Below are 72,089 nucleotides of genomic sequence, written 5' to 3'. Positions count from 1 at the left end.
CCATGTGAGTGTGGACTTAATCAAAAGATAAGCCCCATGGGCTTCAAAAATGTACTCACTCCTTGTACTTTCATGTCAAGACACGAATAGGACTAGGGGGAGTCGGGCAGTTCAGGGGAGTCCAGACATGTGTGGATGACTAGGGCTAATTTCACCAGCTAGGGTTCCTATATCTAGCGGTTGGAGAGTTGCCCTATTCTCTTCTAGAGCAAGTTCATTGAGGTCTCATGGTAGCTGATCTCACACTAGTATCAGAGCATGGTTCTATTATCCTTTGCTTTCTCTGCGTAACCTCACAACAGGCTGTGCCACCATCATCATAGTTCGCACTAACTCTTGGGAAAAAATAGGTGCATACAACCAACAACAGGCCGACGCAGCATCCTTGTGAGGAGAGCGAGCTTTTTCATCTTTCTCTTTTATTCGCAGTAGCAACTACAATTGCACATGGCTACAAGCACATCTCTACAGGCGCACCCAGCCCCGTTACCCAGTCGACTACTAGTTATCAACAGTCGTAAGAGAGACGCCGCCCGGCATAGCTAACCATGACCATGACCATGACAGCTCTTGCTGCAATAGCTGGCCACGAGCAACCAGTTGTCCACGGGAAGAGACACGCAGCAACAATTGAAGACAGAGGCTTTTTGAAGAGCCACCAATACACATCAGAGAAGAGACTTTCTCTCTTGCTTTCGAGGGGGCTTTTTCTCGATATTAAGTGGACGAACTTGCACCTTTTGAAGCATTCTCTTGATGTTGTTTGCACACTCAAGGAAAGTCTCATGCTTGAGAAAAGGCCTACAAGTGGTCAATGAGTCTTAGTGAGAGTGATTGACCTATGACATGGATTGCTTTTGAGACACTTTGCGGAAAGAATTCTTACATGAGAACGAGAAGGATCACAATTGGAATGCTTAGGACAACTGTAAGATGGAAGGTCTTATGTTGACCCAATATATTTCTAAGTATCGTGAGATAATTCTCAAGCTTGAAGGTTTGGATGATTTTCAGAAGGTACAAGGTTTTCTGGGGGTAGTCTAGATAATTAATATAAGACTAAGGTTAAAACTCAATATCCTAAAACTTTAGAAGAGGCCATTAAAAGTGTGCAGATCTTCGATGATAATATTAAGAAGAAATGCACAGCCACCAAGACACCTTGGGTTGGAGCATTTGACTTCCGTAGTTCTAAGGGATACAAACGGAAGGGGACCAAACAAGGTAATAATGCAGTTAAGAATGCTAAGGGGCCAAGGGGTCCCTTGTCTTCACAAGATTATGAACGAGCTAAAAAAGAAAAATTATGTTTTATTTGCATGGCTTCTGATCATGCGATAAATAGAATTGTCCAAAGAACCGTGGCAAAGATGTCGATAAGAGTGGTAGTAAGGCAATGCACACGGTGCAAGTCTTGCCACTTGAAGCTTCTCAAAAGTTTTCTGAAGTTCAAGTATGCCATGCATGAGTGTTGTGTAACCTCTACGATGTGGGTACCCACTTTCAGGTCTTATGATTTGGTTTGGATGCATAGACACATCAACGGAAGAGTTCGTGTCATGATTGACAATGGGGCTACACAACTTTTTGAATCATCATTTGGTTAAAATTTTAAAATTGCCACAGTGATCATAAATACATGGCATCTCTTGCTAATGGGCATGATAATCATGTATGGGACACCGTGGTTAAGCAAGTACCACTCAGTATTCAGGGACATAAAATGCACTTAGATTTTCAGGTTATGCATATTACGAGACCTGATGTTATTTTGGGTCGTGAATGGTTGTTTCATTTAGGATCATCTCCTTCTTTAGGTAATACTTTTGATTTTGAGGTCGATGATAAACAAGTTTGTTTGCAGGGTGAGCACAATGTACCCCCATCTCCACTCATTTATTATGCTGAAGTGGACCGCCTTACATTCTCATGAAATAGAAAATCTCTTTTTGTGTTACATGTCTCATTCAGTTTTGTCTCATGATGTTGCTAGTGGTGGTGATTTTAATTCTAGTTTGAGTATTGAACCTCTCAATTCTGTGAACAACATGTTAGTGCTATGCATAATAATAAACAAACTTAAATTTTTCCTAAGTTCGCTCAACAAGATTCTAATTCTTTGAAAAATATTTTTCATGAATTTCATGATGTGTTTCTAGGTGACTTGCCATCTGGTTTACCCCTTGAGCATAATGTCTAGCATGCCATTGAAGTGCTCAAGGATGCTAAACCATCCTACAAGCCTCCGTATAGGCTTAGCGCTAGTGAAGCCGGTGAGTTAGAGCGTCAACTTGTTGACTACCTGCTTCATTAGGTGCCGAGCAAGTCGCCATGGGCATCACCAATTTTATTGGTGAAGAAGAAAGATGGGTCTATGCATTTATGCATGGACTATCATGGTTTGAATGTAATCACAATAAAGAATAAGTATCCGTTACCGCGAGTTGATGAGCTTTTTGATCAATTGCAAGGTGTGCGATACTTTAGCAAGATTGACTTAAGATCGGGCTATCATCAAGTTTGCATCCGCATGGAGGATGTGCCTAAGATAGCTTTTTGTACTAGATTTGGGCATTATGAGTTTTTAGTTATGCCGTTTGGTCTAACTAATGATCCAGCTACATTTATGGATATCGTCTTACGCCCATATCTTGGTCGATTTGTTGTAGTATTTCTTAATGATATTTTGATCTTTAGTCGCACACAGAAGAAGAGCATTTGCAACACTTAAGATTAGTGTTCAAATTGCTAAGGCAAAATGCACTTTATGATAAAGAGAGCAAGTGTGAGTACTTTGTCTCAGAGATCCATTATTTGGGTCACATAATTTTGGCAAAGGGAATTCATATGGATCCTGCAAAAATAGAGGCAATCCTTAAGTGGCCTCATCCAACCAATTTGGAGGAATTATAGATATTCCTTGGGTTGGTAGGGTTCTATCATAAATTCAACCAAGATTATGCTAAGTTAACGGTTCCTATGAGACAGACCAATTAAAGACTAAGGGTCACAACTTTGTTTGGGGTGCTAACCAACAACAAAGTTTCGATCGCCTGAAGGTTGTCTTAGCTATTGCACATGTGTAGCAATAGTAGATCCTAATTAACCATTTGTGGTTGAAACGGATGCTGGTGACCATGCAATTGTGATGTGCTTCTTCAACGAGGAGGAAGCAACAATTTGGATAAAGCTCAGCAGAATTATTCTGCATATGAGCATGCAGTTGGTGCTATGCTTCTTCAAGGAGGAAGACCGATAGCTTTTGAGAGAGCAAGAAGTTGGATAAAGCTCAGCGGAATTATTTTGCATATGAGTGAGCTTTATACCATCATTTATGCTCTAGGCAAGTGGAGACATTATCTCTATAGTGCTAAGTTTGAGATTGTATTTGATCATGATAGCATTAAATGGTTGACAACTCAAACTGATTTGAAAGGTCGTAAAGCTTGGTGGGCAGAAATCCTCCAAGAATTCGGCTTTCAATTAAGGTATCGCAAGGACCTATACAATGTCGTGGGGCTGATGCCTCAAGTCAACTCATTGAGTTTTTTGAAGTTGAAAAGTGAATTTTTAGATTCACTCCAAGGCAAGTACGAACATGATCAGTCATATACACAGGTGTGGAAAGTTGTTACATGCAGGAATCCCTCCCACTCCGCAGTAGTAAGTGAAAATGATAGTTCCACACCTAGCTCTTCTCTTTCTAGAGATAACTTAGTCGTTGGGAAGCATTTTTTCATCGATAATGGGTACTTGTTACACAAAGGAAGAGTGTGTGTACCCTCAGACTTTGACACTAGGCACCAAATACTTTATGAGTGTCATGATAGTCTAAGTGCAGGTCATCTTGGAATTAGGAAGACCTATGCCTTAGTGAGAAGGCAATTCTATTGGCCTGGACTTCACAAGGACATCTAAGGATATGTTCTGCATTGTCAAAATTCCAGGACAATAAGGCTGAGCGTCTTAACCATTAGAGATTCTTGATGGTAAGTGGGAAAGCATCTCTATGGATTTTATTGTAGGCCTACCTACAACTAGCAGAGGCCATGATGCCATTTGGGTTGTAGTGGTGGACAGGTTGACCAAGATGTCTCAGTTTATTCTGACTAAAACGACAATGAGAACACCAGAGTTAGCTTGGCTTTTCATTGAAAATATCTATCAACTCTATGGGCTGCCATCCAGTATAGCCAGTGTAAGAGATCAGAAGTTTAATAGTCACTTCTGGCAGTGTTCAAAAGGTTAGACACAATGCTCAGTATGACCATTGTTGACCACCCCTAGAGTGATGGTCAGACAGAAAGGATATGCTAAGGGCATATGTGAGTAAACAACCAAGTACTCAAGGATATGCTAAGGGCATATGTGAGTAAACGACAAACTAATTGGGAAGATTACTTACCAATTTTAGAATTTGCCTACTGCGAAGCATGTCACTGCAGGCTTTAGTCCTTTCATGCTTATGTATGGCTTTCAACCCCGATCTCCAGTAGCGGTGGGGTTAACTACTAAAAGAATTCATTAGGTTAAAGATTTTCTACAATATCATCACGATATGCTAAAAATTGCTAAGGAAAATGTTAAACGAGCCCAAGATTGTTACAAGCATTATGCGGATGAAGATCGTAGAGTGGTCACATTCTCGTCACATTTGAGAAAGGTGACCAAGTATTTCTCAAGGTTCCCTCGAGTTCAAAAACTTTGAGGACGAGCAAAGTGCCAAAGTTATTGCCAAAGTATTGTGGACCTTTCACAATACTTAAGTGTGTAGGTGAAGTTGCCTACAAGTTAGCTCTACCAGAACATTCTAAGGTTCACCCAGTTTTTCATGTTAGTCATCTGTGAAAACGACTAGGTGAAGATGCCAATGTGGTGGATACAGGTGTTCTGTAGATTTAATTGAGCCTCCAGTGTTACCACATGAGCCAGAGCACATCTTGGATTTTCAAGAGAAGCAAACTCATCACATAATTAGACACCAGTGTCTAATTAAGTTGAAAGATAGATCGGAAAAAGGTTCAACTTGGAAGGACGTTAGTACTCTCAAGACCCGATATCCTACCTTTGTTTTCGAGGACGAAAACTCTTCTAAAAGGGGGAGTAGTGTCAAGACACGGGTAGGACTAGGGGGAGTCAACAGTCTGGACATGTGTGGATGGCCAGGGCTATTTTAGTCGGCTAGGGTTCCTATATCCGGTGGTTGGGTAGAGAGTTGCCCTATTTTCTTCTGGCAAGTTCATGGAGGTCTCATGGGCTGATCTCACACTTCTCATATCAATATAGTACTCAAGTTGTGTGTAATCATCTTGTACTCTTTTTCTCAACCATGGTTGCTCCACTACTTCAACCACCATAGTTGAACCCTAACCCTAAAATACCGAGAGAGAGAGAGAGAGAGAGAGAGAGATTTCAAATTTTAGATTATTATTTTTTGTTCCCCATATTATGAATCGCTTGCAAAAAAATTTACCCTTCCTTTAACATTTAGTGTAATCTAATAGGATATCATTCAATCCATAGTTTCATGTGGCCTATTTGATAGTGTACCAATAGGATACCATTCCGTCCACACTTGCATGTGGCCTATTTAACAGTGTGCCAAACCTTTTTAAGCAACCTTTAATAATCTAGCCTCAAATGGCCATCTAGTGTCTAAATGCGCATTGAAGGTACTAAACATAATCTTACTTCTCAAAAAGGTGTCTTATAAACACGAGCTAGTTGATATTCATGTAATTACAAATGGAAGGTGGAGTATGGATTTCCAATCATCCGATTGGTGGATGCTAAGTTTGCCTCTCGCTGTTCGTTTACAAAAAAATTTAATCTTTAAGGTTATGTGACTGAATCTTGATTTTTTGGGGGAGAGTTTAAGTATATATTATATTGTATATTAAGTGCCCTAATTCAAACCCAAAGCCTACACATCGGTAGGCCTAGGATTCACAATCATGTGCTTTTATAAGAGAACTTCATATCAAAGGTAGGCGTAAATAACATGATGTAACATAGTAACATAATTGAAATTTCCATATGATTGTTTACCCATCATTAACGATATCAGAATGGAGACTAGTTAATATAATTGCACAAAAACCTCTATATGATTGATCACCCAATCAATCATTTGAACAGTATTGGCATGGACACTAGTTAATATGATTTCACAAAACCTCTATATATGTCTCTCTATATATATTTTTCTCCTCGTTTGTGAATAACCACGTGGGGTTCACAAACGTATACTTATGCAAGATATGGACCTCATAAGGTGGTTAGATGAAGTGTGAGACATTTATTACTTTCCCTTTCCACAAACAAGTTCATTTCCCTTTATGGTAGGCTACTTGGTAGAGAATGGTGGCATGTGGAGGTGTTAACAAGTTATCTTTTTGCTAGATCTTCATGCTTCAAAGGGCACGCTAAACATAGACATCCATGAGTTCAATGCTAATTGATTGGGAGAATGAACACTCCACCTACTTTTTATGTTCACAAGGAGACACTAATATGTGAGTTGGAAAAAGTATGCGCAAATCATGGATGTGCATCTCCTTGGGCAAGTGAAGTCATCAATCACTATTGTCATGTGTTAGCATCAACTCTTTATGTTCCCAAGGCTAAGGCTGATGTTGCCTCTTCGTGAATGTAGCCTAACAAGTAAAAAACAAGAGAAACCATTATTTTTAAGGGGGGAGAGAGAGAGAGAGAGTTATGTTGCCATAGTCGAGAAGGGCATGGAGCTCTAGTCACCACCCAGCCATAGAGGGGAGTGTGGATAGCTCCACACTCCTAGGCACTTATAGGGGCTTGCCCACCCATAAGCCTGCTCAGCTACCTAAGTGCTCTAACTTGGGTGCCCTCACCCCTAGACCCCAAATGTACCCCATCGTCCACACTCCAACGTTCACACTCCACATCTAATCAAGCTCCCCACACATCGTTACAGGCTATGTTACATCAACCCTGCTTAAGAATAGTTTTTATCCGCGTGAAAACAAAGCGGGAAAAAGATTTGGTAAACATTGTTAGTTGGTTCCATGTTGAGGCTTCCTTCGGCATGCCCTTCCACTTAACAAGTGCCTATCGATACACAATATACCTCGTGTTCTAATCTCTAAACCCAAGAATCATCCTTGGTTCACGTGGAAATGAATGTGACTCCAAGAACTCAACCAAAACTTAAGACGAACTACATTGTCTTGATGGATCACTATTTTTGCATTGTCATGAAAAAGCGAATCCACTAGAGAGCTCTCCCTAGCAACTATAGAGAGCTCTCCCTAGCAACTCAACTTTGTAGGCTATGCTACCATCTATAGCTCTACAACTGTAGATCTAGGCTAGAATCCATATATCAACATAAATGGAGTAAATCTAGTTGTTAAATGTTTCAAATTACTCTAAGCAAATTCCAAGTATGGCAATAACTTCTTCCAATTGGGTAACCTATTTGCTAACATGCACAAAGCATATCCTCTAGCACTTGGTTTACTCTCTCAGCCTGACCATCAAGTTATGGATGGTCATACGTACTTATACTCATAATAGTTTCTAGCTTTTTGAAGATTTCCTTTTAAAAGGAGTATCATACTTTCTATCTCTATCAGATACTATATCTGTAGGCAGGCCATATAGTTTGTAAAGACGTTCGATAAAGAGCCTAGCAAACTCAGATGTTTTAAGTTGGAATAAACTTGTCCATCTTAGTCAATCTACCTCGTGTTCTGATCTCTAAACCCAAGAATCATCCTTGGTTCACGTGGAAATGAATGTGACTCCAAGAACTCAACCAAAACTTAGGATGAACTACATTGTCTTGATGGATCACTATTTTTGCATTGTCATGAAAAAGCGAATGCACTAGAGAGCTCTCCCTAGCAGCTCAACTTTGTAGGCTATGCTACCATCTATAGCTCTACAACTGTAGATCTAGGCTAGAATCCATATATCAACGTTGATAAATGGAGTAAATCTAGTTGTTAAATGTTTCAAATTACTCTAAGCAAATTCCAAGTATGGCAATAACTTCTTCCAATTGGGTAACCTATTTGCTAACATATGCACAAAGCATATCCTCTAGCACTTGGTTTACTCTCTCAGCCTGACCATCAAGTTATGGATGGTCATACATACTTATACTCATAATAGTTTCTAGCTTTTTGAAGATTTCCTTTCAAAAGGACTATCATACTTTCTATCTCTATCAGATACTATATTTGTAGGCAGGCCATATAGTTTGTAAAGACGTTGGATAAAGAGCCTAGCAAACTCAGATGTTTTAAGTTGGAATAAACTTGTCCATCTTAGTCAATCTATTCATTCTTCCCTTCAAGAATAATTTTTTTTGCAAAAACGGTGTGAGGAGAACTTTTGTGATGCATGGAGATAGGACATGAGCAAGCACAGAGGAGGAGAAGCCATAGCTTCTGATGATGGTGTGACTTGGATAAGTCATGGATCTTATTCGTAGGAAAATTTGGTATGTTTTTGGAGCGAACCTTGCATAAGGATGAGTCACAAGTTGTGAACAGCTGCTCGAGATTTTAGATGATGCATTGGAGTGGGCCAAAGAAAGAAGATGAAAAAATGGAAGAAGTGCATAAGGAAATGCCAATAGTCGATGAGCAGAATACTCCATGACTTAATGAATATTGATGTGGTTATGCTACCTGATGTGAGTGCCTTAGATGTGAGGCCAGATCATTTGCATATGTGGTGCATTATTTGACTATCATTAGGTTGCATGAATACATACACTCATGGTGAGCTTGTTTTTGGACTCGCTATTGTGGCCATGTAAACCTTTTGTATGGGATGCCATGATTTGGTCAAAAAGTTTATAAAGGCAAGTGAAAGGTGGCAATTAAAAAGAGTTGCATATCAAGGGTGGTGAGCCTAATGACTAAGTGACACATCATGAATCCGGAGGGATCTATGGTTGGATAGAGGCATCACGATCATGATTTGATCAACATCGTTGGATTCCCAAGTGAACTATGAGTGAACTGCAAGTAAACTCGAGGGTAAACTAGGGGTGAACTCGCGGGTAAAGTTAAGGTGAACTAGGGGGGTGAACTAGGGAGACCTTTTCCGACAAGAAAGTGAACTAGGAAAACATTTTCCAAACAAGAAAGTGAACTAGGGAACAAAATACCAAGATTTAAATTTAAAAACACTCTCCACAACTTGCTAGAAAGTATAGCATAGTGGTTAGATGTGGAAAGCTTGAATGGTTGGTTCCAAGTTCGAAACCTCTTTTGCATTGAGCTCAACCCCTCGAAAATTTTCAAAGTTTCAAAAATCCCTATGGTATACCTTGAGTTCACCCCTAGTTCACTTGCCCGATGGGAATCCGACGATCCAGATTAGGCAAGATCGCAATGCCTCTTTTTAGCCTTAGATCCCTCTTGATTCATAACTTGTCATTTAGTTTGGTAGGGTGGTGAGCCCAAGTCGTCGCACCACTAGGAGCTAGGAAAAGGAAGCAGCAAAGGAGGTAGTAAAAGGGATGAAGGGGGACTCCTGCGCAAAACGACCGAGCAGGGTGGAGAGAAGAAAAGCATATTGAAGGAGAGACAGCCAACCAAAGCAATAGAGGCGACCATGGTGCATGAAAGCTAGCATAAAGAGGATGCACAATAGCCAGCTCATCGTGGTAGCCAAGAAGTGGAGGCGACGTATGATGTGGTGTGGTCTTTTTTGCAGAGCCGAAAGAGAGGAAGCAACACATAGTAAGAAAGTAGCACTGCCTAGGAGAGTTATGTAGAAAGGAGCAGGGCTTGCACTTGTATATCTCTAGGCTTGTGCGGCGTCTAGTGTTGTTATAGACTCCAACATCCAGAGCTTGCACAACTATTACAAGTTTGTAGCAATTTGTATTGTATTGTGTGGTAAAATGTTACGATTGACATAGCATATAGTTTGAGGAAAGCTACAAACATTGTTGCGAACAAAATAGGTAATATTTCTTGAAAACGAGAAACATTTTAAAAGATTCCATCAAAAAAGTTTAGTTTTATACCTCTTTTTAAAAAGTGGTCTACACATGCGTACAACACTACCAAAAAACGATAATATTTTGGGCACTTTATACATTTCTTACAAAAATTGACATGAAAAAAAAGACTTCGTTTTGCATACTTTTTGAGATTATGATTGAAAATCTAACAATAAGTTTTCAAAAAACATGCCAAAATAGAGACAATGTTTATTATTTCCATCTTCAATCCATTTTAAAAATTATACAACTATAAAAAGAAGCTATTTTCTAAACATATAGCTTATGGCATAGTTATGGTTCCTCATAATCATTGCTACACCATCACAAGTTAAGGTGCCTTTCCTTGAGAAGGTAGACGAGGCATCCTCTTCTTCACTATTCACAAATACATTTTTTTTCTTCTATGTATACACTTGAAGCATGAAAAGGAGTTTAGAAAGCATGAAAAAGGGTAATTTTAGTTATTAAATGAGTTTAGAAAGCATGAAAAAGCTCGCTTTAAGAAACAAAAAATTATACTTTCCAAAATATTTTTTTATATAAAATATCAGGCAAGGACTTAGGTTCAAATCTTACTGGTTCTACACATGGTAAGGATGTTTTAGCTATAACATTTGTGGCCAACTTAATGCTGAGTAAGAACTTCTCAGCTAAGAGATGTTTTTCATCAACTTGATACAAAACATCAACTTTTATGAAAATTTGATATTTTGCATCAAGTTGATGTAAAACATCAACTTTATATACAAAACATCAACTTTCTATGTAAAAGATCAACTTTTTTACAATACTTGATGTTTTGTATCAACGTTATGAAAAACATCAACTTTCCACAAAACTTGATGTTTTGCAGCATCAACTTTGATGGAAAACATCCAGTTTTGTGGAAAAGTTGATGTTTTGCATCAACTCGATGTAAAACATCAACTTTTTCATAAAACTTGTATCAACCTTGATCCAAAACATCGAGTTTTATGGAAAAGTTTATGTTTTGCATCAACTCGACAAAACATCAACTTTTAGGCTAAAAGTTGATGTTTTGCATGGAGTTGATGCAAAACATCAACTTTTCCACACAATTCGATGTTTTGCATCAAAGTTGATGCAAAACATCAACCCTACCACAAAACTTGATGTTTTGCATCAAGTTTCAGATGCTCTGGAGAAGAAAGTTAGAGCATCAAAGGTCAATTTTCACAAACTGCCTGTTTTAGCAATTTCGTCTGCCTTAGCATGCACAGACATCCTATTCCATAAATTTTGAGTATCAACATGACTGTTTTGATGCGATAAGCAGACGTCACAAAGCAATCTGCTACATCAACAAATCGCTTTGTGATGTCTACATATCACATCGAAACATAGTTGTGTTGATACTCAAAATTTGTGAAATAGGTTGTCTGAGCATGCCACTGTGGACGGAATCACTAAAACAAGTCGTTTGTGAAAATCAACCTCTGATCCTCCAACATTCTTCTCTGAAGCATCCAAAACTTGCAAAACATCAAGTTTTGTGATATAGTTGATATTTTGCATCAACTTTGATGAAACATCGAGTTGTGTGGAAAAGTCGATGTTTTGCATCAACGTTGATGTAAAACATCAACTTTTAGGGGGCTATTTTTCTTAACTTTGAAATATTTTTACATTTGTATGAGAATTGTTTTTATTTTTATCACCAATAAATTTGTAAAAGCTCATTTCAAATAGTAGATAGTAGCCAATAAAATCTTAAATTTTTTTAAAAAAAATCTTATAAATCATAAAATTAAAGAAAAAATATGCCTAGGATAAGGTGATATAGGTAGAACATAGGTTTAGGGCTAAGGACCTGAAAAACACATATGGTCGCAACCTTTCACTACAAATTTGAGAGGAGGTCATTAAAAAAAATGCTTGTCTATGTAACCATATAACCTTTTTATCATAAATAATATCGCTACATAGTAGATGTCAAAAATTCATGATAGTAGAAGAGCTAGATGAGATAATCCATGATGACCTGTAATCCATTGATTTTAATCCAAATGTGCAAGGCTCCATTGATTTTAATCCAGATGTGCAAGGCTCCATTGATTTGGAAAACCACAAGTCAATTGATTCGTCAATCCTGATTTTTGTTCTACAATTCAATTTTAAAGCTGAAGAACTATAATCAAATACATATGGTGGGACCATCTATGTCAAGGAGGGGGGTGCATGTGAGTCTAGACCCTGCCATGCCTATGTGTAGTAGTATGCTCTCCAACATAGGGGACCTTAAATGTAATGTCATCTCGTGAAAGCTCCAAGCTCTTCTCTACCACCATTCTAGAAGCCCTAAGCTCCTCTCTTTTTTCTTTGCACACAAAGACAATGTCTCGCGAGCGAAGATTGCATCTCTCAGCATCCTTCACATGTCCTCCAAATAATTATAACCAGAGTTCATTCTACACTACCCTTAGACATACCATCTCTCAACATCCTTCACATGTAATCTAAATAATTATAACTAAATCTCATTCCTGCACTACTCTTAGATATACCATCACCTACATTCATGATAATGGCTATATGGATCAAACATCAACATATGCATACTATGAATTTTTGCCACCACCACATATGTACATGATATAGGCTACAATTTCTTCCCGCCACCCTTATCCATATTACATAACAAGAACTTCCTTCATGAAAACAAATGCCTATGTGGGTCGAAATTTACACCCATAGGCTATATGATGTCTGCCTCTAAAATTGTCCCGCCGAAAAAATATTTCAATTTTCTACTCTTTTAACATGCTTAGGTTTACTTAGAGCCTCCATAGTGGTAGAATTTGTCCCAAGAAAGTCCATTAAAAAAAGTATCTTAAATTCATGAAATTTATAAATAAATTTTCGTTTGAAAAAGATTGATATTTCTTTAAGTTATGTAGACTCCTATGTCATTCTGTAAGTCAAGTTTAATTTTATGTCACAAACAGCAGCAGTTTATGAATCTACAAAGGTCACACGTGTTCTCAATCTTGAAAAAAAATAGCAAAATTCATGTAATTTTTAAATTTATACATGGAATTCTAGATGTGTTTTCAAAAGACTATGTTTTTAAGCCATTTTTTAGATTTCACACATTTTGGGAGGGAATCTATTTAGGTAACCCTCCTCAGTTACCTATTTTGCTTGCAATAGTGTTTACACTTTCCCCTCTCAAAAAACTCTGTGTGTTTACCCAAAAATAGTTTTGAGTCCTTTGTTCTTCCCTGAACAATTCACACACCTTACAATGAAGAGAATGTCCACATAGATAGCGTCTATGCACTACTAGAAATCAAGAGTAACGTGCAAGTAATGAGAGTTGTACAACCCCCAAGCCCATGAGTAAAGACATGGCTATCCACATGTCTACTCTAGCAACCACTATGGGTATGTGGCACTACAACCATGTGAGTCAATGGCCAATTATGTCTCAATGGACATGTCTAGTGGCTACCATGCTGACATGTAAACGTTAGTAGCACCATCCACAATCGTAAATCATTCTCAATTATAGACAACAAGCCGTAAACCATTTTCAACCACGGACAATGGTTTACTTCAAAGCAAGAAATGAGAATTCCTTCTTGTTTAACCAGTTTGTATATACATATGCTACGATATATGGTTTAGGTATGTCTCCAACACACCCTACATTGATAGACAAACAAACTCAATCTATGTACTTCAAGATTGCTATGACATAAACATCACTAATCCGATTTGTGTTCAGCACCACTATGAAGTCTGACGCACAATATTTCCTTGTCTCCTCATTTACAGTGGCAATGCACTACTTACTAATAGGTGGCAATATACTTCCCCCAAGTGTAATCGACACGCGACAAACAAGGAATACTAGGTCCTTATTATGTGGTGGCTAGGTGATGGCCTCTACTACACCACCAGCAGGCACACAAGAAGAAAACACATTGGGATCAAAACTGGGGGACACCACTAGGATGGGTGATGGCCTCTACTATACCACCAGCAGGCACACAAGAAGAAAACACAATGGGATTATAATTAGGGGGAATGGTTACCTCCACTTCTCATCCTCTACGATTTCTCTTCTCCTATTGCTCCCATGCACCTACTGCACCTCCCCGTTCAACTACCTGCTACACATGCCGTAGTTCATCTCTCACTCAACTACAGCTAGCAATAACTGGCTCACTAGTACACTTCTACTAGTAATAACTATAGCTAGCAATAACTGGCTCACTAGTACACTTCTATTAGCCTTTCTTTTTTAATGGAATATTTTCACTTAACTGCCACATGCTTCTTTTCATCACCTAGGATCCTCTTCACATCATCATATGTACATTATCCTTACCTCTACACCATGTTTGGATTGGGATCTGGATTCCTTTCACATATTGCCCACCCCCTAGGTGAAGCACTTTCAATTGTTTCACAATGTTGAGATGTCAAGCTCAATATGAGCTAACACTCATGAGGCGCCTGCATAACCGTTCAACATTTATATCACTGGTGGGGGTTTGGTAGCTGGCACTGACATATCTTCGCCAGAGATTCTAGAGTTGGACTACACTGACTAGTCCATATCTATCCACTCCTCTTAATGTGTTCACATTATGACCGCTTGTATATACTCTATTATGTGTGTGTCACTTTATCTTCTTTGTAGACCTCTTTTGGTGTGTGTGTGTGTACTTACAAGAGCTCAAGCTCTCTTCTCTCCCCTGCATCTTTTCATGGTATCAGAGCTTGGTTCATGCTAAGGGGTTGAGCAGCAAGCAAGAGAAGCACAGGAAGCGGTACGAGGGTAAGAGCTCTATCTACTCTTTCCCCTTTGTGTTGGCTACTACACCCTTGTTGGGAGCTCTTAGGGAGGCACCGGCAAACGGACTCCGATTGACAAGCTTTCTTCCGGCGGGAGGAAAGCGATAGGGCAACTATACTGTCCTATTGGACTCAAGTTTTTGGGCCGAAAACACGTTTTGGGTGCGTTTGGACCTCCGTTTTACAGTTCACAGCAGGCGTTCACAAGCTGCGCGGGTAAGTTTCAATTCTCTATAGTAGAACTCTGTTTTTAGAATTGCAAGAAGGGCGATTGGTTATGCAGATATTGTGTGTGTTGCAAAAAGGTCTCAAAGTTGCCATTGGGTGTATGTATGCAAAGGAAGGTCACTAGTTGTGACAATTTGGGTGTAGTATAGTGCCGCTCAGAGAATACAGTAGTTTGTGCAGGTCAAGCAAGAGTGCTGTTTTGCTGGTAAATTCGTGTTGTAGAAAAGATGTCAAATGATGGAATAAACTAGATTGTTGCAGAGAAGCTTGACCAGAACAATTTCCATGCTTTGAGGTTTAGATTGATAAATTTCTTGATGGAAAAAGATTACTAGGACTACATTGAAGGTGAACATGAGGAGGCACCGGCGGAGATTAATCCAACTGCTACTGCGCAGATATAAAAGAGTTCAAGGATTGGAATCAAGGAGCAAGGAAAGTCATGTATTGGCTTTCTATCAGCATACAGAACACTTTGATTGGGTATATACAGGATGCCAAGTCACCTAAAGAGGCATGGGACACCTTGGTGAAGCTGTATAAAAAATTCAGTTGAAGAATGAGCTTCATACTGTGGAAAAGAAGAATATGTCTGTGAATGATTATGCTTTGAAGATCAAGGGCATTGTGGAATCCCTTGCATCAATTGGTGTTTCTGTTGAGATAATGATGATAAGGTGGAAGTGTGTCTGCATGGTCTCGGGCCATAATACAAGGCGTTCAAGACGTCTGTTCAAACTCGGGAGAACATTCCCAACTTCATAGATTTGGTGTTAATGCTAATCATTGATGAGAAGAACTTGGGTGAAGATCAACAGTCTTCACAAAACAGAAACAGTTCAGAGCAGCAGGCCTTCTACACAAGTGTAGATAGAGGACGAGATAGAGGTCGTGGACATGGCCAAGGTGGTGGCCGAATAGGTAATCAAAATTATGGTCAGCAGCAACAATAGTCCCAAGATTCACAACAACAACATACAGGTAGAAGAGGCTAGTTTAGAGGCAAGGGGAGTCAACGAGGTCGTGGTAATTGGCAAAGGCAGCATAATGATACACAAGGCTGTTTTTACAGTGGTAAGCCTGGGCATGTACAGGCAAATTGCTATAAGAAGCAGTGACATGCGAAATGGAAAAGTGCAGCAAAATAACTATGCATCCTCTAGTAGAAATAATGAGAATAATGAGAGGTTGTTTGTTATGCAACATGTGGTTAATGTTGTGTCTACAAATGATGTAGCAGCATGTAAGGATGATATATGGTATGTTGATTCAGGTGCTTTGAACCACATGACAAGTCATGGTGGTGAGTGGTTCAAGGAAATGCAGAGTCTTGAAAGACCAGGTTTTGTTGAAATAGGGAATGACACTGCTCATCCAATTGCCCATGTTGGAGATGTGCCATTGTCTATGCAGGATGGTAAAGTGAAGTACCTTGCAGATGTACTTCATGTTTCGAACATTACAAAGAATATGGTTTCTGGTTGAGCAGGGTTTGCAGGTTCGGTTTCTGTCAGCCAAATGATTGAGCAGGGCTGTTATGTAGAAGACTTTAGAGAAGTGCAAATTGGTTGCAAAAGGCAACAAAGTGGGCAGAATGTTTACATTGAATGTAAATATTCTTGAAGTGAGTGCTGCAATGTTTGCAAATGGTTGCAAATGGTTCAAGAGTTATTGCAGATACAGACATTTGGCATAAGAGAATTGGGCATGTCAATATGAAAAGAATGAAGTCTATGTAGACTAAACAAATTGTGACAAGGCTACCTAAGTTTAAAGTTGAAGGTATACAGAAAGTTTGTGAAGGATGTCAATTTGGAAAGCAAACAAAACATGTATTTCCACATTAATAGAATGTGCAGCGAAAGAAGGGAAAGTGGAAACACGAGAGAGAGAGAGAGAGAGAGAGAGAGAGAGAGAGAGAGAGAGAGAGAGAGAGAGAGAGAGAGAGAGATGGAGAGAAAACACAGCTGAGAACCTACTCTAAATATCATCACCAAAAGGAATACATGTCCCGAGCAAGAGTGGAGAACCTCATAAGTGAGGGACTGCAGTTAGACAAGCTAGGCAAGCAATGCAAGCAGTGAAATATGAGGGAGGCATACCGGCTATATATACCTCTACATGAAGGTAGCCGACTGGAGCTAAAATACCTACACGACTGGGAAAATACCTAGGACTCCATAAAATGGAAAAAAATATGGAAAAATATATGCGAGGGGTGACCAGCCCCTCATACTAACATGGTCAGCCCCCTAAAGGCTAAAATAGGACACCAAATAGGAAGCCAGCAAGTAGGGGATGATGTCTAGCACCCCCTCTCATCAGCACCGGATGCTGAGCCGGATGCTGAGCAAACTCCAAGAAGCCAGAGATGCCATCCTCGATCAAAGATGAAAGAATCTATAGAAAAGATGGGGTCCATCTGCAAACTCCATAACATGAGTTGCCCAATGCTGTACATAAGTACATACCACTGAGGTGGGCATCACAAGAAAGGACTCCACATCCCCTTCTGAAAAAAGATATCGTTGGACTAATATAAGTCCAACCAGATTCTGATCCAAATCTAAAAAACTCTGGAAGTACCACTGTGCCCCAGGCACAGTTAGCAACCACAAATCCAAAGCATCCCACTAGGTCCAAAAAACCATCCTCCAAAACAACAAGCCTGCAGAACTAGCCAAGGGAAGGGGCATTAGAAGCATCATAAAGAGATGCAGAGATAGACTCCTCACAATGAGGAAGGGAAGCAGGAATATAAACTGCAGTGATAACAAAGTCCTCAAAAGCATCACAGATATAGCAGAAAACTATTCCAAAAGTAGAACCAGATCTCAAGAATCAGCAAACAGATAAAAGATCCATGTGAAAGGATCACACCGCAAAGGGCAAAACACCCTCCTTGTTATTATGCAAATACTGCAAAGAACACTAGCTCGAACAAAATAAACTCTGCTCAGGATCTATGAAAAGATCATTGCTCTCCTCCAAATAACTGTAAACTCCTGCAAAGAAGAAAGTCTCCATAGATACAACACAGCTCCTGAAATTGATCCTCAAAAGTGGCTAGAGAAAGGCCCCCTCTGAGCGTAGAAAACTTCTATGGGAAGCAAAACACAACCAAAACACTGCTATCCAGCAAAAAATAGCACTCCACCGCCAACAGAAGGCAAGGAACATGTAGAAATCGGGAAACCGTGTAGGGCATGAACAAAACATAGGTATAGGTGCTCCAAAATCAACAAAACGCTGACTGAAATCTGAAATTCAGAATCCTCCTCAAGTACCAAACTGCCTCCAAAGCCACAATCCAATCAAGAAACCCCCTATCTGCAACAAGTGATCTGTGTCCCCACTAGAGAAAAAAACACAGCCAAACAAGGGGGCTACAAACCTAAAAATTCAAGCCAACCAGTGTCCACACCTCCTATGAGGAAAAAAAGAGAAGGTACCTTCAAGTCCAACAGATGAAGCCCAAGTGAAGGTAGAGCTACCAGTACGATCGGTTAAGAAAAAACGCAGCAACCATGGTTGCAAATCTGAAAACGCAGAGGTATAAGGGGCTGAAGAATAGGCTAAATATGGAAACACTGAAGCCTCAGATCAAGAACTGCTACAGAGAACAGTCATGGGGTGGGAGGGATGTCACAAGATAACCAGAAAGGATAGGCAAAAGGGAGCCTAGAGAGCTCCAAGATCAGGGCTGGGAAAGCAAGCCCAAACAAGCCAAAAATGCAGCTTGTTTGGGACAGCTATGTTACTGTCCAGCCCTTTAAAAAAACACCTAAGAACCCCTGGAAGGTGCCACCAAGAAGGACAGGTATGCTATCCAGAAAAAACACCCTTATCAAGTTGCCACAAGAAGTTGCAAACTGACGCCCTGAAGAGAGGAAACTACAGCCCACTAAATGGGTATCAATCAACCCTTGAAGATATGCAAGCTTCAACGCATGAACACAACAAACACAAATCTGTCCATGGGCAAAAAAATGCAGATATGAAGAGGTAAAGGAGGGAGCATCCAACGCGCTGAAAATCACCGGCGCTCTGATACCATTATAGAATGTGCAGCGAAAGAAGGGATTGACTTCATCAAACACCAGACTAACACATACAGGATTTCAATCTCCATAAACTCAATGAAAACAACTCAATCACCATGGCCAAAACATCAAAACAAAAGACTATATATCCATTCACAAACATTGACATATTTCAAACTCTCAGATTTCATCATAATGACCAAAACACTTCAGCCTTAGACCTAAGCTCATCAACAAAAGAAGAAAACACCAAAAAAAACTAAAGGATCCCCCACAGGTAGTCCCCGATGAGATAGCACTTCAAGGCTTCATCTTCATCAGCTGCATTCGAGGAGATATTAAGTTAAGCCAAGTCTCTAAATAACAGAGTTGCACATAGAATCTAGGGGACACACCTCCTAGCTAACTCTCTAAACTTCAGCATACCCTCTGCTCTAACACAATCAATCCCCCTCACACTGCATTGGTTCTCTCACGACAATATGGAAAATCAAGAGGTTCTCTAGCCTGCAAGCTTCAATCGGAGAAAATTGATCTGCAGAACCTCTCCAATGTAGTCGCTTCAACTCTCTTCTCTTTCTGTGGTCTATCTAGCCACCTTCTTCTTCTCTTCCTCGACTCTCTTGTGGTCACCACCATTGCTCATCCTCTACAATTTCACCTCTCCTATTTCTCCCATGCACCTACTACGCCTCCTCGTCAACTACCCGCTACACATGCAGCAATTCATCTCCACTCAACTACAACTTGGCAAAAACTGGCTCACTGCTGGTACACTTCTATTGACCTTTCTTTTTTGACAACGCATTTCCACTTGACTGCCAAATGCTTCTTTTCGCCACCTTGGATCCTCTTCACATCATCATATATACATTATCCTCACCTCTACACCATGTTTGGATTGGGCTCTAGATTCCTCTCACATCGTATAAACTTCATAAATATTTCCAAAACACAAATTAGTACAAGTGGCTGTGATATTAGCCTTAGACTTGAGCTTCAATATGGATATAAATATGGATATAAATAGCAAAGTCCTTCAAGAAGTTAAGCTTAGACTTGAGCCTTAGACTTGAGCTTCAATATGGATATAAATAGCAAAGTCCTTCAAGAAGTTGCCCAAATACTTTGTGGATCCCTCTCATGGCTACCTGCCATGCTTGAGCATAGTGTGAAAACACTTTCACACCTACCCAACTACACACTGAACATTCTTAACAATTTGGTCTCACCAAATTGACAAGTTCTAGGATATCTAGAATATCAAGCACCTAAGGTTCATAACTTCCATAAAATTTGAGCTCATTGGAAGTAAACAACCAATATTGGTTTAAAAGAAACTATCACTATCCATTCCATTTGACATAAGGTCAATTGGGCATGAAGGGTCCACCCCTGAGTACTCTGTCTTAGTACATAACCTAAGAGACTCGTCTCATCACTCCAAATCAGCACTCACTCTTCTTCTGCTCTGGAAACCTCGGCTAATCGCTCTAGATCAATGATTGCTAGAAAGTGCACGCGCATACATCAAGCCATGCTTGACTAGAACGATCAAGTTAACTGCTGGGCACTCCGTACCAACATTAAGATCGAGATGTGAGTGTAATCATTCTAGACTAACACCAAATTTGTTATGGTTTTCCTTTGATCTCTCCAAATCAGCTCCCAGTTTTGAGTTTATTTTTGAACCACCTTGTTCAGCTCTAAACTCAATATCTATGTCAAGAGACCCCTCTGATCACTCTGGATTAGCACCCCCTCTAAACACAATAGACTATGCAACCACCAAGGTTAGCAAAGTCTATCCTTAACATAGATTATGCAGACAATCTCTATAGTGACTATGCACCATGAAAACAAAAGTCAAGAAAGTGAACTATTACATGTTTCCCTTGGTGTCCCATACCCCCAAGGTCACAAGAGCCTGTGTAGAACATTTGATGTCCCATACCATCAAATGATTATGAAAACTACTGTGACACAAAAAGTGAACGAACTTTCTTTTGGTTGAATGATTCCACACCCCCAGAACTCAAGAGTGATGCAAAATTTCTCTATTTGTAGAAGGCACAATTTATTTTAACCACCATTTAGGAGATTAAAAACCTAATCTCAAAATTCTACAATACTTGCTCTGGAGTATACCTATAGAATTAATCCGATAAATCTTATGATACGTGTAACCCCAACCACTTGGATTTCAAAGTTTTATGGAGTTACAACATGAAAACAAGGAAATTCACTAATATTTCCTAAGATGACATAACATGTCATACACACTCCCAATTAATCGAACAAATGGAACATATCGTATTCCACATAAAATGGAGTAGCTACATCCTCAAACGTAAACACATTGAATTACAAACAATAAATGCCTTAATACTTGGGTTTTACGTACTTAAAATTTATTGATTCCGAGCATAGGATTACTACGAACCCCATAGCTTAGGATTGCTAGGAATCTCGAAAACTACTCAAAATTTCTCAAATTTGAGTTTGAGATCTCTACAAACCTCTGATCTTGAGACTACTTTGAATCTCTATAAGATTTCTACAAATCTCAAAAGCAAAGTGAAGAGATGAAACATCCTTCTAGCTTTAAAAATATTTAACAGTTTGAGGTAAATAAGGTGGGAAGAAAGCTTCCCACTTTTCCCTTTTCCATAAAATGGGTCAAAACCCGACTCAAAAATCTTTGCGAAAGGATGTTCCTTAAACTAAATTAATGTTCAAAGCTTGAATATAACTCACATTTTCTTGTGAAGCATAAACTTAGTTTGGCATGTTGAAAACCACACACAAAGGCTTGTGTCTCTATGGACCAAGCAATGTTGTTATACCAAGCAAGAAAACAACTCTACAATTGTTAAATAACACAACAAAACCCAAAGACGCTTTCTCATCATGTAGTGATAAGACCATTGTGCCTAGTTTGGATTTCGATGAAATTTAAAGCCAATATGCCAAGTAGTTTGGTCTAAACTCTATCTTAACAAACTAGTGATAAGACCATTGGGCCTAGTTTGGATTTCGATGAAATTTAAAGCCAATATGCCAAGTAGTTTGGTCTAAACTCTATCTTAACAAACTAGTCAAGATTGGCGTGCATTGGGATGATATCCATTATCCCAACAATGAACTAATGTCCATGTTTCCCCACATAAAAATCAGTGGGGTATTACAACGTGCACGAGTTATGAAAATTACAAAAAAATTAAAATTATCAACATTATCGCTCCAACTTTGCATTTGAAATAAATTTGCCAATCCTCAAAGAGTAATGGCAACTCCTACAAACGAGCTATGCCGCCACCAGACTATTCCCAAACTGCATCGGAACATGACCTCGCTCACTCGTATCCTCTCAAATGCTTGTAGGTATCCAAGAGATAAATGCACTCAAATCACACATCAATGCTTAGCTACACATGCATGTGTATCAACCAAGATATGAAAATTAAATGGTAGCTAATGCCACATATTTTTGAGTGTGCCCATCGATGCAGTAATCATGGTCACTCGTTAGGTGCAATATCTTGCTCTCGAGCTCCACCTACTTTTGAATCCATGATGTTGTTGCGTGTGACTATGCACACATGAGAAATTGATGACAAATACAAGGGCATATACTCACAAATTGGTGACAAATACAAGGGTGCACACTCACAAATTGATGATAAATACAAGGGTGTACACTCACAAATTGATGACCACTTGTTGTATTTGACATGAAGTTCTTCCAAGGATTACTTGGCACACATAAAACACCACTGTGGCCTCATGGTCTTATCAGATGCCAGACATGTGTCTTTCATCTACCCAAGAAATATACATGTAAACAAAAATAGTTGCGTACATGTCTCTATGGAAACTACACCCATAAACGTGACCCTAATAGAGCATCCTACAAGGCATTAAAGATCACAAGTTGAACGGCATCACCCATACTCAGTACACACACAACCTTAAGATTGGCGCACACAAGACATGTACATCCCTGTGCACTTGATGACCACTTGCATTTGATAACTGTTGTGGCTTGGAGATAGGAAGGTGTTCTTGCACTACGACCGCCACACTTGCACTTTGCCTTTAGCACACACATCCTACTCTACTTAGTACTTGAGTAACATGTGTGTGTGTGTGTACACACACTTAAAGTGTGCTCGTGGATGACATGGGAACCTTTGCTAAGTGCAAGTAAGTGATAACCTTATCTACAAGTTTTTTTTTTTTGTAATTCAAGATTTTTATTTGCACCAAAGCAGTGTCCTTATGGATGAGAGCTGGAAGTAAGACTCGGTCACTAGACCTTACCCCAAGTTGTTCACAAAGAAAGGTGTGGTGTGGTGAGAAACTGGTTGTTGTGATGTAGCTCTACATTGTCTATTTGTAGAAGCTTCTGAGACCATGACCACCTGTGATTCAGGTGAGAGCTCCGACTTGGGGTACTTGCACGGCCTGCCTCGCTTCCTATCTCATGGGTTACGTGAGCTAATAATGCTACTATTGGTTGCTTTGCATCCTCTTTATTCTTTGCTCCTCATATACGATGGCTTCCCTGCATCACTGCCCCTCGTGTCCAACATATATAGGAGTGAACTGCAGTTTGCTCCTCGTGCTACATGCACATATCTAACTTCTATGGCGCAATCGCACAAGCTCCTACCTTATCTTCATTGTGCCGTACAATAGGAAAAAAGAGAAAGATAAATATCCATTCAAAAACCAAAATAAAAATTGAGATTATCCTTATCTCTTTCGAAGCTCAATCACGCACGGAGAAGCGAGTGGTCGATCCAACCATCTCGGCCACTTAAGTGCTCCGGCTTAGGTGCCCTCACTCCTAGACCCCGGATGTACTCCATTCGCACTCCAACGTAAGGGCTCCGTATCCGGTCAAGCTCCCCTTGCACTGTTTTACAGGCTATGAGAGAGAGAGAGAGAGAGAGAGAGAGAGAGAGAGAGAGAGAGAGAGAGAGAGAGAGAGAGAGAGAGAGAGAGAGAGAGAGAGAGAGAGAGAGAGAGAGAGAGAGAGAGAGAGAGAGAGAGAGAGAGAGAGAGAGAGAGAGCAGAACTATAAGTGTGAAGTAACAAGATACTACTTCTAAAAAATAAATAAACCTACTATGTTTGACATTTGTTGGCTAGATTTTCCAACAAAAAAACTCATTTTTTACACATGATGAACAATTTTTTTACATGGGAAAGAAAAGGATTAGAGAGATTTCTTATCCAAGAGATTTTCAAAAGTGGTGAAACACACCATCCCTCTACATGAAGTTGCAAAACCATCCAAATAGAGAGCCTCTCACTTGAATCCCAAGTGTGGTCAAATGGTCATAAACAAGCTCATTGATGCAAAATTTGAGTATGAAACCCATAAAGAATGAAAGCTTCAAGTGTGTCTTAACCTCAAAAAGGTTTAGACCACCACAATTTGGGATCACTACCCCTTGCCCTACACTGACCATTTGCTAGAAATGTCGGCAAAAGCTTACACTTTCTCGGATGGCTTCTCTTCAACCAAGTGATGATCTACTCAACTGACTAATACAAGATGGCATTTGCTACAAAATGGGAAACATGCATGTATTGCATCATGCCATTCGGCTTCACCAATGTCCCTGCCACCTAATCTATCCCTAACTCTCTCTCTCTCACTCTTACTCTTGCTCTCTCTCTCTCTGTCACATGCGTGAAAAACTTAAGGAGACTTTATACACCTTTTGTGTAGCCATGCCAGTGTTTACAATAAACTTGGAATGCCTTATGATGCACTTGCATTATTTTCAGTTTTACTTGAAAGTTTTAGATTTCCAAATTTCAAGAACCTAAAAATTTATATGTAAAAAGAGAAGTGCTCGGCACTTACTGCATTTCAGCACGTAAGTCTGGATGTCCTTAAACAAACTAGGCCAATAAAACTGTCTTTTTACTAGTGCATAAGTCTTTTGAATCCCAGGATGACCCGCACTTGGACTATCAAAACTATACCCCGAAGGCTCGGCTAGCCGCTCTCGGACTAACTCTCGCCTCGCTACCCGCCGCACCTACGGCCAGCCTCTCCGGACTAGCATTACGTGCCGGCGAGCAAGGTGGGCCAGGCCTGTGACAAAGTGCGTACGCGTACAGCGCGCCAGACCTCCTTAAAGACAGGATCATGCTCACACAAGCCATGATTTGGTATTTCAACCAAAACCTTAAGGCAAATTTCATGCCTTGATTTTTGCATCATGTCATTAGCATAGAAGCTAATGTACTGGAGAGCACTCTAGTAGCGCAAGTTCTTAGACCATGCTACTAGATATTTGTAGACTACGCTACCATGTTGCATCACCAACTCTACTCTCAAGCGGACTACACGCTAGTGTCATAGGTCAAGAATAAATGTAGACCATGTTTAATATCATATGTTATATTCTTGAGTCCTTCCAAGAAACCTTTAAACATCTTGCAACGAAGATGTGGTATAGTGTCTACGCACATATGGTGGTACTATTGATAAACCTGCTTTGCAACAGATCAGTGGTTTCACACTTGTAACAAAGTGCTTCATTGTTGCATATTATTACCCTTCATAAGTGGTTACACACTTATGAATTATTTGGGTGGGTTGTACCATTTATCAAGAAAATTCCAAACTACTAATAACCACATTATCAATCCACAGATAATGACTGAGCTTGCTGCGAAGCCATAGGTTGCTAGATAATTGATGGTAATTACACAAGCCCAATGTCTCATTACATCATACATTCAATATAAATGCAAACATCACAGTACTTCGTGATGATGAACTTAGGAATTTCTTCCTATCCCTATTTGGTGTTGGTATGAAGTATAACTATGAGAACATTATTTGCTGCCTCCTCATTATAGCGGCAAAGCTACCTACCCATCACTCATAGGTGGCAATCTCTACCAAGCTATAACCAATGACAAGCAAATAAACGAGTACTCTTGTAAGAACTTCATAACCATATCTCACACCAAACTCATAATCACTACGGATTAAATGCCAGGGCTTGCAAAATTGAATGTTATCTGATAGGTAGAGGGGATCATCAAACTACGGATGACCTCGACAACTCACTAGGACTAGTGATGTGTAACTTTTAAGTTACTTCACTCTCCTTGCTTATTCCATACCATCGAACAAATCGGTCCCTCGATTTGAGCAACGTCAACATATTTATGAGTACCTCGATACTCATGGATTGTGGTTCGGTAATTTAAAATGTTGATCTAGAGTATCTTTCACTCGAGGATCTTAATTTTATTAGCAGCTGTGAATTAGTAGTGAGTAACTACGTACCCACTATCATCACACTAGTAGCTCCATACTAGTCTGTGAGTAACTCCCGTACCCAATGGCGTACCTCCCCCGAGTGGGAGTACTATATACAGCCATCTATAACAAGATGCTTAAGTCACCTGTGCTAAGAAGTGACTACACAAATTGACCCCTCCATTGCACATTGCAGTACAATATCTGGTATTACAACACAAATTTTTGGACGTCCTTATCATAGAGGTCAACTTAAAACTAGTGCATAGGTCTTGTGGAGTCTCGGCTGACCTAACCACACCACTGGTGACTTCCTACAAAAAATGTGGCGCCAAAGTCACCACCTATTACTTTAACTCTGTAAAGTACATGGTCTTCATCTATCATCTATGGAAAGTTGTAAAACATTCCTGTGATGATGGATTTTTATTACCCTAAAATTATTGTGCACTATTTTAGTGTGAAGAGCTTTTTTCCTGGGTACCATGGTTCACCCCAAGCTCATCTTTTGCTAAATTCTCCGATTTAACAAAAGATATGTCTGCCTCCGAACACTCTGGTTCAGCCCCAGACTTTGAGTTTACTTCTTAACACTCCGGTTAAGTCAAAACTCACCAGATATAGTAGGATTTACCACTAAGCTCTCCGGCTTAGCCTTCTATCCTAACTCAGCCCGAGTTTATGTACACTACATATGTCGGATCCGATACTAACAACAACCAGGCTCATCTGGAGTGAGATACTACTCACTATTGCCATGTAAAACCTTATTAAATCATAGAAATGCTCCACTCATTCCCCAGGGGTCATACGACTTATAGGGTTTACACGCACATGAACTTTGTAAGCAAAATAGCCTGTCATGCAATATTACAATTGCTTATGTAGGAAAGTAATATATTTTCCAAATTCATATGGTAGCAACTAAAATGTGCTCACAATCGCACACTTATGTTGAAAATAGGCAAGACTACGCTTGCAAAATGCTATAGGGCATCCCCCATGCATGAAACTGTCCAACCAAACTAGTCTTACTGCTAACCTCTAGATTTAGATCACTCCGGAACTAAATCACTCTGTTAGCACTAGTACACCATCATGGTCTTGCTACCTAGAGCTTCTCCGAACTCTGTAACTGGGTTTTATCCCAACTCATGGCTATATTTGTAATTGTCAAAGTTCAAATTTTATCTTGCACACTTTATCACTACAGACAAGTGTACATACAACCTGCCAAAGAGTCAAGTGTACATACAACCTGCCAAAGAGTCAAGTTACATGCACAAGCCTTGGCGTCCCGTTCCACCAAGACTACAATCGATTCCGTGAGAATTTGATGTCCCATACCATCAAATTACCGCCAAACCAATTGATGTGACATATAAAAAGGCTCTTTCCCCCCTCGAAAGATCACCACAAACTCTCGAGCAGTGGGATGTCGACGCATGGCAATAAAAAGAAGAGAAAACCATGCTAGTGAGTTTAAGAATAGTTCTCTTCGATCAACTTTTATAAGGGCATTGAGCATTACATCTCAAGACTAACCCCTTCAGATTAATCCTAAATCTGCTATATTATCTAGGCATATGCTAATCCCTCAGATTAGTACTCCTAGATAAACCATTCAATTAAGTACTGCTAGCAGCATTGCTAGCCCCTTTATCCCAAGTAGTGACACTATTTTGTTACTACCAACAAAGGCCAGCTTGCCTCTACGGGCCAAAGCTCTCTTGTTGCTACAAACAGTAAGCAACTTGTTTGGACACAAGGCATAACCACATCAAGACTACGCTTGTACATGGTTTTCATTTGCCAAAGGTTATCACAATCTTCTAGCATCTGTTAAAAGATTGTGAAGGGTTATGAGCACTACGGCTCAATTTGGCTTACCTTGATTTCTCGTGATAAGCACTTCGTCTAATTTGGGCACAACTGACGCCATTGCCGGTCATCTTAGCCCAAGTAAAACACACCGCAGTTTTAGATTTACACTATAGCCAAACTACGTGACTTTGATGGTCCACTAGGCACAACGGCCATAGAACGGCTCACTCGGCACTACGGCCGTGGGATTTGTCTCTCTCTTAGCACGCGGCGCTACGGCTACGTGCGGTGGATCTCTTTCGTGGAAAACAGGCACTACGACCACACGACACGACGACCGTGTGGATTTGTTTCGTGGGATGTGCCGTTGTTTTGTGTGTTTTGTTTTTTTTTCCCAAAAAAAATAAAATAAAAAAAATAACAGGCCGGGCCGGCCCTCGCCGCTTCGGTCGTGGCCGCCCGCCCGTGTGGGGAGTGTCCTTAGGGCCGAGTCTGGCCGCCGCTGTGCTGGCTGCTGGGCTGGCCGCCGCCGCCCCTGGCTGGCCGGCACCGCTGCCTGGCTGGCTGGCCTGGCTGGCTACGCAGCACAGGCAGAGGCGCCCCCTCCAAATGAGGTTTCCATTCAGCAAATCGTCACACAAACGACGCGGCGCAAATGATTCTCTCGCCCCACATGCATTTCAGCTTTCATTCGTGGGGCTGTCTTCGCCTTCAGCAGCAGCTCACACAACGCATTTTCATGCCACAAATCTTTTCCTCGCTTATTGTGCTCTTCGTGAGGTAGGGGGCTGCTGTTCGTCCCCACACACACAGGTCAACGAAAACGCCGTCGTCGCCGCCTGGTCATTCACAGCATCGTGGGCTGGTGGTCTTCGTTCCCCCCCACACACAAGCTTCAACGAAGCTTTCGCAGACAGTGGGGCTACTCTTCGCCCCCCCCACCTCCCCCACACACAGTCTTTTTCCAAAATTTTCGTTCCAGACAAGCTCACGATTTAAGCTTCAACGATAATTAAACGAAATTTTATTCGCAGATAAGCTTCAACGCAGGAAAACAAACGAGAAGCTTACCTCCAATATGCTGTGTGTGACGGGGAGAGAGAGAGAGTGAGAGAATTCTTCCCCTCCATTCTTCCATGGCCGCCTCCCTCCACACCCTCCATTCGAGATAAGGATAAGGAGACGAATGGTCGAAAACCATCGAGTGGGCTTCGGTCCCCCGGTCACGCGCGGGCTCTGACAATCCCATCGAACCACGCTCTGATACCAGTGTTACATTCCCGTAACGCCGCTACGGGCATTACCACAAGAGGGGATGGCCTCTGGCTCACCACCCAGCCATAGAGGAAGAATGAGGATTGCCCCTCATCCCCCAGGCTATATAGTGTGTGGCCTGCCGTCCACACTAGCCTGGCCGCCCATGACTCCGCACGGGCGTCCTCTCCCACTGAACCCCGTCGGCGGTCACAGGCATTACAGCCTACGTGACAATGCATTTAGCAAAAAGCAACATTTAACTATGATGAGATGTGAAGCACCTATGCTAGAAGAACGCACCTTTGAGAGTAAAAGTGGTAAGGCTAGGGAGCCACTTGGCAATAGGAAAGTGCACGAAGGCAAGGATTTCTCTACTTTTTCCCAGTACCATAATTCTTCCCAAGTATTTGAGAGGTATTTTCCAACACCCTAATGATGAATACAAGGGACCTCTAGGGTACATCTTACTCTGGTAAACATATTAATCTAGCTCTTATCTCCTTTTCTTGCACTAGGATAAACTTGTCTCCTTGGTGGGTTCACCTCCAAGGAGACATCTTACTCTGGTAAACATATTAATCTAGCTCTTATCTCCTTTTCTTGCATTAGGATAACTTGTCTCCTTGGTGGGTTCACCTCCACCTGCATAATATATCCTTGAAAGGTGAATGTCTTGTAATCTTCGTGAACATGGTCCACCTCATCACAATCTTGCTCGACCTGTCAACACCACCATAAGGGCTAGACCCCATGTATGTCTCAATATCCCTCATGACCATGTAAATCTTCTAAATAGTCCAGCAATGATAGCCTGTACCAAAAAATTACTTTTAACTGCTTACAATAATCCACATTAACCCCTTTGGCAATGTTTTCCACAAGTACACTTGTTTAGCAAAGGCATTGTTCAGTGTGGTTCAATTAACCACTTCTAATCTGTCAACCACTCTTTATTGGCAATAGAGACCAGAGTTCCTTCTAGAATTTTCAGGACTTGTCTGATATAAGTACCCTCTTGTGCAATGCAACTCTTGGAGGGCCTCAACACTATCTCCCACGGGGTCTTAAAGACCCTTGTCAGGTGACATCAATGGATGGCGTTGATCAAAATTGCGACCTCCTTTTTTGGGCCGTCGGATAAAGTAAACTCAGACTAGTAAACTACGCCAAGTAAACTACATAAAACTGGAAAAATTCCATCTTAGCGATCATAGTTTACTTCCTAGTTTACTTTGTAGTTTACTAAGCGGGCATAGTTTACTAGTTTACTCAACAAATCATAGTTCACTTCGTAGTTTACATCATGGGATGAGGGTGAATTTGGGTTTGGGACTTAGGAAAAATTGGAGCAAGATGTTATGTGCAAAAGAGGATATGAACTTGAGACCTTGGGTCATCATTGGAAACATCTTACCACTACACTATACCTTCAAGCAATGAAACTATGTGGTTTCAAACCATTATATTTTATGTTTCTCACCCCTAGTTTACTTCGCGATGCATTGACGTAATTTACTTGTCTGAGTTTACTTTATCTGATGGCCCAAAAAAGACTACGTGAGTCTGATCAATGCCATCCATTGATCTCACCTGAGAGGGGTCTTTTAAGACCACATGAGAGAGAGTGTCGAGGGACGGCGGCTCGAAAAACCGGGGAAAAAAAACCAGGATACCTTCATTTAAAGGTTTTCAGTAGCGTTGCTAATTTTATTTTTTGGCGGGAGCTTTACGACATCAGACTGAGAGCTGTTGAAAGCCATAAGCAGTACAACAGACAGCCATGGCACAGTATACACTTCCACCATGGGCATCCAAGCCATGCCTCATGGGCATCGATGAAGCTGGGCGTGGCCCTGTTCTAGGTTCTCTCTCTCTCTCTCTCTCTCGGTATTTTTTCAATCATGTATATGGCTTTGCATATCGAGATTTCTAGCTTTGATCAATACATCCGATTTTAACCTGTTGTTGCAGGTCCCATGGTTTATGCCTGTGCTTACTGCCCCCTCACTTACCAGAAAACGCTTGCTACCCTCGAATATGCTGGTAATCTACACTGCCTTAAAATGATAATGTTCAGTTAATTTTGTAATTAATATAATGTTTAACCTTGTTAGTTTCTGCTTTGTTCATGTAGACCGGCTCGCTGTTAAGGTAGCTTATTTGTGGGTTTCTCGCTATGTTTCCACATGCAAAAATATCTTCTGAGGGGGGCTCTGTCAATGGCAGGAGGAGTTAAGAGCAATACTAGTGACCTGTAGTGCTAAGTTATTCCATCCTCGCCTCCATACAAGAAAGGCTCAGGCTTTAGATGCTTAGAAAGGCTGCTAGGTCCTGCATGTCCTGCAGCTGCCCTAGGGAGGCTCTTGGCAGCCACAGATGGTATGGATGAGGTCTGTTCAGACAGACTCTGTAGCTGGGGTTGCTGACCCCTTGATGGTGTCACGAATCTGATGATCATCTCTCAACTGGAGTCAAGGAGCATGGAGATATCCTACAAAGTTTCCGTGCCTCTCTGGCCATGATGACAATTATGTGTTGGCAAGATAAATGAAACGCCAATGCTGTGCACTCCAGGTAGTAGGGGATCTTGCTTGGTCTCCTTCTGCAACTCCACCCCAGGTGAAGTGGTTGGCATGGTGGACCTCAATAAATAGGTGCAGAAATCTCTTTCAATTCTGCCGATAATCCCATAAACATTGGCATTGGGACTCTCATGGTGCACTGCATCAGCAACAACTTGCCGATAATAATCTATCCAGGGTGGCTAACCATGGCCCCACTACAAGGCCTTGCTGAAGCAGGATCTCTACTTGCCAAACAAGAATTCTCAAAAGCTCTGTAATGTGTGTGAGCATCTTCTTTCTTTCTTCCCTCGAAACTTGGGTAAGGGATCTTTTGCCTACCTCAAAGTAGTCATCATTGGGTTTACTCCTGTGCTTGTCAATGGAGTGGATGAGGCTAAGGATCTTGTTGTGATAACTCCTACAGAAATAATAGTGACCATGAAGTGTATGGCTGCAGTTGAGATGGGAACAATCAAAGAGGTAGTGATGGTATGTCGAAATTTTATTGGCAAGGGAAGAACTAATGTGCCAGGGGAAGCAGGGATAGAGATTGTGGCACACCTGCAGATTAGCAGGTTGGGCATCTCTGGAAAGGCAAACTGCCATGGGCAGGTGACCAGGTGTGGATGGATGCCCAAATGTAGACACGGCAGCCTAGTTGGGCAGGTTGAGCAGTGAAAATTGGTGCATATGGGCTTGAAAGGTGCTAGAAAAGTGTCATCACTGTAGTACATGGTTGAGCCAAAAGATTGAATTGTAAAAATGAGTTTAAGGGAGATGTCACCATTTGGCCACCCAATTGGTCCACCCGTGCTTTCTCATTATGTATGTACATTGGACTGGTGTCCATGGCAGTTGTATATGTCGGGAATCGATGCCACTCATGTGATACTGTGGACTTGGCTTTCCGTTGGGACTTGTGTCTTTGTGTATATGCCCGGAAATACTTGGTGGATTGGTGTTCCATTGGGTCAGGTACTTCGTGTACTTGCTTGGAGCACGTCTATTTTGGTAGTCTCATGAATGGGGATTGTCCATACCAATGCTGCATTGCATAGCATAGCATCTTTATGTGCTTGCTTGCAATTGAAATTGCATGTTGTTTTCATGCTTGCTTGACCAATGTGTAGTTCCGGGTAAGGGGATGTCCGTCCGCGAACCGTGCATGTGAAACTGTCTACTGACATGGTTATGTGGCATGTGATAGGTGGTAAGTATTGGTCATAAACCTAGTCTTAGGAGTTAGCACTAATTTATAAGTGAGTGTGTACACACTTCATTAAGTTTTGGGCGATCAAAACTCACTTATAAATTATGACTAGTCCGGTGTTCACACACTAGTGTCCCGAGGTGGACATAACCCAATGTTCACCGCCCAGACCTTATCCCCTTTGTACAAAGGGAGTTACCAGCCATGTGTCCACTCTAGCTTGCTCCACAAAGCACCTGCTTACCACCTACAGTGGACAACTCATCACCCCACTCTTTCTCCTCTCTCTAGAGATGGACGCCTCCTTCATGAGGATTGTTGGGTTGCATTTTTTGCACATTCTTCTTCTCTATTTCACATCCAAGCTTACTAAGGTGTTTTCCAAGCTTCCAAGATTGTTTCTGGGTGCTAATCACTCTTCTATACACTCCCAATGATTGAAATTCAGCAAAACAACTCTCTTTATTGTTGTAATTTTTGATCTTTTTGCTAAAAATCCTAATTTCAGTCCTCTTTTCTCGAGTTGAACCATAGGGGAAGCTTTCTCGAGGTTCCTTTCATTCTCTTGAAAACTTTTGTCACGAAAAAATGCGATAATCGAAGATCTCATCACTCCAAGGACTTCCATCGTGAAGACTTTCGCTGTCATCAACTCTACTTGCAATTGCGTTATGCTTAAATATGAAAGCAAGTAGCAAGAGGGAGGAACCAGATTACAAGATCACATATCCTATGTAGTGTTCTCTTGTTCTACGTGCTCTCTTGGAGATTATTGCTACCAAGTGTCGGTGGAACAATAGAGAGCAGATGATAGGGAACATGGGCACTTGAGAGGGTAGTGTGGATTGCAAGTCCACATCGAACAACTACTTGTTTGCAATATTGTATTCATATGCATTGGTATGGAAATCTAGTCAGAAATGCCCGTGACACTATGTACTTGATTCTCCCAAGATCAATCTACTTTATTTGAGGGATGGATTGGTCGTTCCGGCTCATTGTGTGTCTCTTGTCAATTCAGCAAATAACTTTTTGTATTTGAGCAAGTGTCCATCAATCTTAGTGTATTTAAGTGTATTAATTAGCACTGTGTTCAACCAAGTTACATTGGTATCAGAGCATACGGTTCTCTTTCACTTCTATCGTGAGAGACGATCACCGTGAACACTAGCTATCTCTACACTTAGAACATTATGGACAGCCATACAATGAATGTTGGAGATGCTAACACAAGAGGCAGGGACAATGAAATGCGTGCCTCCAATGCTTTACAGGATGAGCAACTCATGTGGTGCACAATAGGGAACATGAATATGTGGGACAACCGTTCCGTGGCAAAGAGAAGATGCAGGAAGAAGAGTCTAGTCTTGAGAGTTGAACTTACTTGTATGCAGGCTCTTCTTCGTGCACAACAAGAAGAATTGAATCTCTACCGCCGCGAGGATCCATTGGTACATGACCGTTTGAAGGCCAAGGAAGCTGAATCTTATATGAATCATGCAATGGCAATGATTGCTCAAGAGTTGCACATGCAACCGAGGGATGCAGTACGTGCATACTTGGCTCGACCGAGGATGTCTATGCAGAAAAGGTAACCATCCCACATGTCTTTGGAATCCCCACAGGTGTCCGAACAAGAACTTATGTATAAGAGGATGAATTTTCATGCTATGGGAGAGGAACAATCAGTGACTTCACACCATGCAGGAATACCTTATGTAGTCCGTGAAGGATACAATGTTTATGGTAGTGGTCAAAATGTATGTCAAATGCCATTGCCGGTTGAAAATGTGCATGCACAACACATGTAACATGGGCTATAATTTTCTGTTTGTGCAGGTATTCCGCGTATCTCTCATGCCACTCATGCCTTTAAGTGTGCTCGTGAGGGAGAAGCTATGGCTAAAAATGTATCAATGCATGTTGAAGGGCCAGCCATGTCTCATGCTTACAGGGCACATGTATCTATGTCTTATGCATCACCTTTTGGTCCTAAAATGATGCCAGTCACACAGGGGTTGACCCAATGGACAAACATGGGAGAAAACATGTTGAGATGCAGGTACATGCATCAAAGTCTCATGACTTTAAAGCCGGAGACAAATTTGTGAAGTTTGACGCATATCATGGAGAATATGATGCATCAAAGGCACTTGCTTTTATTGCTCAGCTTGATATTGCTTTCAGTGATGAGAATTTCACTCAGAAATCCATGATTTGGCATGTAAGCATGTTGGCACTGCTGTCCATTGGTGGCTCACGGAGAAGCTCTCACCGAATCCTGTTAGATCATGGAAAGAGTTCAAGGAGAGGTTCTATGCTCAATTCTTGCCTCCCAATGCATTGAATGAGATAACAATGGAGTGGGATTGGGTGAAGCAAAATGAGGGGGAATCAGTGAATGCATATGTACAAAAGTTTTGGAAAGTGCTTTTGGAGGTGTCTCCGTTTATGCATGTCACTGAGGTGGAAAGGAAGAGAAGGTTTCAATCGGGATTGCAACCCGTATACAAAGTGGGACTACAAATGTATCCTGGTCATATCTTACACCAACTAATTGCAGCCGCCACTGTCATCGAGCAATTGGAACTCAAATTGAGTTGATCCAATAAGGCTAAACCCTCATTTCAAGGCAAAGAGAGGATTGTCCAAAACCTGTAAAATAATGAACAGTCACCTAAAAAGGACTAAAACCAAGATAAAAATGGTCCAAAGGTTGAACATAACACTACCAAGAAGCATCTCTTCAAATTGAGAGACTATGGTCTCAATCTGGAGCAGAAAAAGTAATATATGAGCAAGGAAAAATACTTTACTTATGGTAGTACCGAGCATATTGCAAAGGCATGCCTAAACAAGAAGAAGCGTGAAAATGCAAATGCATCAAAGCCTAATGTCTATATGGTTCCGGATGTGTAGGGCAACACTTCACATGATAGCAAAGACAGGGTTGTATGTAAAGCTTGGGGAAAGCTCAAGGATCAGTCCGTTTTGTTCATGTTTGATGATTGTGCATTTGAGAATTTCATATCTACACAGATGGCAACTGCTTTGGGTATTGACGTGGAGGACATGGGTCCTCAAATTGAAGCAGGGGTTGCCTTTGTTGATAGAGAAGTGTAGGTCATGCCTATTTTTAGTAAGTTGTGTATACATATTCAAGGCTATGTGGATCATGAGGATTTTCTTGTGATGCCTTTGAATGGTTGTGATGTATTACTTGGAAAGCCTTAGCATACACGTATTGATCCGTGCAAGGCTTACAAGACCAACAGAATCACCTTCATGCATAAAGGCCGAGAGCATGTAATTGATGCTGGTGAAGAGGGTGATATCATTCTCCTTGTATCTCATGTACAAATTAAGAAAGTAATGAAAAAGAGAGTTTTTGCGTACTTGATTTTTGTACGAGATCATGTTGAGAAAAATAATGTACATGTAAACACTCTTAGTAATGATAGGTTGAAATTCTTGCAAGAGCACAATGCTTATTTTGTTGATGAGTTACCAAATGAGTTGCCACCCGTACGATCGGAAGATCATTGCATTGATCTTGTGCCGGGTAGCTCACTACCTAATAGGCGAGCCTATCGTGCATCCTAAAAAGAGGAGATTGTGAAGCAGGTGAATGAGCTTCTTGAGAAGAGTTTGGTTCAGCCAAGCTCTCTCTATATTGTTCATCCGTCCTCTTGGTTCAAAAGAAGGATGAATCCTTTCATATGTGTGGATTATAGAGCTTTGAATAAGCTTACCATCAAGAATCGGTTTTCGATTTCACGCATAGACGACATCCTTGACAAGTTGGATGGATCGACATACTTTAGCCGAATTGATCTCAAGAGTGGGTATCATCAAGTGCATGTAGTGCTTGAGGATGTACACAAAATTGCTTTCAGGACAGCATTTAGGCGTTATGAGTATCTTGTTATGTCTTTTGGTCTTACGAATGCCCCGGCTACATTCAATAGAATGATGAATTGCATATTCCGTGGGTACAGGAAATTTACAGGTGTCTTCTTTGATGACATCCTAGTCTTCTCGAAGACCGAAGAAGAGCATAGAGCTCATTTAGCCATTGTTTTTGAAGAACTCTGTAAGTATAAACTCTTCATAAATGCAAAGAAGAGCGAGTTCTTCTTGTCAGAGATACATTATCTTGGGCATCTTGTGTCCAAAGATGGAGTGCGGATGGATCTTGCAAAGATTGATGTAATTTGGAATTGGCCCGAATTGAGTTCGGTGCATGAGATCCGTAGTTTTCTTGGATTATGCTCTTACTACCGCAGGTTCATTCACCACTTTGTATGGATTGCTTCTCCTTTGCATGATTTGACAAAGAAGAAGGTCGTGTTCAAATGGCTTAATGTAAAGAGGGATGCATTCCTCAAATTGAAAGATGTAACTACTCATGGTTCAGTGCTGATCATTCCGGTATTGCAAAAGTCTTTTAGTGTGGAATGTGATGCATCTGGAAATTGCATAGGAGCTGTCCTTAATCAAGAGGGACATGTCGTGGCTTATGAGAGCCGTAGATTACATGATGCAAAGCTATCTCTTGGCATTTATGAGAAAGAGCTCTTGTTTGTAATTCATGCACTTACTATATGGAAACATTATCTTCTTGGGACTGATTTCACTGTGAAGACAGATCACCAGAGTTTTAGGTATTTTCTTACCCAAACTAAGTTGTTAGAGAAGCATATGAGGATGGCCAATTTTCTCTCTATGTTTTGTTTTCAGATCTTGCACACCCCAGGAAAGAAGAATGTAGTGGCAGATGCACTGTCACGAAAGTCGTATGTAGCAGCTATCACGGTTGCCTCTCATGGGGACTTGTTTGCCATGCGTGATTTGTATCATACGGATGCTGATTTTGCCACTATTTGGGCTGATTTGATGGCTGGTCATGCACATGTCTCATATGTGATCAAAGAGGGTTACCTCATGAAAGATAATTGTCTATGTGTGGTATCTGACTTGAGGCAAAAGGTTTTGGATGAGTGCCATGCTTCTCCATGTGCTGGTCATAGAGACATAATGCCTACTACGCACATGATTGAGCGGTATTTCTTTTGGCCAGGTATGCAGAAGGACATAGAGACATGTACCTGCATGTATCACCTGTCAAAAGGTGAAATTTGATAGGCAAAAGGCACCAGGTTTGCTTCAGCCATTGCCTATTCCCACGCAGCCATGGGAAAGTATTACAATGGATTTTATTATGGACTTGCCACAGACCCAACAAGGTAATAATGCAATTTGGACAATTGTGGACAGGTTTAGCAAGCAAGCTCACTTCTTGCCGGTCAAAAAGATCATCAAAGTTGAGCATATGGTTAAAATATATCTTGCACAAGTGTTCAAGCATCACGGAATGCCGAAGTCCATTGTGGGGGACAGAGATCCCAGGACTACAAGTCTCTTTTGGCGGGCCTTATTTGATAACATGGGTACCAAATTGGACTTCTCATCAGCTTATCACCCTTAAACGGATGGGCAACGTGAGGCTGCAAATTCAGCTGTGTTGGATCTCTTGAAATGTTATGTGGCAGATCAGAAGTCTTCTTGGGAGAAGTACTTACCGCTTGTGGAATTTGTAGACAACAACACGGTGCATGCATCTACGGGAAAGGCCCCGTTTGAGATTGTTTATAGGTGGTTTTGCCACCCATCCTTCGCACAAAGGATGAGATATTTGCAGCTGATGAGTATGTAAGAGACTTGGATATTGCTTTTACTCAGGTGCGGACAGCCATTGCAAGGTCACAAGACAAGCATAAAAAGGCTACCGACAAGCATAGAAGGCAATTGATGTTAAAGAGAATGATTGGGTATTGTTGAAATTTGAGAAAGCAAGACTTGCAAAGAGGCCTGGCAAAGAGGGTGCATATCCTAAGCTTGCAACTAGGTACTATGGGCCTTTTCGAGTGATCGAGAAGATCAATGAAGTGGTTTTCAGATTGGCATTACCTAGTCATTGGCACATACACAATGCTTTTCATGTGAGTCTCCTTCGCAAGTATGTAGGGCCGGAGCCCAGTGAGACGGTCATTGAGGATCCACCAGAAGTGGATGAGCTTGAGGAGATCTTGCAGCCAGAGCAGATTGTGTATCATAAGGAACGCAAGCTTGCTGTGCAGGCAAAGTTGTGAGGCGTTACCTTTTGAAGTTTAAGAACTATATTCTTGTTGATGCTAAATGGGTAGATGAAGAGTTCTTCAGAGATTGCCTGCATGTGCTTCATACATATTTAGATGCTTTTTAGTTGCGGACAATTGCTTAGAAGCCGAGGGGGATGTCACCATTTGGCCACCCAATTGGTCCACCTGTGCTTTCTCATCATGTATGTACATTGGATTGGTGTCCATGGTAGTTGTATGATGCCACTCATGTGGTACTATGGACTTGGCTTTCCGTTCGGACTTGTGCCTGTGTGTACATGCTCGGAAATGCTTGGTGGATTGGTGTTCCATTGGGTCTAGTACTTCGTGTACTTGCCTGGAGCACGTCTATTTTGGTAATAGTCTCATGAACGGGGATTGTTGTCACCAGCCTGGACATTTCCCAGTATGAAAGGAGTCTGGTGGACTTCAAGATGTCTAAATATTTGGAAAGTACAAGCTTTGGGAATGGGGGATTATCCTAGAATACAAAGGACCACACTCCTAAAATTTAGGAGAGTTGCTATTTTTGGCCCGACTTCGATGGAAATTTTGTTCGCGTCATTACATCTGGAATTGAGGAGATACCAAGAGTTGGCAAAGTGCCTATGATAGAATGTCTACCAGTTGGGATATTTTTAGAGATAAAGTTTATGGAAGGACCCATCTCTTAGATTGGGACATGTGGCAAGAAAGTGGACCAAAGTGAGACAAGTGGCTTGACACTTGTTAGAAAGTGGATCAAAGTGAGACAAGTGGCCTCACACTTGTCACTTCAGCTATTGTGTGGCTCTCCACTTGTCATTGTAGCCTTCTCTTGCCATTTTAGCTTATGGGAGGCCCAAATCTATAAATTGGAGCCCTCTCTCTTCATTAATGGAGGCTCTCTGTCATGACCCTGTGAAAATGGAATTGCACAAGTGTGGGCATGGTGGTTGCAGAGCAAAATAAATATTAAATGATTCACATTTGGGGTGCCCGGACAAAGAGAATGATGTGTGGAATTCTCCAGGTGTGAAGGGGGATCAATAACATTAATATAATTAATGTTTGAATCATGGGTGGCCCCTAGGCCTAGGATAATTTTGGAGAGAGGCCACTCCACTTTTGGAGTTACACGCCTCTCTCATCTCTCTCGCTCTCTCTCTTGCTTTTGGGGAGTCGTGCAAGTCTCAAGCGTGGAGAAGAGGAGAAGCTGGTCGACTGCATAGAAGATCTCTTGCTTTTGGGGAGTCATGCAAGTCTCAAGCGTGGAGAAGAGGAGAAGCTGGTCGACTGCATAGAAGAGTGTTGACTGCTATTTTCCGTACTACAGAAGTGTCCGTACAGCTGTAGTTGCAGGTACAGTCCACGCGGTTGCTCGTACAGGATACAGTTGCTGCAGGTACAGGTGGCGTTGACAGGGGCTGAAAGCAGGTGCATGCTGTGCTGTAGGCTTTGGCGGCGGCTGTGCTGCAGGTACAGTCGTACGGACAGCTGGTACAGGTGTACCGACAGGTGCAAGGTCTGGCGGCTGTTGTGCAAGTGTTGTACTGTACGGTACAGGTGGCTGCAGAGGCTGTACGGACATGTACAGTGGTGATTTATTGACCTGTACGGACAGGTACAGCCAGTTTCAGCTTTGTTCAGACCTGAACAGTTGTTAGAAGTCATCTCCTGTCTAGATTTATACACTAGGGCCTTTGTTGTGGGTGTGCCCGCCCTTATCAGGTGTTTTATCATTTTTCCTCACTCCATGCATTTTTCCCCTATTTTTTCCATTTTTCTGTGGCTTGGGAGGCAGCCCTGAGTTGGCAGGAGGATCCATTTGCTGGCCGACTACATCAGATGTGTGTACTGGAGCTGGCCGATTGTACTTGATGCAGTCGTGGACCCTCAGAGCTGGCCGACTGGCTGCATGTTGCTGGCCGACTGTAGATGCAGTCGTGGAGCCTTTTTCAGCAGGCCGACTGCACATGTGGGGGCATATAAATAGGCCCCCACCCCCATACCACTCAGTGTATCATATCGGGATTTTCTTGTGTATATCAGAGCAGAGTTACACGCCTACATCTCTCTCTCTCTTGTGCTGTTTTTTTGCATGCGTTTTTTGCTCTTGTGTTCCCAGATCTGGTCATCATCTCTGTTACGTATTTTGACATGGTATCAGAGCCCTAGGCTCTAGATAGGTCTTGGGATTTGTGTGAGCAAGAGGGGGGCTGTTTTGTGGCTGATTGGTGGACTGTTTTGGACTGTTCGGGAAGAGGAGAAGCAAGAGGACGGCGGGCTGATTTGCTGGACAGCCACTTGCAGGTATCAGTTCTTCTTTGTTCCCACCCACCCACCCTTTTCAGAGTACATCCCCGGCAATGGCAGATCTGTTAGAGATGACCGAGAGACATGTGAAGATCCCGACACTCCCCACGTTCTCGGTGGACCGTCAGTTGGACGGGAGCAACTACGGCATATGGAAGGTTATGATGGAATCTGTTCTGGAGTCTTATGATCTCGCAGATTTCGTCGTTGTTGGTATTCCACAGCCGGAAGTAGAGGAAGGGGAGTTACCGTCAACCCGAAAGGACCGGGAGGCTCAGACACAGATGTGGGATCGTGTCAACGCCAGGGTCCGTTCGTTTATCTTTCTCAATTGCACACCACAGGTAATCAACCATGTAAAGCATATGACGCTGGCCAGAGGTATATGGCAGCATTTGGCTTCTCTTTACAACCGGGTATCGCCCATGAAGAGGATTTCCTTGGAAGTACAGATGCGGGTTATGAGCCCTGTAAAGTCTTCGACGATGCGGGAGCATATTAACAAGTTGCAGGCTCTTCAGCAGGAAGTTCTTCAAGCTGGGAAGGAGATATTGTCAGAGGACATGGCCATAACGTTGCTGTCACACTTGCCCTCTTCGTACTCAACATTCTACTTGTCGTTGATTACTAGTGGCAGGCTAAGCACCATCACGTGGGAGGAGCTTGTGCCCATGGTCCTGGACCAGGAGGAACGATTCACGAACCCTCCTCAAGGTGGAGGTTCGGAGGCCTTAACTGGCCAACGGTCGAAAGGTCGTAACTCGGGCAAAGGGAAGGCTTTATTGGAGAAGTCTTCTGAGAAGAAGTCCGACGCTGACCGCGAGAAACTGAAGGCAGAGAGGACCTGTGATGATTGTGGCGAGAAAGGCCACTATTGGAGGTAGTGTCCCAAGGGGAAGACCGAGAAGAGTGAAGATTCCTCAGCAGCAATCATGAAGACTTCAGCTTTTGTGCACATGGAGGTGATGGACACCGATGTTTCATTTTCTTCAGGCAGGGAGGAGATTGGAGGACTCTCCGCAACGGATACCCGGGAGTGGATTCTCGATAGTGGTGCTTCCAGGCACATGACTCCTTCCCGTTCCGGTTTACAGGATCTCTGCAGGCTTTCTGGTCATATTCTTACTGGGGATACATCCACTATCCCAGTTCACAGTGAGGGCAGGATGGAGATAGTTCTCGATGGCAGAGGGGGAAGCATTCCTCCCAGGTGCTGCATGTTCCGGCACTTGGTTTTCATCTGTTGTCAGTGCATCAGGTTTGCAAGACTGTCATATGGGTGGAGTTTGATGAGCATTTTGTTGCTCTTCGGGACAAAGCAACAGGCCAAGTGGTTTGGGAAGGCGGAGTGGAGAATGGAGTTTACAAGCTTTCCGCACTCTCTCCCAGGTCCTTAGGTTTGTGATGAGTGGCACTCTGGTCATGGCCACTTGTGTGTGGATACGTTGCAGGTACAGGCTTTCCGAGACCAGATGGTGGATAGCTTGCCAGTAGATGGCAACAGTTGGCAGGAACTTTCCAGTACTGATGTTGGTAGTTCTTGTGTTCGTCAGTCAGAGGAAGCTGAACAGGTCACTTATGCTCTGATGTCTGGTAGTATTCGGGACAAAGAACCTCCAGTAGTTGAGGATGTTCTTTCCACGGGGACCTTTCGGAAAGCCAGGCAGGTGGCAGGTGCTTACTTGCAGAAGGAGGTGGTTTCTCTAGGCTTTGTGGTTCCGGATTCAGAGGGGGTGGTTGACAGGTTTCAGAAGGCCTTGCGTGGTCTTCATAAGGTTTCCAGGACTTGTTTGTGCACCGTAACAGGTGTTGATCCTTGTGAACAGTGTGATGCCTTTTTGACTCAGAAGCAGAATGGTTCATTGATCTGGTTGATGGACACCAGATTGGACGGGAGCTTCCTGATGAGGCAGTTGAGCTCATGGTTGCAGATGTCTCTATGAGAGGCAGGATTGCGTTTCCTGTGGTTTCTGTGGCATGCGAAGGATCAGGGACTCTTGTACACAGGAGGGGGATTGTTGGATGGAGTTGGACTCCACGGTTGGAGTGACTCGGTTTGAGGAGGAGATCCGGACACGAGGAGATCTACTTCAGGCCCAGGAGCAGTTTTTCGGAGCAGTGAGAGGCAGTCATCGTTTGCCTTGTCGAGACAGAGGCAGAGTACCGGGCTGCTTGTGATGCTGCTTGTGAGGTGGTGAGGATGCAGAGGTTGCATAGCAGGTTTGGGCTTCCCCTGGAGGAACCCATGGTCATCCAGAGGCACTTTGTTCGTGAACAGATCGTTGCTGATGACATCTTGCTAGAGTTCTGTTCGACGGGGGACAGTACGGTGGACCTCTTCACGAAGTCGCTCTCTCAGGATTTGCTCAGGCGTCACCCCAGCTCCATGTGGTTGGTTTCACAGCCAGGAGCTGAGAGGGGGTGTTAGAAGTCATCTCCTGTCTAGATTTATACACCAGGGCCTTTGTTGTGGGTGTGCCCGCCCTTATCAGGTGTTTTATCATTTTTCCTCACTCCCCGCATCTTTCTCCTATTTTTTCCCTTTTTTTGTGGCTTGGGAGGCAGCCCTGAGTTGGCAGGAGGATCCATTTGCTGGCCGACTACATCAAATGTGTGTACTAGAGCTCGCCGACTGTACTTGATGCAGTCGTGGACCCTCAGAGCTGGCCGACTGGCTGCATGCTGCTGGCCGACTGTAGATGCAGTCGTGGAGCCTTTTTTCAGCAGGCCGACTGCACATGTGGGGGCATATAAATAGGTCCCCACCCCCATACCACTCAGTGTATCATATTGGGATTTTCTTGTGTATATCAGAGCAGAGTTACACGCCTACATCTCTCTCTCTCTCTTGTGCTGTTTTTTTGCATGCGTTTTTTGCTCGTGTTCCCAGATCTGGTCATCATCTCCGCTGCGTATTTTGACATAGTGGGCGGTGCATTTCCAGTTGTAGACAAAGCTTTCTCAGAGCTTAGTTGGTGAATCAGTCAAGTGATTGCAAGGAGGAAAGTACAGGCTGGTACGATTGGCCTCACGAGTGCAGAATCACATGCTGATTTGGTAAGCTCTGAGCTTGTCCATCTTTCTTTCTTTCCATTGGCCTATGTCTGCTGCAGAGTTGTGCTATCTGGCCCCTTGTGAGAGGAGGGGTATGGCAGATTGACAGGGTGGAAACAGAGATTGGACAGTGGATGTATGTTTGTGCTGAATTGTGGAACCATGTACTTGGGATATGCCAGATGTGTGCTCAAGGCTGCCTTGCTGAATGGTCTTGGTTGATCAGAGGGAAACACAGAGTGTTGCTTTTGTGGGACACAGATCTGTGTGTGAACCCTTTGTGCTAAGAGGTCTTGTGGGCTGCCAGATTGGACATACAGGTGTATTCTCCTGGCTGGTTTTGTTGTACTCAGCTTTACATCTTTTTGAATTTGAATAACGAAATACCGAAAGGGGCGCCAAGCTTTGGGGCCAACAGGTGTCGTTCTCATTTCATATTTGGGGCACTCTAGCTCCAATTAAATTTGTTTTTATATTTGGACTACGAGTGGAAGGGTGACTGCTAGTCTACCGCACTTTGGTTTCTACCAGAGGCCGGTTTCAAGGTTCCGTTGCCGGGACCCATCATCAACTTTCTTAAGGGGGTGAGCTCGTGGTTGACTCGAGGAAAGTCATCGCTGAAAAATTCAGCAACATGTCTGATACAGAAGACGAATATTTTTATCATGAAGAGGAAGAGCAAGAGACCTCTCCTGAGAGAAATGAATCTGAGGATATTCTTGCAGGAGAATAGACTGCAGATGATGAGCAATATGAGAATGTAACACAGCCAGAAGATATGCCTAGTAAAGAGAAAGATGATGCTCAATTTAAAAATCGTTTGGCTGGTGTTATGGATGTGTTTATGCAGCTCACACAAAGTGAGAAGTTTGCTGAATTTATGAGATTCCGTACTGAGCCTGAAAAGAAGAAGAAGAAGGTGCGTTCTAAGAACCTTCCTCAAGGTCATAGTGCTGCCTTCCCACAGGATCCATCTTTTGGACAGTTTCCGAACATGCAGCATGCTTTTGGTGCTAATTCTGAGAGTTCTTTCTTCGGACAGCCATCTATTCCTTAGCAGACTATGCATCCAGGTTATTTTGGTGGTGGCTCTGGGTTCCAATCTATGACTGGGGGTTATCCTCAGGGAGGCATGGATATGCCAGGGACTTTTGGAGCAAATTTTCAACTTGGAATGCAGGGGAATATGTATGGTGGTATGCAGTCCGGAATGCAAGGAAACATGTTTGGGGGCATGCAACCTGGAATGCAAGCAAATATGTATGGGGACATGTAGCCCGGTATGCATAATGGTATGTTTGGAAACATGGCTGGAATGTATGGCATGCCAAGTGTGGGAATTGGAAATGTTGACCCTATGATGGGCATGAATGCTGGGGGTAGCAATCTTGTGAAGCCACTTCCTTACGATAATCTAACGCCTATGGGTAAGGCGAAGGATTATAAGGAAGGGGAGCTGCTGTGAAATTTGATACATTCAGTGGGGCCAAAGATAAGTTAAAAGCACTTACCTTCTTACAGCAGTTTGATGCTGCTTTTTCTGGTGGTAATTACACAGAGTCCTCAAAGGTGAGAAAAGTTGCGACTTTCTCAAAGGTAATGCATTGCAGTGGTGGTCTACTCTTCTTGTGCAGGGCATAGCACCATCTACTTGGGTACAATTTAAACAGGTGTTCTCTTCCGTATGGCTCACATCTACTTTTGAGGTGGATGTAATGACAACATGGCACAAAGAGTTTTTCATCATGCCACTTGATGGATGTGATGTTTTGTTGGGAATGCCATGGTGCCACAGAGTACATGCAGTGGTGGATACATACAATAGGAAGATCACTTTGACTCATAGAGGGAAAGAACATGTTTTGGATGTAAAGTTAAAAGGGGAATTTGTTCCTATTGTATCAGCTTCGGCAATTTCATCAGTAATGAAAAAGCATCTTTCCGCGTACTTGATTTATGTAAAGGATGCACAAGATGATGAGTCTAAGTCTAATTTGTCTATGTTAGATAAGGACAGGATTGATTTCTTATGTGGGTTCCAAGATTGTTTTTCCGAGTCATTGCCAGGGGAACTTCCTCCAGAGAGGCCAGAAGATCATGCCATTGATCTAATTCCTGGTAGTACTCCACCAAATAGACTGCCGTACCGTGTTAGTGCAGCCCAACAAGAAGAAATTATGAGTCAGGTACAGGAGCTGTTGAATAAAGGGTTGATACAGCCTAGCTCATCACCCTTTTGCTCACCTGTACTCTTAGTGCAAAAGAAGGATGGTTCTTGGCGCATGTGTATTGATTACAGGGCGTTGAACAAGAATACCATCAAGAATCGATTTCCCATTCCGAACCACGTTTGGGTTGTATGAGTTCTTGGTTATGCCATTTGGTTTGACAAATGCACCTGCCATATTTAACAGAATGATGGACAGGATTTTCCGGCCTCATAGAGCGTTTGTGGGCACATTCTTTGATGATATGATTGTGCATTCACAAACTGAGGAGGAGCATAGAAGGCATTTAGCCATTGTGTTTGCAGAACTCAGGAACCATAGGCTGGTTATTAATGGCAAGAAGAGTGAGTTTTTCTTGCAAGAGATGCATTTCTTGGGGCATATTGTGTCTAAGCATTGAGTCCGTATGGATCCATCGAAGGTGGAAGCAATTCTTAATTGGCCAGATTTGAGAACCGTGCATGATGTACGCAGCTTTTTGGGATTGTGTTCCTATTACAGGCGGTACATACGGTATTTTGTTGAAATTGCTTCGCCCCTTCATGCCTTAACAAAGAAGGCAACTCCGTTTAGATGGGCTGATCAGGAAATCACAGTCTTCAAAAAGCTTAAAGAAAAGCTTACTTCGGATCCAGTATTGGTGTTACCGGACCTCCGAAAGGCTTTTGTTGTCCAATGTGATGCATATGGAAATAGCATTGGGGCAGTTCTCATGCAGGAGGGACATGTGATAGCCTATGAGAGTAGAATATTGCAAGATGCCGAGAAGCATTTACAGGTTTATGAGAAAGAGATGTTGGTTGTAATTCATGCTCTTTCTACATGGAAACAATATTTGCTTGGGGCTGATTTCACTGTGCAGACAGATCATCAGACCTTGCGTTATTTCCTCACGCAAACTAAGCTTTCAGAGAAGCATATGCGATGGGCAAACTTTTTGTCTATGTTTCACTTCCAGATTGTGCATGTGGAAGGCAAAAAGAATGTTGTGGCAGATGCTTTGTCACGCAAGCCACAGGTATCAGTAGTTTCACTTGCTTATCATCATGAGCTTGATGAAATGAAAGAGCAGTATGCCCATGATAAGGATTTTGAAAGGTTGTATGATCAGATATCTGAGGGTCAGCGGCATGAGCATTATACTCTCAGAGATGGGTTTTTATTGATGCATGGCAGACTGTGTGTTACCAAGCAATTGCGCCTCAAAGTTATGATTGAAAGTCATGCTTCACCGTATGCAGGTCATAGAGGTATTGACGCCGCGGTAAAAGCAGTGGAGACTTTCTTTTATTGGCCAACCTTGAGAAGAGATGTTGATGCCTTTGTTAGGCAATGCATCGTATGTCAGAAGGTAAAGTTTGATCGTCAAAAGACACTAGGGTTACTACAGCCTTTACCTATTCCCGATAGACCATGGGAGAGCATTGCCATGGATTTTGTATTTGATCTTTCATGGACACAAACGGACAATGATGGCATTTGGACTATCATATGCAGGTTCCGTAAGCAGGCTCATTTCATTCCCGTGCGTAAGACGATCAAAGTGGATCATATGGTGAAGTTGTTCATGGCTAACATCTTCAAGTATCATGGCTTGCCTACGTCTATCATTAGTGACCGTGATCCACGGATGACGAGTTTATTCTGGAGAGGGTTGTTCGACAACATGGGTACAACTCTCAAGTTTTCATCATCATTTCATCCACAAACAGATGGTCAATCGGAAGAGGCTAACTCCACAGTGTTAGATCTTCTTAAGTGTTATGTGTCAGAGCACAAGCAACAATGGGAAAAGTATCTTCCTTTGGTGGAGTTTGCATATAATAACACCGTTCATACCTCGACGGGCAAGGCGCCTTTTGAGATTGTGGAAGGAGGGAAGAAGGTACCACCCATTTTGCACACAAAGGATAAGATCTTTGAAGCTGATCAGTATGTGGATAACATGGATGAAGCTTATCGGAGAGTTAAGTTGGCACTCCAGAAAACTCAGCAGAAGCAAAAGAAAGCTGCAGACCGTCACAGACGTGCTTTAGAGTTTGCATTGGGTGATTGGGTTCTTTTGCGATTTGAAAAGGCTAGACTCAAGAAGATGAAGGATAAAGAGCGCTTATTTCCTAAGTTGAGCATGCGTTATTATGGGCCTTTTCAAGTATTGGAAAAGATTGGTGAGGTGGCCTATCGTTTGAAGCTACCAGATCACTGGCGGATTCACAATGCATTTCACGTGAGTCTCCTTAGACCTTTCCCTGGGGATGTGCCTGAGGATGTATCAGATGAGGCTCAGCCAGAAGTTGAGGAACTTGATGAGGTTCTTATTCCAGAGCAGATACTGGCACATAAGGAAAGAAAGGTACGAGGTAAAGCTTCCCGTTGCTATCTTGTGAAGTTCAAGAACTATTCACCGATGGATGCGAAGTGGATGGAGGAAGGTGACTTAACAGATTCACCTCAGGTTTTGCAGCTTTATCTTGATGCCTTTGAGTTGGAGCCGACTCTTGTTACGGCTCATTTAGGTTCAGCAAAGCATGGGTCTGGAGCATTGCCTGATGCTCAAGAGGGGGGTAGCACCTCCACTCCCTTGATACAGACAGGCTCAGATGACATCTAGAGGTCGCTTGGTGCAGTTTTTATCTCACCCGAAGGTACTGATGGCTGAGAGTATATCTGTTTATGGGACTTCTATGATATATGTGTACTAGTCACATTAGATGTTGTGGTTGTGTATGGTTCACAGTGGACTACTACTACGCCATTGGTTTGTAGTGAATGATGTTACATGTGCATGGCTTAGAGAGATTGGGACGCTGATCTTGCCATATGTATATTTCACTTTGGATATTTTGCTGTATCACCAGAATGCAATTGAGGACGCTTGCCATTTTTCAAGAGGGGGGTATGTCATGACCTTGTGAAAATGGAATAGCACAAGTGTGGGCATGGTGGTTGCAGAGCAAAATAAATATTAAATGATTCACATTTGGGGTGCCCGGACAAAGAGAATGATGTGTGGACATCTCCAGGTGTGAAGGAGGATCAATAACATTAATATAATTAATGTTTGAATCATGGGTGGCCCCTAGGCCTAAGTGGCCCCTAGGGAACTTTAATAAATATTAAAGTTGGGGGCCTAGGATAATTTTGGAGAGAGGCCACTCCACTTTTGGAGTTACACACCTCTCTCATCTCTCTCTCTCTCTCTCTCTCTCTCGCTTTTGGGGAGTCGTGCAAGTCTCAAGCGTGGAGAAGAGGAGAAGCTGGTCGACTGCATAGAAGATCTCTTGCTTTTGGGGAGTCGTGCAAGTCTCAAGCGTGGAGAAGAGGAGAAGCTGGTCGATTGCATAGAAGAGTGTTGACTACTGTTTTCCGTACAGAAGAGCCTGTACAGCTGCAGGTACAGTCCACGTGGCTGCCCGTACAGGATACAGCTGTTGCAGGTACAGGTGGCGCTGACAGGGGTTGAAAGCAGGTGCATGCTGTGCTGCAGGCTTTGGCGGTGGCTGTGCTGCAGGTACAGTCGTACGGACAGCTAGTACAGGTGTACGGACAGGTGCAGGGTCTGGCGGCTGCAGTGCAAGTGCTGTACTGTATGGTACAGGTGGCTGCAGAGGCTGTACGGGACAGGTACAGTGGTGATTTACTGACCTGTACGGACAGGTACAGCCAGTTTCAGCTCTGTTCAGACCTGAATAGTAGTGGGCGATGCATTTCCTGTGGCAGACAAAGCTTTCTCAGAGCTTAGTTGGTGAATCAGTCAAGTGATTGCAAGGAGGAAAGTACAGGCTGGTACGATTGGCCTCACGAGGGCAGAATCACGTGTTGATTTGGTAAGCTTTGAACTTGTCCATCTTTCTTTCTTTCCATTGGCTTATGTCTGCTACAGAGTTGTGCTATTTTGCTCCTTGTGAGAGGAGGGGTATGGCAGATTGACAGGGTGGAAACAGAGATTGGACAGTGGATGTATGTTTGTGCTGAATTGTGGAACCATGTACTTGGGATATGCCAGATGTGTGCTCAAGGTTGCCCTGCTGAATGGTCTTGGCTGATCAGAGGGAAACATAGAGTGTTGCTTTTGTGGGACACAAATCTGTGTGTGAACCCTCTGTGCGTCAAAGGCCCTAGTTCCCCGGGTACCCGCCGCGAGTTTCATTGGTATCAGAGCATAGGCTTTCTTGGAAGTGGAGGCTTTCTTCTATCAATAAGAAAGAGAAGATCTCAAGTGGGGACCACACTTACCATCATTGCTGTTAAGCATGGCCAGCTTCACAGCTTATGAAGCAAGAGCATGAGCAGTAGACAGCTTGTTGATCTAAGGATTTATGAATTCACAGAATTTTATCGTGAAAGTGTGAAGTTGGCTTTATGTGTACACGTTTAGCACTCTTTCCATATGGATATTGTGGATTATATTATCAAGCTTACAGGCAAGCTATATGGAGATATATCTCAGGATATCTTAAGGATATGGTAATGAGATATTTCTTTTGGCTTCATGACCAACCTGGCAAAGAAAAGCTAAGTATACTTTGAGTTTGCAAAGTTAGTGCTTTGGCTATTTACTATGAAGTGTTTTTGATGTTCACTAACCCTTGTATAGCTATGCAAGGAGAAAGGTGTTGTTGTTTGCCTTGAGATAGTTTCAGGGAAACATTGTTTATGGCTCCCTTTAATGGGATGAATTCTTTTCATGGCTCCCTTTATTGGGATGGAATATATCCATGGAGATTTCTTTCTTGGACGAGATTTATATAGATATTGGGCTTCACAAGCAATTTCTATGGACGAATTTGTCTGAGTTTATAGAGAAGAAATCTTTGGATATCTCATGGATATGATGCTTTTATGGATAAAGTCCACCTCTACTCCAAGGTGTGTGGCTAGCACAGAGTATGTGGTAAGAGTTATGGTATACAAGGATTATGGTATACAGGTCTATGGATTCTTGGACTTCTTTTCTAGGGATTTGGATCCATCCTCAGGTTTATGGATTATGTTTATGACTCCCTTTTACTGGGATGGATTATTCCTTTTGGCTCCCTTTATTTGGGATGCATTGGACTTATGAAACTCATGATTCACATACCTTGTGTAGTGTTTTCTTGTCCTACGTGCTCTCTTGAAGATTGTTTCTACCATGTGAGGGTGGAACAATAGAGAGCAGATGGAAGGGAACATGGGCACTTCAAAGGGTAGTGACAAGCATAACATACCCTGTGTAGTGTTCTCTTGTCCTACGTGCTCTGTTGAAGATTGTTTCTACTATGTGTGGGTGGAACAATAGAGAGCACATGGAAGGGAACATGGGCACTTGAGAGGGTAGTGTGAGTTGGTGGCCGAAATGCCTACAAACTATTGGTGGCCGAAATGCCTAAAAACTATGTGTAGTAGCAGAAATGCTTATGGAACACCAGGTTATCTATGCCTGCGAGTGATTGTTTTATCTTGTTACTTGAGCCCACCTCTCATCCAAGGTGTGTGGTCAGAGTACCAACACGGAGTGCAAGTGGTAAAGTAGACATGACGGGACTTATGTCTATGCCAAGGGTCATGTGGACCGATGTCTTGTTGGCAAGAGACTTATTTTGTCTTGCCCATTTACTTGGGACATGGATTATGATATCTGGACTTATGGGACTGATTTGTCTCGCCCATTTATCTTAGGACATGATTATGATATCTGGACTTATGGGACTGTTTTTGTCTCGCCCATTTATCTTGGGACATGATTTTGATATTAGTATTATGGAGACTTTTTTAGTCTCGCCCATTTCTTTGGGACATGGATTCTTCAGTTATATTGGATTTTTGAGATTTTCTCGTCTCGCCCAATCGATGGGACATGATTATATCTTGAATATATGGCTTGAAGCTTAAAGTTGCGGATAACTTTTAAGAAGTTGGGGAGGATGTCACCAGCCTGGACATTTCCCAGTGTGAAAGGAGTCTGGTGGACTCCAAGATGTCTAAATATTTGGAAAGTACAAGCTTTGGGAATGGGGGATTATCCTAGAATACAAAGGACCACACTCCTAAAATTTAGGAGAGTTGCTATTTTTGGCTCGACTCCGATGGAAATTCTGTTCGCGTCATTACATCTGGAATTGAGGAGATACCAAGAGTTGGCAAAGTGCCTATGACAGAATGTCTACCAGTTGGGATATTTTTAGAGATAAAGTTTATGGAAGGACCCATCTCTTAGATTGGGACATGTGGCAAGAAAGTGGACCAAAGTGAGACAAGTGGCTTGACACTTGTTAGAAAGTGGATCAAAGTGAGACAAGTGGCCTCACACTTGTCACTTCAGCTATTGTGTGGCTCTCCACTTGTCATTGTAGCCTTCTCTTGCCATTTTAGCTCATGGGAGACTGAAATCTATAAATTGGAGCCCTCTCTTTTCATTAATGGAGGCTCTCTTGCTGCACACTAGCCTCTACCATCGTTACAGGCTGCCCTAATGATGGCTACTCTCTTTCTCTCTCTCTTGAAGGTTGCCCATGAAGAATACCGGCTATTGGGGACTGTTTTGGAGGCTTCCATCGTGAAGAAATGCTGAAGGCAAGGGTATTCAATCATTTATTACGATTTCTAGCCATTGTACTTGTTGTACCAGCATTTGTACTTGTTGTACTTGTTGTACCAGCCATCGTACCGGCTATACTAGCCATTGTTCTAGCTGTACCAGTCCTTGTACCGGCTGTACTAGCCATTGTACCTACTGTACTGGCCACTGTACCTATTGTTCCGACTGAATGGAGAGTTGAACTTGTTGTACCAGCTCTATTGCATGAAGACCCGTGGTTTTTGGAGAAGAATCAGTACCCACACGGAGATATATGGATTATGTTGTTGGCTCGGCATTTCTACAGCTTGTCTTCCGGCTTGGTTGCCTCGTGTTGGGTTGTGTTATGGCATTTGTATATGGATAATCCGGCATCTCCCGTGGGGAGAGTAAGGCCCTCAAAGCTTGTACATGATATTATTCTCCTTGGGTAATAAAATACTCCAAGGGGGGGGGGGGGGGTCGGCCCATTCCGACCTCTATGCGGTGTCACACGTGCAAGCTTCATTTTTCAGCATTTGTGGATGTTTTGTCTAGCTTTTATGTTTTATGCAAAGTGATGATGGATATGTGTTAAGGCTGTGGCCATGTTTAAATGTTTTGTCCGGAGGCGGACATAACCCAATGTCCACCGCCCAGACCTTATCCCCTTTGTACAAAGGGAGTAACCAACCATGTGTCCACTCTAGCTTACTCCACAAAGCACTTGCCTGTCACCTACACTGGACAACTCACCACCTCACTCTTTCTCCTCTCTAGAGATGTTCGGAGGACTGTTGGGCTGCATTTTTTGCACATTCTCCTTCCCTACTCCACATCCAAGCGTGCTAAGGTGTTTCGCAAGCTTCCAAGAGTGTTTTCGGGTACTAATCACTCTCTTACACACTCCCAATGACTGAAATTCCGCAAAACAGCTCTCTTTATTGCTGTAATTTCTGGTCTTTTTGTTGAAAACCCTAATTTCAACTCTCCTTTCTCAAGTTAAACCATAGGGGAAGCTTTCCCAAGGTTCCCTTCATCCTCTTGAAGACTTTTGTTGCGAAGAAATGCGACAAATGGAAGATCTCATCACTCCAAGGACTTCCACGCGAAGACTTCCGTTGTCATTGACTCTACTTGCAATTGTAAGCGTTTATGCTTAAATATGGAAGCAAGTAGCAAGAGGGAGGAATCGGATTACAAGATCACATACCCTGTGTAGTGTTTTCTTGTCCTACGTGCGCTCTTGCAGATTGTGGCTACCAAGTGTTGGTGGAACAATAGAGAGCAGATGGTAGGGAACATGGGCACTTGAGAGGGTAGTGTGGATTGTAAGTCTACATCGAACAACCACTTGTTTGCAATACTGTATTCATATGCATTGGTATGGAAATCTGGTCAGAAATGCCCATGACACTATGTACTTGATTCTTCCAAGATCAATATACTTTATTTGAGGGAGGAGTCGGCCGTTCCGGCTCATTGTGTGTCTCTTGTCAATTTAGTAAATTATTTCTTGTATTTGAGTAAGTGTCCATCAAATATTAGTGTATTTAAGTGTATTGATTAGCATTGTGTTCAACCAAGTTAGAGTCTTTTTATAGGTTAAAAACAGGGGAAGAAAGAAAAACAGACTGTAAGTGAGTTTGTCCACCAAAAATATGAAATAGCCCTCCCCTAACCCTATTGAATTAGTCCCTAATTCCAATGGTTAGTGTTAGGTATGTAACACTCCTCCCCACTTAGGACATTTTCACTCTTGGAAAAGAGTGGAAATAGAGGAAAGAGAATCTAGCTACCAAAAACAACTGTCTTGGAAATTAGGTTCATACCTATCTAAACAATCTACATAGCTGCATATATGAGAACCAGCTCAACTGAAACTGCTGTTCCAACAGACTATCATCATGGAAATAAGACAAAAACCAAAACCTACTCAGGTTCTTGAAGAACATAAACCATCCTTCAATCCTCCAACTCCTCATGGAATTGGAAACGTGAAATCGTTGAGACGACTATTTGCTAGCTACAACATAATACCCATTCTTTTCAGGATCTTGTAATTCCTCTTACCTAGGGAATATCATACCTCCCTCTCAGAGACTTCTAAGAATATCAGGCACCACAAATTGCGTTTCCTTCAAGCTATCAAAGTCTCTGGGAATTTGGGTTTTAACCCACCTCCTATCAAACATAATCTAGCTATTGCTAGAACTATATACTCGGAAGTATCATAGGTAAACTCAACAATAGGGATATACCTCTCCCAATAAAACGGTCGATTGGAGCCATATGCACAAAGCATAACCTCCAAAACTCTCTAAATCTGTGTAAATTCGTGTTGAAAGACATTTCTTCATATCCAAGTCTGCATACTTGGCCACTACATCAAATTCATCCTTTGCTTAGAGGAACTCATCTTGAAACTGTGCCTTGAAATTTGCCTAAGTAGTGGGTTTATCCCTAAGTTCTCTCCACCAAGTAAGGGCCTTTCCTTTAGGAGGAACTCATCTAGAAACTATGCCTCAAAATTTACCCAAGTGGTGGGTTTATCCCTAAGTTCTCTCCACCAAGTAAGGGCCTTCCCCTTTAGGAGACCCCTCAAACCATCTGTTACATATCTAATACTAATCCTCAAGATTAGTGGCCTAATTTGACAAGGTTAGGAATGACTTGCCTGCCTAGGCTGACCCATGAGCATATATTTAGATATGCTAGCCACTCCACGACCAGCCCTATGTATGCTTTTTATGATTGGATCATTGTTTATGGCAACAATAAGCACTATGTAAGTGAGTCTTGGGTTATTATTGATTCATTGTGTTCTAGACATGGACCAAGAGGCTTACCCTTGCCATGGACATGGTGGATCACTGGTAATCTTGCTGAGGGCCCCTATGGGCAGGTGCTAGTGGTATGGGACTCTAGGGTTGATTGGCATGGACCTGTGGGAGTGGAACCTTAGCACCGAGATTAATACCTTCTTTTCTCCCTCTTGAAATTTAAGAATCTTCAAGTGTTTTTTTTTAGTATTCGGAAAAATTTCCCTTTAAAACAAATTTGTTATTTCAATTGGTAAGCTCAGGTATAGTTAGGCTATCATGAAGGTTATGATTTTTGATGTGTAAATATTGAAAAAAGTGCCAAATGCATTTGCCTCGAATTTGTCGCGAAATAACAAAAGCAAGGTAATAATACCCTCTCCCCTTCCCCTCAACATGCACACCAAAAAAGAAGAAAAGGGAGGAAATAAAAAATATAGATTTGTCTACACAAATGCACTGAAAAACTACTCACACACATACATCACATGTGGATGTGTGGGAATGTTTAGTGCAATCAGTTTTTTGAAGAGCAAAGTCTAGGTTTGAGCTCTTGCACAATTTCCAATGCACTTGGATCCAGAAAAAGGATAGTGGCTAGGTTTTTTTGATCTGTTTAGGTTGTTTTTGCTTGTAAATTATATGTGTTTGTGTTTGCAGACTCCAAGACGTTGAAAGAGTCTAAAAGGGAGGAGCTTTTTGAGTGCATCAAGTCCGATGAATCCATGGGCTGGGCGGTAGATGTGATTGACCCAAGAGTTCTATCATCATTGATGCTTGCAAAGTTCGTGAGTTTTTTGATGGATTCAGAGCCTTATTCTGTACTTCTTTGAGTGGTATATGCATGGACATCACTCTCTATTGATGAACCATCACATCTCGCATCCTAACTTGATATCAAGAGAGAGCTGAGTATAGTTTTGCATTTATGCAACCAGGGAGAAAACAAATCTAAACCTCATATCTTACAACTCAGCAATGGGGCTCATCGCTCAAGTGCTGAATTTGGGCATCTTTGTGACTCAGGTATGTTACTGTCTGCATTCTGGACATGGAATTTTGTGATCATGCAAGTGCTTGTTGTAGTAGGCTGCATCTATTAGGGCAAGAGCGGTTTAAACTTACAAATTTCATATAATCTACTTCTTCAGCCATTTTTCTAAGAGCGCTGTCTTTGCTGACATGATCAATATATACCCATTCTTCTGGCTTTCCAAGCTGAGCAAGTGTATTGCCAACTCTCCTTCGTCATGCTAGGGTTACTCATACTGAGTGAATGGATGTGGCGAGTCTTACTTAGGCCGCAGTACGCCAGTTTGATAAGCGCCATCTATGATCATTCTTTCCACCTGAGGATTTAGAGAAACATATATGCTGGCAGTGGTTCTATTACCTTCTTTCTCCCCTCATGGAAAATATAATAAGTTTAAACATGATGGGCCACTGGCCATCCTTGTTTCAATTTCTGCCTCTGATTTTCATCAAAGTTAGGGTTACACTAAAATTGCTGATTTTACTTCTTTGATGGTGCTTTGGATTGCACTGATGAGGGCAATCTTTTGCTGTGTCCTTTCTATTAGCATATCAAGCATCCAATCCCATTGGCCAGATGTTGGTATTCTAGGCTGTTGATGAGAGAGGAATCATAATCTTGTCACATTTAAAACCATAAAGCAGCATACATGAAAAATGGTTAGGTTAGCTATTGCAGATCAAAGAAGCCAGTGATCCTATATGGAAGTATGTCGAGAGAAATGTCAAGGACGATTTGAGAATCACAGCAGATGCCAAGTGGATGCAACAGATGCTTTGGAGGCTGTTCCACCTTAGGAGCAATGGTTTATCCTCTCCTTTTCAAATGCTGAGTACAGAGAGAGGACTTGATTCTAGATGGATTGATCCATCTCACCCTAGATACATTCTGGTTTTGGAGAGGTTTAGCCCTGTATTCTCTTCTTTAAATTGTTTCAACTCAATTTTTAGGGCTTTTTGCAACATCTTCCTTTTGGATGACGATCTCTCTGCCTTGTGGTCATCTTCCTTACGACGATCTCCTCCTTGAGGCCATTTGGGGGAGAGTATGATTAAGCGGTCTGCCCAACTTCGCAACATCTTCCTTTCCCCTCCTCCTCCTCTCTTCTTCTTGTTGAGAAATATATTACTGATGCCATGAATCTTTTTGATCACATGTTAGCATAAAATTTGGAATGTTTTCTTAGCAAGATAAGAAGGTGATCATGTTCGAGCATTGGACAGTGGAAGGACTTTCTTTACATGTCCATGCATATGCAGGTGTTCGTGGACACTGTTGGTGATGCAGAAAAATATGAGGCTGAGCTCACAAGAAAATTTCCCGGGATTACGTTTAAAGTTTCCAAGAAGGCTGACAGTCTCTTCCCAATCGTCAGTGCTGCGAGCATTGTTGCTAAGGTGATCTCTTACCTTGTAGGTGTGTATGCATGTGCGTGCATGTGGACTGGATATACATGCATACATACATGCTCACATCTATACTTGCATGCATGCATGCATACATACAATGGTATGTATTTATCTAAGTAGGTATGCATGTGTGTGGCAAGCATGCCTGTGCCTGATTGTGTAAGCAGCAGTTTTGCTTGGAAGAACTTTCAGTTTATGTGGAGGATATTTAAATTCCTTAATTAGTCTACAGGTTACAAGAGATAGAGCATTGAAAGAGTGGATCATTGAAGAGACAGGCAGGGAGACTAGCAGGGAATTCGGCTCTGGCTATCCAGCAGGTATCATTCTTGATATCAAGTGTATCAATGCAATCACATGTTATGCTCTTCTTTCTTTGTTGGCAAGGTGATAAAACTTTCTCAATATAAGGAAACAAGACTCTGATTGCTTATGTGATGGCTTTTCAAAATTCAGACCCTGTGACAAAGGAGTGGCTGCAAAAGCATCGGAATAACATCTTTGGGTTTCCATCACTCGTGCGATTTAGTTGGGAAACATGCAAATCTATCATTGCAAAGGACGGAATCGAAGTCCATTGGTCAGGAGTTTTGTTTGGACCTTTTCAACTAATTTTCTTGGTATTCAGCTCTTGCTAATCTCTGCCTCAAGTGACTCTCTCCCTATGCACCTTTTGCAGGGAGGCAGAGCAAGATGACAAGAAGGATGAAAGCAGGCCCAGGTATAGCAAAACTGTGCTGCTTGAGTCCAATGCCGTAGGTCGGCATGACTTTTTTGTGAAAAGGAAGCTGCAGCAAGTCACCACTCGGTTGTGAGACTTGTTTCCAACAGTAGTCTCATTGAAAATATATGGAGAGTGGGCACTAATCCTGTCTAGCCTATTTAGGGGCATGTGAGTGGTCAGCCCATTGGTGCTGGTTGAGCTCTCCCACAACATAGCTCAAGATCACTAGCCCATCGAAGCTGGCATTTAAGATGTTGAACATGGCATGTATTGAGTGGTATATCAGATGTTAAGCAGGTCAGTCAAGTACATCAAGGTCTTGCCACAGAGTGGAAACGGTCTGAACAAAACCTCCAATATAACCAAGGGACTTCATAGGAACTCTAATTCGTCACTTGGGCTCCTAAACACCAGTTCATTATATTTTGCTCTAGTTCTTGTCCTTATGCATAGTATAGTTGAGGGAAACGGGGAAATGGAAATTTTGAGGAGAGCCGAAACGGAAATGGAAATGTCACGTCGGCAAGGAGCGCTAAGGGAGGGGAGGGGTTGGAAGTTCATGATTGTCTGTACGCACATGTGATCCCATTATGACATGAATTTTATGATTTATAAGAATGAAACGGATATTAGTTGGTGTAGTGTGACATTTTCTTACTAGTTCATGTTGATGTGGGTGGAAAGATCTCCGAAACGTGTGGTGTTGTGGGAAACGGCAAGCTGAAACGTTTCGGCTAACCTGAAACGTTTCGGGCAGTTGTTTTGGGGTTACCGAAACATTGGTGACCGGTCACTGAAACGTGTTGGTAACCGAAACGCGTTTCAGTCCCCTACCTATCTCGAAGCACATTGCGGCCCTCAAAAATAGCCGTTTCAGGTGTTTCCGGTAACTATGATGCATAGTGTTTTCTTATGTCTGGCTTGTGCATGCATTTATGCAAATGCCTTGGTTATAGTGAATGGCATGTACTATGTACTATGCAAGTAGTAAAGTTTAAGTGTTAATTCTTTTCAAGGATAATGTGGCCTTTCAAATCTTGTGGATGAAGTTGATAGTTTGATAGTTTCTGGTGTCAAACGTGGAAGAACTAACTTTAGCCTTTGTCAATTATCTCACGGAATTACCAAAAACTTTCACTAATCTTTTATCTCACTGAATATAGGTTGTCAAATAGCAAGATTTTTTGCAACAGTTCAAATTTTCTTTATAATCCATGCAAAAATTTGGACTCTCCACTATACCACGTATGTATATAGATACATATGTATGTGTGTACCTATATACACATACATATGTATGTATGTATATATATCACAAAAAATCACTTGGGGTGGTCTCCTTTAGGAATAAATTTTAAAGGTAGGTGTCCTATGAAGCTTTGGAGGGCAATGATGCCAGTTGAAGGCTTCAAATTTCAACATTGTATGTATGTATTCTTGGTAGAATGGGGTAATTGCAGTAGGTCTCATGCTTCTCAAATTTAAATTGAGACAATAATTGTACAGCATACATACCTCCGTAGTCAAAATTAAAGGAGAAATGCCTTTGTTATTTTGTTCTTAGAAGGCTCGAAAGCCATATCAAAACCTATCATTGTATCATTGGGGTTTAGATGTCCTCATACACCAAAAAAGATATAAAGTAAAGGGTAGTGGGAATGTATTCTTCCTCTTTCTTAATGTCCTCCCTTTCTCCTTTGTAGTAGTGTTTGTCTATATTACTTTTGTTATGAATAAATACGAGGGCATATTATTTCTAGAAGGTGCTTAAATACTAGTTTCAAAAGAAACAATTGCTCTACTTAAGCTTGTTTGTTGTATCTTCACTTTGTTGTCACACCGATTGATTGCCATGTATTCCCACCACATTTGGTGATATTGAGGAGATAGGGTATGAGCCACTTGGGTTAGACTCCTATGTGACCTACGGTGGGTAGTCCCTAGGTTCAACAAAGTGCTTGCATCCTCCAGTGTGTAGGTGGTTGATCTACCTGCCCATGGGCAGTTTGTAAATCCTTTAAATGCTTTATCTTTTTTGCATCATCAATAAGCCCTAAGCCCTTAATCTTTATCTGATGAGGATAGATGTTGCTGTTGTTATGCTTGTGGATATCTAAGTTCCATTGTGTGCCCTTCAGACTTTCCACCGTCTCCACTAGGGCCTCTGGATCCGTCTTTCAGATTTTGGATTTTCAGAGCATCAAGCAGGGAAATAGATTCTCTCCGGCCAACTTCAATCATGGGTGCAGTAATCCAAGAAAGATAAATTAGAGATCCGCCGCCAGAAAAGGCTATTTATTCATCTGTAAGGGCTCCAATTAGAAGCAATCGACCCTTTCATGGTAGAGATTCAAATTCATCCCCGACTTTCTAATAAAATCTATTGGTAAATAAAGAGGAGTCGATATTGTGTCAAGAATTAAAGAATAGAGGAAAGATGTTTATATGCTTCGACAAGGGTCATGCTGTAGGCATCAAAGTATGGTGAAAACTTGCCTCAGCCACAAATCTAAGCAACAGACCTAATCTCCCTAGTAACTTCAATCATTCTAGGAGGACCAGCTCATACAATCAACCTTAGAAGAAGAAGAAAAACAAGGTAGGGTGCATGTTACCATGAAAGCAAGTGGATGCAATAGGCAATATTCCATTATTGAAGCTTAGGGTTCACATCAAGGTATTCCCTATTCCCTTCAATCTACTCATTGACTCTCCATCATGTGTGAATAAGGTTGGCCTTAGTTCAGTAAGGACGCCTCAAAATCTGAGGGTGAGACTAGCTAGTGGAAGAGAGGAGATTACCAACCGCGTAGTTGAGGGATTTAGATTTTCTGTCTTCTCAAGAATTTAGAATCATGCACTTAGGAATTTATGAGGGAATTTTAGGCATGGATTAGTTGAGGAAGAACCAAGTTGATATCAAGTACCAAGATGGGATTGTATCCTTTATGGATGAGTAGCGATGACTAGGGTCTAGATTTAAGGTAGACATGGGCACCCTCCCCTCCCATGTGGTTAAGATTACCAAGCTTATTAAGGGACTTTGAAAAGGTTTGAGTATTTATGAAGTCAAACTCAATGAGCCAGAGAATCAGAAAGGAGGGTAGGAACCCAAAGGTTTAAGTGAGCTTATTAAGGGACTTTGAAAGGGTTGAGTATTTATGATGTCAAACTCAATAAGCCTTAGAATCAGAAAGAAGGCTAGGAACCCAAATGGTTAAATGATCATGTTGATGTCTTTCTTGAAGAGCTTACTCCCTCGGCATGAAGTTGATCATGAGATAGAGTTAGAACCAAGGGCTAGACATGTGGCCAAGAGAGCTTATAAAATGTACGTCCATGAAGTAGTGGAATAAAGGGAACAATTGGTTAAGGTGTTAGAGAAAGCTTCATTTAGCCTAGTGTATCTCCTTGGGGTGCTCCTATCTTGTTTCAAAATGGGAAAGATGGAAGTCTTAGGCTCTATGTAGATAGGGGTTTAAACCAGTGCACTATCAAGAACAAGTATCCCATACCTTGCATAGATGAACTTCTAGATCATCTTTAAGGAGCTAAGTACTTTATTAAGATAGATTTGAAATCAAGGTATTATTAAATTAGGATTAAAGAAGAGGATATCCCACAAACTGCATTTCATTCATGGTATGGTCACGATGAGTTTAAAGTGATGGTCGTTTGGGTTATCCAATGCCCCCTCCCCCCCTCCCCCCGGCACCCCACTTCACCAACCTTCCTTAGGTCTAAAATACTTATGGGCCAATTCGGTATTGGTATTGACTTTGAGTGATCCATATCTTGATTTTGGCAACCTCAAGAACACATAGTTGCCCTCCTTGAACTCCAAGTGTCTTTTATGCTTGTCTGCATAATACTTCATACTATCTTATGCTTGCTTCATATGCATCTTGCATTGTTGAAGCAAAGATTGCATTTTCTTGACCTGTTCTTTTGCATTTTGATTCACCACCATCATTGATACATTCACTTTGCACCCATATAATGCTTCAAAAGGAGAAATGCCAATGCTCTCATGATGGGTGCTATTGTATGCAAGTTCAACAAGAGACAAACCACTCATGTTGTCACGATGGGTGCTATTGTATGCAAATTCATCCCATGCACTTTGGGTCTCATAGAAAAAGTGCCTCAAATAGGTCTCCACCCACTTATTCACCCTTTCCGTTTGACCATCAGTCTGCGGCGGCGGATGATAAGTGGTGCTAGGTGTCAACTTAGTACCCATGATAGCAAATAATGTGCCCCAAAATAAGCTCATGGATTTGACATCCCAATCACTCACAATCTCCATAGGCATACCATGCAACTTGAATACATGCTCCATAAATTGCTTGGCAACCAAAGATGCCATAAACTTGATCTTGGTATAGGGATGAAATGAGAAACCTTTTGTCATATGATCCACGATCACATACAAGTTGTCTCAACCCCTCTTTGTAGAAGGTAATGCCATAACAAAGTCCATAGAAACGTGAGTCCATTTGCCTTGGGGAGAATAGGCAAAGTACCGTATAGGTACATAGATTTTTATACAAATGTCACTCGAGTGGTGTCTGTACACGCAAAGGCAATCATCTCAATTGAACGTGGGTGTACTCTTGACATGGTCAATGTAATGGACAAGGGGGCCACTCTAGTTGTACTGGGCAAGGCTCAAAACTGATACACACATTAGCTTGATGTGGCTATTGTTGTGACACTGACTGGTTGGCTAGAGCATTCTTGTTGTGAGTAGTGTGGCTGTTAGAAGCGATTCCCTACATTTTGGCACGATTATTGGATTCAAATATGAGACTTTTGGGCTGTTAGAAGCAATTCCCTACATTTTGGCACGATTATTGGATTCAAATATGAGATTTCTAGGCTCCTTTGATTGACATAGTGGTCCAGGAGTGTTCAAGCTCAGTAGTGCATACCTTCGTAGTCTGAGTGACACGATCGTGGTGTGCGTAGATATTGATGGATTTTGCAGTGATCTACAATGTTTTATGATGATACATTCAGAGTATTTTTATGATGATGTATTGGACGTATTTTTTAGTTTTAAGTTAAGTCTTTCGAATAAATTTTGAAGCGATCTACAGTGTTTTATGATGATGTATTGATAGATTTATAGTTCTAGGAGACACACTAGAGTTCGTGCTTAAATTGGACACGTGTCAAATTGTCAAAGGGAGAAGGTTGGAGCATATGAGCATCACCTTGATGAATGAGGAAATGGCACGTGCATGGGACCCAACTGAGAACGAGACAAAGTAGCCTACTTCATTTAGTGTTCAATCCACCTCCTAAAGAGGGAAAAAGTAACCCGGCCCATTATTAGCCTACACCCACATCACTACAATATAAATGGCTACAGAAATCATTCGCAACACTAATAACACTAGCATGGCCTCAAATACATATACTGATACCACTAAGTCATCAATATTAAGTGGTCTCATCCATGATACCAACTAGTTAGCATGGTATAATAGTCACCTAGGCATCCCCAAATAACCATAGAGGGATGAGAAACTAACAATTACAAGTGAAGGTGAACACTATCTTTAATAATGCAAGATTCATTGCTTCTCATCATCATGAGAGAAAAAGGACAATCTTCTCTTGAGACTAGCATCCTTGATAAGGCAAGCATTGGAACTTAACATGTCCTAGATAAATGGTGCTTGAATCTAAGTGGAGTCTAAGTGGCATAACTAGTGATATGAAATAGTTAGTTTCTAGTCAAGGACTAATGTGGGGCTTGGCGTGCAAGAAAGAGATTAGGGTTAGGGTAAGAGATGCACTCAAATGGAGTACCACACATATGCACTCAATGAGAGTACCACCCTAGCCAAGAGCTTGGGCTCAAGATTTGTATTAATGTTTGTAAAAAAGGTAAGTGTGCATCTCCCCTAACTTTGTTCACATGGCCTTAGGGTCCATTATTTATTTACATATCCGGGCACCCATGGCTAATTTCCCAATTAATGTGTTCCTCTTCATTATAAACCATCCCCAACCAATGGTTTCTTCCTCAAAACCTTTGATTAGAATCACATAATCATAAGATTTGGGTGCAACATTATGGAGAACACAATATCTCCTCAATTCCAAATGTAAAAGTAGCATGTAGAGGGTAAGATCTTCTAAAAGAGTATGCAACTCTTAGATTGCTATAATTCTGCATAAGACACCCCCAAATCAGCTCCTTGTCTCAGCTCCATGATCCTAGGAACATGCCCCTCCCAAAGCTCATTTTCCAACCATTGAGCTTATCACATAGACATATGGGTTGAAAACAGTGAATTTTTAGGAATTTTCAGCAAGCTTACTCACTGTGATATTTCCCATTTACTTCATCAAAATCATCCACCAACCCTTGGTAATGCTCCATCATAGAAACAAGTTGCCATCATGAAGCCTCTTCTTTGGGTAATCCTTGGTAATGCTCCATGATAGAAGAGGGTTGCCATTGGACAAGGTATTCCAAAAGAGTTTGATTATGAAGAACCCTATCTCTTTTGCGCCCAAAATCTTCTTCGCAAGGTATTCAACCAATCCTTCTTCATCCAAGGGAGGTGTTATGGCTCACCCTAACCCTCCTTGAAACACATCCAAAAAGAGATTACGTGGTGAACCGCAACTATCGTGAGGATCTTTCCAATGGCGGAGCTCATAACCCTTGAGGTCTCCAAGCTCTACAACTCCTTGAGAAGAAATTCCACCGCGTCTCCTATGTGAGTGATCACACCGTTGCGTTGCACTACAGGTACTCGTCCCTCCTCTCACCTCACTTTACTCACACACACTCACTAGCATGCATTAGGGAGAGAGATTAGCAAGAGGATTAGCAAGAGCAAGACTCAATTGCACAATGGGAGAATCTGTTGTATTATGAGAGAAATTCACTTATATACATGGCCATAAGTGTTCACTCACTTAAACTGTGGCCATCCGGGCACTTTAGGCTTATAAGAGGCCTAATGCTATTGCAATGACTACTCTCATAATATATCCATGAAGTACATCACTTAGGACTTCATCCTAACTTGCTACCACATGCTCTTGAAGCGGGAATTACTCCGTCACACCATTGCGGGCGCCCGTCTCCAAGTTGTAGCTTTGGACACTATTGCTTTATATCTTGAATGTATGACCCTTTGGTGTATCTACCATGACTCCTTGATGTAAGATAATGGTGGTAGCTCTTGTTAATCCTAGAATTGGATTAACAGGAGAGGCAATTCCTCATGAACAACTACTTCTGGCCCCACATAAGCTTTCAAGTACGACACATGAAAGACGTTGTGAATCCTTGTCAATGAAGGTAGAAACAATTGATAAGCTACTTCACCAACCTTCCTCAGGTCTAAAATAACTATGGGACGATTTGGTATTGGTATTGACTTTGAGTGACCCATATCTTGATTTTGGCAACCTCAAGAACACATAGTTGCCCTCCTTGAACTCCAAGTATCTTTTATTCTTGTCTGCATAGTACTTCATACTCTCTTATGCTTGCTTCATATGCATCTTGTGTTGTTGAAGCAAAGCTTGCATTTTCTTGACCTGCTCTTTTGTATTTTGATTCACCACCATCATTGGCACATTTACTTTGTACCCATATAATGCTTCAAAAGGAGACATGCCAATGCTCTCATTATGGGTGCTATTGTATGCAAATTAAACAAGAGACAACCACTCATGCTCTCATGATGGGTTCTATTGTATGCAAATTCATCCCATGCAATTTGGGTCTCATAGCAAAAGTGCCTCAAATATGTCTCCACCCACTTATTCACCCTTTCCATTTGACCATCGGTCTCTGGATGATAAGTGGTGCTAGGTGTCAACTTAGTACCCATGATAGCAAACAATGTGCCCCAAAGTAAGCTCATTAATTTGACATCCTGATCACTCACAATCTCTATAGGCATCCCATGCAACTTGAATACATGCTCCACAAATTGCTTGGCAACCAAAGATGACGTAAACTTGATCTTGGTAGGGATGAAATGACAAACATTTGTCATACGATCCACCATCACATACAAGTTGTCCCAACCCCTCTTTGTAGAAGGTAATGCCGTAACAAAGTCCATAGGAATGTGAGTCCATTTGCCTTGGGGAATAGGCAAAGTACCATATAGGTACATAGATTTTTGTACAAAGGTCACTCGAGTGATGAGTCTGTTCACACAAAGACAATCATCTCAATTGAACGTGGGTGTACTCCTGACATGGTCAATGTGATGGACAAGGGGGTGACTTGTTTTTTACTGGGAAAGGCTCAAAATTGGATATACACATCAGCTTAATGTGGTTGTTGTTGTGACTGTTTGGCTAGATCATTCTTATTGTGAGTGGTGTGGCTATTAGAAGGAATTCCTTAGATTTTGGCACAATTATTGGATTCAAATATGAGACTTCTAGGCTCCTTTGATTGACATAGTGGTTTAGGAGTGTTTAGGTTCAGTAGTGCATACCTTCATGCACATACCTTCATAGTCTGAGCAACACGATCGTGGTGTGCGTAGATATTGATGGATTTTGCAGTGATCTACAATGTTTTATGATGATACATTCAGAGTATTTTTATGATGATGTATTGGACATATTTTTATGATGATACATTCAGAGTATTTGTATGATGATGTATTGGACATATTTTTCCGTTTTAAGTCTTTCTAATAAATCTTATAGTGATCTATAGTGTTTTATGATGATACATTTAGAATATTTTTATATAGTGTTAGGAGACACACTAGAGTTCATGCTTAAATTGGATGCATGCCAAATTGTCAAAGACAGAAAGTTGGAGCATATGAGCATCACCTTGATGAATGAGAAAATGGCACGTGCATGGGACCTAAGTGAGAATGAGACAAAGTAGCCTACGTCATTTAGTGTTTAATCTGAGAAGGAAATATGGTGGCTTGGAGCCTTTGAAGTATCAAAGGAAACATATGAGGTCTTAGCTTGGATGCTCAAGAAAATTCCATGCATTAGAGAGGTAATAAAGGATTGACTAAATGGCAAACTGCTACATGTAGAAGAAGTGGGTACATTCAATGTGGAGTGGCATTTGGGTGGAGACCTGAAGACCATCAAGTGCATTGGTTATCCCCAAGGTGCCTCTACTCGCTATCCTTGCCCATTTTGCATGGGTAAAGTAGAAAGAAAAGACAAAGGCAAGGAGAAGCATGCAAAGGATAAGGACAATCATGTGGCCACCACCACCACTGAGAAGGGAAAGGGTGCTACCAAGGGTAAGGGTGCTACTAAGGGCAAGGGCACTAGTGTAACCCAGGACCACTGAAATAGTGATGATGGGAAATGGGTTGGTGGAGTCATGTCATGTAACATGTTGGTGGTAGTCCTAGATATAGATAGGATAGATCTAAGATGGAAGCCCATCATTCCATTCCCACTAGACAAATTATATCCATTTTTGCACACTCCATGCATTCATGTGGGTCTTTGATCGGTTACTTAAGTGCCATATTGACTTTGCATTTGTAATGATGACAACATAGTAATGAAAGAAAGCCGCAAGATCACCAAAGTGGAGGAGTTAATGTCTTGAGATGCCATGGAGGAAACATCAAGGTAGCAAACAAGCAAGCATCTGGAATGACCCATGAGGTGGCCCAACAAGTATCCATGAGTGGAGCAAGGCAATTTCCCAACAAGTCTCCCATGAGCTACTTAACATCTTGAGATGCCATGGAGGAAACATCAAGGTAGCAAACAAGCAAGCATTTGGAATGACCCACGAGGTGGCCTAACAAGTCTTTATGAGTGGAGCAAGGCAATCTAACAAGGAGAATTCCACTTTATCTTGGGAGCTATGGAAGGACCTCTGTAAATGCACAATCGATGATTGCAACATTCCAAGCCTTCATTGACATCACTCTAAACTTTGGGTTTGATTCAAAACAACATTATCACACTACTGAACAGAAGCAACACAAGGAAGAAACAACGAGCTACCTTCAACACAGAGATCGAGTCGTTTACACAAGCTATGGTGGATAGTTGGGAGAAAGACAAACATCACTCATTACATGGTAGGCTTATGCAAGATTTACTTTTGGAGTTTTAAGTCTTTGATGTTGAAAGGATGTAATATGTATGATTGTTATTTCTAATGATAGTCAATTTTTTGTAGCTTATACTATATGTGCATGATGGTGCATATTTTTTGTAGCATAAAATATGTGCATGATGGCACATATTTTATGAGAAAATATGGCTCCTTGGACATGTGGAGTAGTTAAGGAGAATGGAAGAGTCCCACTATCAAGCAAGAGGTGTCCACTTCAAAAACACTCATCATTGGGGGAGAAAAGAATCACACAAATTATTTGGAGGAGATGTTCCATTGGTTTTTTTAATATCTAAGCACAGGGGTAGTCCATAGTGACGAGGATGAAAAACAAGAGAGATGCCCACAAGACACTGAGATGGATGAGGAAACCAAGACCGATGAGAAAATCACTCCTCCTTATCTTAGCAAACATATCCCATTAATGCCCAATCACAGTGGGGGGCAAAACATTGTCGAGAAAGGTTGGGCCCCTTCCACCCCACAAGAACATGCAACTATGAAGCAAGACAGGGGGAGAGATGGGAAGGATGAGGGCAGTGATCACTCACGAGCATCGTGCACACAAGTAGAAAAGGACCAAGAAGTTCTATCGACCACAAGCCCGAGCACAAGGACCCCAATGCATACCCATGTCTCACGGTGCAAGCAAGGAAACATGGCCTTGTATGAGATTTGGACCTACTAGAAGAACATCGATCTCCTCATTCAAAATGCACCCTTCACATGCACGGTACATGAGATATTTCAAGGCTACAGGGCTGATTTTTGCATGCAAGCCATTGTGCATGAAACTATCCAAGAAGCCATAAAAGATAACCGCATGAATTTGTGTATAATCCATGCGAAGCGAGTAATCATCATGACAAAGGATATGTACTTGGCACGACGGTTCAGAGGTGAGCAAAATATTTAGTGTTTCTACCTTTGTACTAACTTTTTTAATATATAAATCTGCTCTATTTGAATGTGTTCAAGAACAATCAAGCTTTGTGTGAATCGTATGAGCAAGGGCAATCTAGTTGTATGTGAATGTGAGTTTGTATCAATAAGAAGAACCTTGGAAACCTAGGAAGGCATGTGGAGTCCCCTTGCAACATGTATCTCTTTGGAAAATCCCCATAGAAGAACCTCTAAAAAGAGTCGCACTAAAAACATTCAAAAAACTCCAAGAAATAGTTTTGTAAAAACTTTGAGCAATAGTTTTTCAGTATAGAGAAAATCCTATTGTAAAATAATTCTGATAACACCTAGTCAAGACCATATATTACTTTATTGATGTTACTTGAGACAAATTCTTTTATTTTTTGTGAGACTATGGAGCACTTCATGCATGTATTCAGTCATCCCACCGCTATTGAAAGCATGGATCGAGCTCTCCTAAACAACTTCCTAAGAACAAGACATTTACCTAATCATAAACTAATCCTACAACTAATGGTGGAAACACTAATCTAAGGTGGATAAAAATGAACAAGATTCATTGTGATGAGTGTGTACTAATTAAGCTTAGACTCAAGTTTAGTTAGGTTACATGATGGAAACATGTGCTCATAAAAAGTCTTGAGATGTTGTGCTTGTATTCCAATGCTTCAAATGTCCTCCTTTTATATGAGGAGAGTACAATATGGCCTTTCTCTTGCATATGGGATAATTTTCACTTGGTGATGTGGCTTCTCACACTCACTCCATATTTTTCTTGTACTCTTTGGCACCATATTTCTCAACACCCCCCCCTTGGTGCCAAATCTTTGGGCTACTCAAGGTGGTTGGATGTTGGTTACATAATGTTGTTTGAATTTTTTCTTTCTACATTCCCCTATGTGCTATGAGCAACTTTGGCCCATGTGCTACTTTGGCACTTCTCCCCCTTAACCCTTCTTTGACTCTAGGTGAGAGATGGATTTCTAGCTTGGGTACATCATTGGTTCGAGAGGCTAGTTACAAGCACTTTTTGTAGGAAGTAGGATTTTTTACCAACAAATTTTTGTTTAAGAGATTGGTAGTAAGATGAATTTTTGATGCAAGAATTTCGGCGCTTCTCCTTTTTTTTTTTTGGGTAGCCTTCATGTTTGTTGCCACAACATATTTTTGCGTGCTCATTTGGCCACTTGTACAACCCATTTTGCATACATCATTTTGGACCATTACTCTCCCTTGATAGGTTTTTGGTGATTTGGTCGATGCTGTCCTTGCGAAATTTGCAATAAAAAATCCTTGAAAGAAATACGGCCTTATGAACACACCCTTAATGGATTTGATTTTTTTTAAATCATTTTTATTTTTTTTTAAATATTAACGTTATCTTATGCACCTTCTCAGTTGCTCAGCCGCCGCAAATGGTTCTCCGCCCCAGTGTCTCCTCTTTCTTTCTTTCTTTCTCTCGCTTGCTGCTGCTATGTTATACACTGAGAGTAAGAGTGACACAGTTCTAGATACTGTGATGACAAGTTACTTGCAA

General features: G+C 41.8%; 1 protein-coding gene across 1 annotated transcript; it reads left to right on the top strand.

Annotated features, from left to right (window-relative positions):
- Nucleotides 1–31,111: 31,111 nt before the first annotated feature.
- Nucleotides 31,112–60,158, top strand: LOC147603375 (Polynucleotidyl transferase, ribonuclease H-like superfamily protein). Its single transcript, XM_086796889.1, has 8 exons — nt 31,112–31,341; nt 31,451–31,522; nt 57,012–57,135; nt 57,290–57,377; nt 58,644–58,781; nt 59,026–59,113; nt 59,250–59,373; nt 59,473–60,158. Exons 1-8 carry the CDS (start codon nt 31,260–31,262, stop codon nt 59,606–59,608), a joined length of 852 nt encoding a protein of 283 aa, XP_086653015.1. The 5' UTR covers nt 31,112–31,259; the 3' UTR covers nt 59,609–60,158.
- The last annotated feature ends 11,931 nt before the right edge of the window (nt 60,159–72,089 follow it).

This window comes from Cibotium barometz, chromosome 64 (genome assembly GCF_041138505.1).
Source record: "Cibotium barometz isolate CiBa-2024 chromosome 64, ASM4113850v1, whole genome shotgun sequence".
NCBI classification, from domain to species: domain Eukaryota; kingdom Viridiplantae; phylum Streptophyta; class Polypodiopsida; order Cyatheales; family Cibotiaceae; genus Cibotium; species Cibotium barometz.
The sequence above is the reverse complement of the archived record's forward strand: the minus strand, read 5'-3'. Positions and strand labels throughout refer to the sequence as shown.

Coding starts and splice junctions, on each gene's coding strand:
- LOC147603375 (XM_086796889.1), top strand. CDS start 31,260: ATGGCACAGTATACACTTCCACCATGGGCATCCAAGCCATGCCTCATG. Junction 31,342..31,450: donor TGGGCGTGGCCCTGTTCTAG/GTTCTCTCTCTC, acceptor CTGTTGTTGCAG/GTCCCATGGTTTATGCCTGT. Junction 57,378..58,643: donor TGGGCATCTTTGTGACTCAG/GTATGTTACTGT, acceptor ATGCATATGCAG/GTGTTCGTGGACACTGTTGG.